Source organism: Zootoca vivipara, chromosome 5 (assembly GCF_963506605.1).
Source record: "Zootoca vivipara chromosome 5, rZooViv1.1, whole genome shotgun sequence".
NCBI classification, from domain to species: Eukaryota; Metazoa; Chordata; class Lepidosauria; order Squamata; family Lacertidae; genus Zootoca; species Zootoca vivipara.
This window is the reverse complement of record NC_083280.1, coordinates 9,127,950-9,199,381: the sequence shown is the minus strand read 5'-3', so window position 1 is coordinate 9,199,381 and position 71,432 is coordinate 9,127,950. Positions and strand designations below refer to the sequence as shown.

The window sequence follows — 71,432 nt, the reverse complement described above, 5'->3', positions numbered from 1 at the left end:
ACTGACTGAGAGACGCAGACTGAATTTTAAAAATAAAATAGATACAACATGTCATATTAATCCGAAGGATAACGCGGCCGTGATAACTCAGGAGTTATCACAAAGACGATGAAAGAAAAATGCCAACTGTTAATGTTGCATTTCTTATCAATATCTTTTTTCTGTATAAAAAAGTCCTCCCTCAGGAAAACAGCACGCCTGCCCTGGATGTGTTGTTGCTGGTGCAGATTTAGTACTTGGATTCATATTTTAAAAGTAGAAAGAGACTCTTCATCTTCCATTTGCTCTCTTACCGAGACCTATTCATCAGCCTAATGTGGGTGAGTCAACGCAAAGGAGGAAAAAAGAGGGTTATTTATTGTCTCCTTTATTTTTCAATGCATAATTCAAGGCCAGAATATTTTCCCAAAGGCAACACATGTTTACTTTTTAATCAACTGTCCTACATTTTTTTAAAATTCCTAAAGGGATGTCGTGTGAGGAAAGAAATACGCAAGTTTGGGCATGGCCAAACTTCTGCATCCAAGACACTTGAGTTCTGATGGGTGAAAAACAACGAATATTTAGAGCTTAGCTCTAAATATTCAACAGGGGGAAACAGCTACACTACTTTTATGTTAAATCAGGAGTGGGAAATTTGTTGGACTTCTAGATGCTGTTGGACTACAACTCCCATCATCCCTGGCTACTGGACATGCTTACTGTAGTTAATGAGAGTTGTGTTAAAGATGTAATTCTAAAATGCATAAGATGTAATGTATAAGATGTAATGCATTGAAGTAAAGTAAAATATATGTAAAAGTTTGCATGTGCGAAGCAGAGAAGTTTGCATTAAGCGAGAGGTTCCACTCTAGGTGAATGCGGAAGGCTGGTGTTTTTCCATTTTGTTGTGTTTGGCTACCTGATGACTCATCGCCAGAAAGACAATCTGCTGAGCTCTCCCAGCAGGAGAGGAAACCTGAGAAGTCAGTATAGCTCTGCAATGGTGAACAAGCTTACGGTCTCTTTCTGGGACCAGGAAGTGGAAAGTTTACTGAACTGCATAAAAGCCTAAACCACATTGCTTGCTACTTGAATGCAATGTGCTACTTTGTATTTTGTCCTTGTAATGTTTATAAATAACTAGTTTTAAGACAGGTAGGTAGCCGTGTTGGTCTGACGAAGTCGAAACAAAATAAAAAAAATTCCAGCAGCACCTTAAAGACCAACTAAGTTTTTAGTGTGCATGCACACGAAAGCTCATACCAAAATAAAAACTTAGTTGGTCTTTAAGGTGCTGCTGGAAGGATTTTTCTTAGTTTTAAGACAGTAGGGATTATTCAGTTTGCAACCTAAGGGTTAATTTTATCATCAGGAAGTCAGCTAATCAAGAGAGTTGTGGTGGAGGTGTTGTTTTGCAATCTGAAGTGCATTATGTCTACTGGTGTAGAATGTGCTCTGATTGGCTGTGTAGTTCTTCAGTTTTTTCTCTTTGGTTGAATGTCTCCCTGCTATGTACAAGGCCTGAAGTAAGACAGACAAAACTCAAATTATCCCTTGATTTTGTTCCGTGTTATCAGGGGAGCAGGGAAAGTCAGGCTTTGTCTCAGAGGCAATGGTGGCACATCAAGAGTCAAGATCAGACCTAAACCCCAAGACGTATCTGGGCAGGCCAGAAGTTATTGACTAGACAGGCTTTCTAATCAGTAGCTAGACTTCCCCTGCCTCTGTTTAAAAGCGTGGTGGGTAGGTGGGGCCAGTTGTTGGAGCAACTTCATGCTCCTGTGCAGTCCCAGATCACAGCTCCTGATCATGGAATCCTGACCCCTGGCCCTGGCCCTGAACTGCATTATTTACAGAAATATATGAAACGTCTCTCGTAACATTTTTACAAATCGGTTTCATTTGTTGAGACATTGGGAAGAAAGAGGGGGATAGAAGTAGATGGGGGGGTCAGGTGAGGATGTTTCTATTTTACTTAATATGTGTGTGGGGGGGTTGTCAGCGTCGTTTGTGCAGGTTCTCTGTTGTTCCCTTGTGTTCCTTTGGTGGTGAGAGAGGTTGGGGTCGGCCTCTAGGGTATGCTGGAGCTCCTTTCCTAAGCTGGTTTTTATCGTAGCCTCATCGCTAGTGCTCAAGGGCACCTGAACTAATTTCTGTGTGTCTCCTGTTGCTGAATTTGCACTGTCAGTCTGCTAGACGAAAGCTTGGTTTCTTTACTCACGAGAAAGTGCACCTGTCATTGTTCTTGGACGGGAGCAGAACAAGCAGTGTTTTGGTTTGCACGTTGTTTCGAAAAGTGCAAATTAAGTAGGTTCATTTCTGCATTCCTGTACATACAGAAATCACATTCGCCTCCCGGTGGGTGGCATCATCAAGGGGGCTGCGAGGAAGATGAAAATGTCCCAGGGGGAGGCCTTGAAGGAGATGGAAAGGCAGCCTGATCTGCTTTGGCAATCCCTTCCATCTTGCAAAAGAGCTCCTCTGCTTTCCCCTCCTTCGAAGAGTCGCTTTCCCCAACTGGATATTTTTTAAACAAACGAGACCTGAGACTTTCATTAGACTCTCGGGCTCATAGGCATCCATCATTTTACAATCCAAGATCTGCAACTCTTCATCCGGTAGATGCCGTGTGGCTGTTGCCGAGAAAAGAACCCAGTGTCTGCATTAACGCTTTTCAACTTCTACTTTTCGTCTGGCACAGATGGATGATGCAGAACGAGAGGTTAAAGAGGTGAATCGAGGCAGAAGAAACAGAAACGTAGCAAAGCGCCTTTGTAGCAATCGAGACTAGCATTCCCCTTCAGAATGGCCACTTCATCTCTCCATTTTATTTGCGGTGCTTCCAGCATCTTCTGCCCCTCCCGTGGACCAACATTCGTTAACGTTTTTGGCTTATTTGGTACGTTTCTCTTCTCACAACATGACTGCTCCTTCAGCTATGTCTCGGTTGGTTCGTTCCTAGCTAGCTGGAAAATCCAGGACAGGCAAAAGAAAACAACTTCTTCACACGGTGCATAGTGAAATGATGGAACTTGCTCCCAAAGGAGGCCATGATGGCTTACAAACTGGATGTCTTTAAACTGGATTGGAGGCATTCATAGAAGATAAGGCTGGCTACTCTCCACGATTGGTGCTTGGAACGAACTAGTTTGGTTTAACAAAGTTCACAGAATTAGTTCAAGAATCTCTGAACTACAATTGAAAGTAGGTCCCGTAAGTGCCATAACGTGAAATAAGTTCATGTTGCGGTTGAACTTTGAGCGGTTTCCGGTTCATCTTCAAGTTTACTTGCTTACATGTGGTGTGTTTCTCTTTTCATTTTACCTCACACCATCGAAGCCAACTCCTAGGACCCTTCATCCTCCCCCCATGAAACATTTGAGGATGCCACCCCCCCCCCTGCAAGTTAATGGCCATTGCCATTCAAATGGTGTGTGTGTGTGCCACATCGTGTAATCAATTATGTGGGTGAAGCTTACCTGCCCCACCAAATATTTTATTCAAGTCGGCACCCCTGCCTCACACCGTTACCCTGGCAACCTTCTATCTGCCCAGGCCCAATAATTCCTCTCAAATGGGCCATCAACACCTTTTGACATGTTAATGCCTCTATCCTAGGTGAGGTTCTGGCTTGGAAAGGAAGCTTAGCCTGTATTTTCCCACTGGCCTCCAATCTTCCCTTCAATACTCCAAATAATCAAAATCCTACCATTTACCAATTTCTAGGGTTTAGAGGCCCCCCCCCAACTCACAACATGTTGGATCCCTCCGCTACCCCGATGCATCACCTTATTGCGCCTAATGGTAGGACCGGCTCTGCTTGCTGGTGCCCCCCCCCCCAAATCCTGCACTTTTAAACTGCTCGGGTGTGTGTCTCTGTGGCTTCTGCATTCTGCACTGAGGCCTGCTAAGCTCCCTGGTCAGTTCACACGGTGGTGGAGGCATCTAATGAACGGCCAGTGTGTCTTCCCCCGCTCCACCGCCACCCGCTGCCGGCAAAACACAGAGAACACAATTAGAGACGGAATCGCCTTATTACCATGATAATCGGCTACAAAATAAAAGTGTTGGGGCAGAAGGTAATGTAATATCCAAGTGTTACGAGTCTCCAATTCAGGGATGCTATTAGGAGGAAATGGAATAATCTTCCATTTTTTGAAAAAAATGAGGGCAGCTCAACTATGAAAGGGAAGGTCATTTGGCTTCTTGCCACAGAGATGAATCGAGGGACATTTACTGCCACTACTTAACATTAATTTAGCTCCTGCCTTGGGCATGAGAATGCAGGAAACAGAAGAAGCGCAAGGGAAATAGCAACCTTCCCCTGCAGATAGGTAGTTGCTTAGGCACCAATGTTCTTCCTGTGTTCCGTTCTCATCTTGTTTCGTCCCTTTTGCATTGCCTCCCTGGCCCAGATAACCATCTCCATGCATTTCTCTCGCACAAATAACCTCTCCTTTTATGAATTGTATGCTTGAGCGTTTTACTCAGGCTTTTCTTTGTTATTAATAGTCTTCGAGTTTGCAGGATCATAGAAGGGCAGAGTTGGAAGGGACTACAAAAGTCATCTAGTCCAACCCCCTGCAATGCAGGAATCTTTTGCCCAGTGTAGTGCTTGAACCCACGACCCTGAGATTAAGAGTATCATGCTATACCAACTGAGCTATCCCAGACCTGCAAGTCTTCCTAATATGTATTATGCCATGCAGTGGTCAATTGGAGAGAGTTGGAGGGATGCTCTCAGCTTAAGAAAGGTAAAGGTAAAGGGACCCATGACCGTTAGGCCCAGTTGCAGATGACTCTGGGGTTGCGGCACTCATCTCGCTTTACTGGCCGAGGGAGCCAGCGTACAGCTTCCGGGTCATGTGGCCAGCATGACTAAACCACTTCTGGTGAACCAGAGCAGCCCACAGAAACGTTGTTTACCTTCCCGCTGGAGTGGTCCCTATTTATCTACTTGCACTTTGACATGCTTTCGAATTGCTAGGTGGGCAGGAGCTGGGACCGAGCAACAGGAGGCTCTGTGGTTTAACCCACAGTGCCACCCGTGTCCAGCTTAATACCGGGCAGTAAATCGAGTGCTGGCTCCAGATTTAATTATTTTTTATTAAAAAAACCTTGGTGATTAGATTTCTTACCTGCTGATGGGCATCCATGGGCAGGGGCCCATTCAAGGAACCTGCTTCTATTCACACAGACTTGCTTTATATAATGTATATTGAAAGGTTGGCAGTTCGAATCCCTACGACAGGGTGAGCTCCCGTTGCTCTGTCTCAGCTTCTTCCAACTTAGCAGTTTGAATGCACACCAGTGCAAGTAGATAAATAGGTACCGCTGTGGCAAAAAGGTAAACGGCATTTCCATGCGCTCTGGCTTCCATCACAGTGTTCCGTTGTGCCAGAAGCGGTTTAGTCATGCTGGCCACATGACCTGGAAAGTTGTCTGTGGACAAACGCGGCTCCCTCGGCCTGAAAGCATGTTGAGCGCCGCACCCCATAGTCGCCTTTGACTGGACCTAACTGCCCAGAGGTCCTTTACCTTTACCTGTAAGTATTACACCAAGATAATATATGCAAAGGACTTTATATACTCTACTATGAACCACTCTGAGATCTTATGATGAAGGGCAATGAATGAATGAATGAATGTTATATACATGCTAGCTATTATAATCACAACCATCATTTTCTTCCTACACAGAAGTGCTTTCTGTGCAGCAATTTTATCACCTTTACAGCACTGTCTAATTATTTCCAGCCTACTCCAGCTACACCTCTCTTTGAGGCATTAAAGCAGCCCTCTTGCTTTAGGGTAGGGTTTCCCAAACTTGAGTATCCAGCTGTTTTTGGACTACAACTCCCCTATTCCCTAGCTAGCAGGACCAGTGGTTAGGGATGATGGGAACTGTAGTCCCAAAACAGCTGGAGACCCACGTTTGGGAAACCCTGGTTTACAACATCCACCAACCCATCACCAGTGATCCAGCTCAACAGCTGTTCCGCAAACAGTAAATCCCTTCCTTGCTTTATTTGGTAAAGCCAGGGTCTTCCTTTTCTGGCAGCTGTAATTCATCCTTTTCAAGGGCAAGGTACAAAGAAAGGATCAGAAGCCCACTTGCAGTTCCCACGTTTACAGGTATGGATCCAAACTATTGGCCTGGTTTACACATAACACTTAGCCCTGGTTTATTAAACTCTGACCGGCAGCTAAACTCTGGGCTCTTTAATACTAACAAACCATGATCTGTAGCTATGGTTTGTTGTTGGCTAACATATCTTGGTTTGTTTATGGCTTGGTGTTGCGTGTGAACCCTTTCTTAACCATGGCCATCCTATTCCAGAGGTTGGCCAATCTACAAAGGTACAAGGCAAGAGCTGCTGAAAATTGAAACAAACTTTGAAGAAACAAACCACGGTTTCTTTTGTCATCTGTGGGATGGCTCCTAATTAACTTGTTTGTAAAACAAACCACAGCTTAGCATTACGTGCAAGCCAGACCGTGGCTTTCCTCTGCAGATTATTACGAAATGCACCGTCCTTTAACGTGCCCCCACCCCCAAGAAAAATGAAAATTATGCTATGATATGCTATGATATGCTATGCTATAACATAACAACATAACATAACATAACATAACATAACATAACATAACATAACATAACATAACATAACACATAACACAACATAACATTACAGCATCTGCAAAAATGGCAGCTGTCCCTTGAAGATGCACGATCCACACAGTGCATTTCAAACCACCCCCGTAAAATGTTTTGCTACACTAAAGATGGCAGATGCAGTCCTTTAGGGTGAGTTCATATTTCTCTCTCAGCAGTGCGACCATACATCACAGCGTCTCTGTTCATTTGGGTCCCCGCTTTGAGAATGAGTCATCTTCCTCAGAAGCTCTCTATCGGCAAAGAGAGAGAGAAGGAAAGGGGGGGGGAGAGAAGAGAAGTGAGTTTTATTAACCACCAGAGAATCCACTTTGAGGAGCACACTTTTAATCCCAGGCTCAAGAGCCGGCTATTAATACACTTCAGCAAGGAAGAAACAATTCTCAGAACTGCTGGATGGTGAAGGGATGGCTGTTGTATCTACCTAATCCATGGCAGAGAGAGAGAGAAAGAGAGAGAAGATTTTATCTGGGGGAGAAGCTCAGGGACAGAAGTAGTGAAATGAGAACACTCTTTCTCGGTTAAGGTTGTTTACCCGCCCGCCCCCCATCGCATTCCACCTTCCAAGCTCTTTGAACAATACTGTAAGGGCATAGGAAGCTGTCTTATCAAGCCATTAGTCCATCTAGCTCATGGGTAGGCAGACTACGGTAAGCCCTGGGGGCTGGATCCGGCCCAGTCGCCTTCTAAATCTGGCCCACAGACAGTCTGGGAATCAGCGTGTTTTTACATGAGTAGAATGTGTCCTTTTATTTAAAATGCATCTCTGGGTTATTTGTGGGGCATAGGAATTTGTTCACACACACCCCCAATATAGTCCGGCCCCCCACAAGGTGTGAGGGACAGTGGACCGGCCCCCTGCTGCAAAAGTTTGCTGACCCCTGATCTAGCTCAGTACTGTCTACACTGACTGGTGGCAGCTCTCTGGGGTTTCAAACAAGAGTCTTCTCCAGCCCTTTCTACGTGCAAAGCAGATGCTAGTTTATTGGGGATACGGTTTTCTCAAGGCCGGCCCTTTCATCAGGCAAAGTGAGGCAGCCATCTCAGGTGGCAAATGCTGGAGGGGTGGGCGGGCAGCAGAGGCAGCAGTTTTTCCATAGCTCCCTGGCCAAAGCATTCATTTGAAGAACAAACTGTGTGTGCCACAAAGCCTGGTCTGCCCCTTTAGAACTGGCCCGCTCACCTCAGATGCAGTGAAGGAGACTATTCCATTGACTGCTCTGATGTAAGAGTCAACGGCCAGTCCATCAGCTTCCATGCCTGCTATGGGGAGAGTGAAGCGCCATTTTGCCTCAGGTGGCAAAAGGCCTTGAGCCAGTGCTGATTTCCTCCTGCTCTCATTCAGAATTCTCTTAGGCTGGGTAACATTACTGCTTACTCTGGCTCCAGCATACTCCCAACTCTCTAAGACTAAGAGTAAGTGAAGTAAGTGAGTAAGTGAAGATCTTGTCCTAACCCATGCCTCCTATTCAACTTTTGGGGTAGGGCACATCATTTGTGTGGTTCCTGTCCCAAGAGAGAAGACTGTCTTTGCAATCAGCCCCCCCCCCCCGGGATGTGTGTATCTGCTTCTGCCTGTGCTGACAACAATGTGCCCTTGGCAATGAGACTTGAGTCCAACCCTCTGAATTGGTCTGTGAGCATTTAGAAAAGGATGCTGTGATTACTAGGACCCAGCATGGTCTTCTCATAAAGAAGTCACGCCAGACAAATTTAACTTTTAAAAAATGCTGGGTGGATCAGGGGAATGCTGTGGACGTAGTATATCTTGATTTCAGTAAGGCTTTAGACAAAATCCCCCATGGTTTCCTTGTGGAGAAGCTGGGAACATGTGGGCTGGATGAAGTAACTGTGGATTTATAGCTGATTGACCGACCGAGTCCCATTGTGCAAATGGAATTTGTTTTACTTGCACAGTTATTTAGTGGAATATTGTCCAATCCATAGTGTAGATGTGACCCCATGGACCTTTATGACATCACCTCCTGCGGGGAGCAAGCAGTGGGGAAACACATGGCCTGTTCTGGAAGGAATCTCTATGAACTAGCTCCTTTGGGAACAAATTGCCTGTACTTGGCCATAACAGATCCAGACATGTTTGACCTCTTTAGCAGTCTCTTTTTGCAGCCAGAATCACAGCTCAGTCGGTAGAGCATAAGACTCTTAACCTCAGGTTCATGGGTTCAAGCCCCACCTTGAGGGAAAGATTCCTGCATTTCAGGGGGTTGGGCTAGAAGATCCTTGTGGTCCCTTCCAGCTCTATTATTCTATTATCTATACTCTGGTTGGAGGGGACCCCCCCAAACCCAATTAGCCCAAGCCCAACCCCAACCTCATCACGAGATATCCTTTTAACAGCTCCGCATTTCCATTTAGATGAGGTTTATTCCCCGGCTGCTTCTTCTGCCACTGCCGTAGTTCACCTTGTCTTTGAGATCAGTTTGCGGAGACATATTCTGGGCCGCCGATGCATCCTGTGCACATAAAATAACTTCCAAATTCTGTGCTCAAAGGAGAAGGGCGGAGGTGCCAGGCAGTTTATGATATTTGGAGAAAAAGAATATCCATCAGCTTGAAAACTGCACGGATCAGGTTAGGATCAGGAATGTTGATTTCCCAAAGAGAATTAGAGTCAGAGAGCTTGGCTGGAGCAGACCTGGACTCCCAGAAGCAGGATTGCTGAGATGGTGTGGGGCAGGGCAGAGGTCCTGCACCAGCCGGAATACGGGATGGGCTCTGTTGGCATTCCAGCGATGCTGCTACGGGGGACCAGGACCATGGTGATGCCTCTTCTCCCCAACCTTTCTTGGTGCTTGGCTATGCCCAGTGTCCCAGCTAGCAGGAGAATGAGACAGTGTCCCATCCCAAATGACTACCCAGAAGGATGATGGGGGCAGCAGGAAACTGATGCTGGTCACTGCAACATCCTTCCTTTGTTCTTCAGGGCTGGGCACGGGCATGTTTCCCAATGCTCATTTTATTACTTTTGGTTTTAAACGCTATATCAACTTTTTCTGCAACAAAACGATGCTTTGTTGTTGTTTAGTCGTTTAGTCATGTCCGACTCTTCGTGACCCCATGGACCAGAGCATGCCAGGCACTCCTGTCTTCCACTGCCTCCCGCAGTTTGGTCAAACTCATGTTAAGAACACTGTCCAACCATCTCGTCCTCTGTCGTCTCCTTCTCCTTGTGCCCACCATCTTTTCCAACATCAGGGTCTTTTCCAGGGATTCTTTTCTTCTCACGAGGTGGCCAAAGTATTGGAGCCTCAGCTTCAGGATCTGTCCTTCCAGTGAGCACTCAGGGCTGATTTCCTTCAGAATGGATAGGTTTGATTTTCTCACAGTCCATGGGACTCTCAAGAGTCTCCTCCAGCACCATAATTCAAAAGCATCAATTCTTTGGTGATCAGCCTTCTTAATGGTCCAGCTCTCACTTCCATACATCACTACTGGGAAAACCATAGATTTAACTGTACGGACCTTTGTCGGCAAGGTGATGTCTCTGCTTTTGGAGACCAGGGTCTAAATCTAAAACAACCTAGCTGCAGAGAGCCTTTCCTTACCCCAAACACCTGCATGAAATTCCTGTGTTCATTACAAAATAAAGGACAGCGTTTGGCATCCTTCCTCCATGTTTACCGGGGCCCTGAGGAAACACAGAGGCAGCTTGAGATCACAGGGAACAACTCTTATCTGATCTTTCCCTGCAAACACTCGATAATAGACAGTCCTTGAAATTTCTCAGTTGTGCTCTGAGGCAAGAATCAAACTGGATACCGCTGGGGTTTCCTTTGTAGAATAATAATAATGCTTTAAAAGGTCAAATGCATATGTGAGAATTCCCCAAGAAAGTCAAGAGTGGCAAAAGATGAATGGCGTTAATCTAACGGCGGAGGAGTAAATCTCCTGTTTTGTGATGTTGATATTGCTATTGATGCTAGGATAACATTTCATCTGAAATTCGTTTTATTATCATTTGGGGGCTGTGCTGCTGGGTATTCTTTCTTTCCTTTTTTTGCTGTTGTTTGATGTGTCTGTTTGTTGTGTGTCTGTGTGCCTGAAAGATGGAACGGTCCTAGGTGTTTGTACCTTTTCTTTTATGATCCAAAAAAAGTACAAGCACAGAGCAACAGCCGCAAGAGCCCAGAAGATGGCACTGGAGTCGTGCCTTTCTTCCTCAACTTCTCTGGGAAACTGATTCGAGTGATAGCATTTTATGAATGTTAATTGCTTAGCAGCACAGTGCAGGACCTATAGAGATTGGGCATCTTCTCCAACCGATCTATCCGCCTGTTTGAGGAGATAATAAAAGGACCTAACAATAAGCATGTTTCAATGCATCATGCATGGGTTTTTTTTTAAGTGTTTTCTTACCATGCTGCTCAAACATCAGTTTTGCTCTCTGTTTCTTAACCTGCAAATCAGCACAGAATGTGCTTCCAACGACTTTGTTGGTGTTTGCTCACTTCTTTGGCTGAGCCTAAAATCCTATACAGTAGATTCCCAGCTCTACTTGGGAGTTGCTGGGGAATGAACCTGGGACCTTTTGCATGATAAAGAGATGTTCTACTACTGAGCCAAAGCAATTCTGAGTGTACATGTATAGAACTGCACTGCAGGTGTTCGTCTTCCATATGTTGAAATAATGCATTCAGGGGGCTGTGAAGAACCCCCTAACAATGTGTACCTTGTAGCCATCTTTGGTTCAAATTCCTTTTTCTGCACCCACTTCCCTTTATGCGTTTGTTATTTCATCTCATGGTGCTGTTATTAGAGAGTTGACCAGATATACAATGTCAAGGGGCTTTCATTAATAATAAAAAACCCAGATTGTCTCGCTTTTCCCACTGGTAATGTGATGTGTGTGCAATGTATGGAGAATGGTCTTAATTCTTGTGAGGGTTTGGACTGGAAGACATCTTTGGGGCATACCTGCAAGTGCCCTGAAAAAAAATCCCAGTTCCTCCTGCGAGAGCATGGCAGCCATTTTGAGCACCGTAATTTTGCGATTTCGCACCAATATCTCGCTTCAAAAAATGCTTTGGGGGGGTGCAATCTCACACAGCACCCCAAATGTGTGGTGCGAACAGATTTTTATTCTGAAAGAGCAGACCTTCCAAGTGTACCTATTTTCCAGAGGTGTCCCTGATTTACAGAATCATAGAATCATAGAGTTGGAAGAGACCACAAGGGCCATCCAGTCCAATCCCCTGCCAAGCAGGAAACACCACCAAAGCATTCCTGACAGATGGCTGTCAAGCCTCCGCTTAAAGACCTCCAAAGAAGGAGACTCCATCACACTCCTTGGCAGCAGACTCCACTGTCGAACAGCTCTTACTGTCAGGAAGTTCTTCCTAATGTTTAGGTGGAATCTTCTTTCTTGTAGCTTGAATCCATTGCTCCGTGTCTGCTTCTCTGGAGCAGCAGAAAACATCATTTCACCCTCTTCTATACGACATCCTTTTATATATTTGAACATGGCTATCATATCACCCCTTAACCTTCTCTTCTCCAGGCTAAACATACCCAGCTCCCTAAGCCATTCCTCATAAGGTATTGTTTCCAGGCCTTTGGCCATTTTGGTTGCCCTCCTCTGGACACGTTCCAGCTTGTCGGTATCATTCTTGAACTGTGGTGCCCAGAACTGGACACAGTATTCCAGGGTGTGTGTGACCAGAGCGAAATACAGTGGTACTATTACTTCCCTTGATCCAGATGCTATACTCCTATTGATGCAGCCCAGAATTGCATTGCCTTTTTTAGCTGCTGCATCACACTGTTGACATCCCAGCTTCTGATTTGATCCCTGAATGTCCCACTTTTCCTTAGGATAAATGTTGGAGGGTATTGAGTTATCCAACCCCTGAGCCATCTGGAGGCAATATAGGGATTTTTATTTTTTAGTGTTTAAGTCTTTCTTATGTTTTTGTAGATGGTGACAACAGTCACGAAATTAAAAGACGCCTGCTTCTTGGGAGAAAAGCAATGACAAACCTAGATAGCATCTTAAAAGCAGAGACATCACCTTGCCTACAAAGGTCCGTATAGTTAAAGCTATGGTTTTCCCAGTAGTGATGTATGGAAGTGAGAGCTGGACCATAAAGAAAAACAGAGATGATGGGCTAATGCTGCCAATTTCTTCAAAAGTCCAAAAGTATATGGTTCTCTTATTGTTTTCTCTTTGGACCATAAAGAAGGCTGATCGCCGAAGAATTGCTGATCGCCGAAGAATGGCTGATCGCCGAAGAATTGATGCTTTTGAATTATGGTGCTGGAGGAGACTCTTGAGAGTCCCATGGACTGCAAGAAGATCAAACCTATCCATTCTAAAGGAAATCAGCCCTGAGTGCTCACTGGAAGGACAGATCGTGAAGCTGAGGCTCCAATACTTTGGCCACCTCATGAGAAGAGAAGAATCCTTGGAAAAGACCCTGATGTTGGGAAAGACTGAGGGCACTAGGAGAAGGGGACGACAGAGGACGAGATGGCTGGACAGTGTTCTCGAAGCTATGAACATAAGTTTGACCAAACTGCGGGGGGCAGTGCAAGACAGGAGTGCCTGGCGTGCTATAGTCCATGGAGTCACGAAGAGTCGGACACGACTAAACAACAACAATGTTTTTGTATGTGTTGGAAGCTGCCCAGAGTGGCTGGGGCAAACCAGTCAGATGTGTGGGGTATAAATAGTAAAATTATCATTATGGAATGGGATGTCCCTATTTTCATTGGAGAAATGTTGGAGGACATGAAAGTGTGGCCCAGAGGAAAAAAAATGTTGGAGCACCGCAGAAAGAGAGGCTGCTAAAGTGATCAGACCAGTCTCTTTGTTAAGCTTGCATTATATGTTAAGTATCTCTTGCAAAGAGTAGATAGAGCTGACTGGTTTGCCACAAAAACTACAAGATGGAGATGCTCAAAGAAGCCTTCCCCACCTTGCCTGGGTGGAGGTGATGTAAGGAATCAATAGTTCATATCATCTGGAGGAGGGGGGAAAACAGAAGCCTCAATCTGTGCTGAAACCAAATGGCCTCCCTAGAAACCTAACGGGAGAGCAATATCTGCTGAAGTCCTAATAAAGTGAGCACTTATGTTCAGCCTGTATCTATGAGCACATGGAACCATATATCACCAAGACACCACCGTCTCCAGTGACCTTCATTCCAAGGAAACCACACTCGAGGTAAGTGCCGGCACCCCGAAATCTCTCGCAGCTTGGAGATTGGGGGTGTTGTTATAATAATTTTAAGGTCTTAGATATAAATTATCTATATTATAACTGTTCATAAATGTACAAGGCAAACACGTACATAAATATATAAACCAATGACAGAAAACAGTACAGGAAGACAGTCCTGAAGCCATTTTGACTCCCAAACTGACCAAATGTTTCTCTGCAAGGAGGGAGGGGCTGAGGGAACCTTCCCATTGTCTTAAGTAATTAAGTAATTACCATCTCAAAGAAATGGCCAGACTACCAGGAAAGGCAATTAGATAAGGCATTATCAGATAATTTGTCAGACAGCAAAAACAACATTCAAATTTATGTTGTAGACCGCCCCTTCTGTGATGTATGTATGATGTACGGAGGAGAGGTCTTGAGCTCCAGGGCAGGGAATTTCAAAATGTCTATATAAGAGCAGGCACACCTTTGTTCTGGGTCCTCCTCTTTTCTCCTGCGTGAGAGGGAGCACCCTGTTGCAACAGTTCAATAAAGATCAAGTTTACTAGCTGCTTGGCTTCTCAATATTCTCTGGTTGGCCTCTGTTTTTCTCTCTCCTACCGATGGAGAACCTACAAAGGACTCCACAAGGGCTCTTGTGTACCCCCTAAAGGAATAAGGGCAGAATTTTGTTTATTACAGTGTACACCACAATACAATCTGAAAGATAAGAAACTGCCACAAGGCACAGTGATGTGATGAGCAGAAGGACTCCGATTGCCTGTTAGCGGCCTATTCAGCCTGGACCTTGATAATGAAGTCGCCTCCAATTTAACTGATGGGAGCCACCGATGAGGATTTCCTATGCATTTTGTTATGACTGCAATTCACTTCGGAATGCCTCTGGTTGTGTGCAGTGATGTTTACAAATAGTGAACGAAGCTAATCCTGACCCCAGCAAGGTGGCGAGTGGTGTGACCCCGCCCCCTTAGTAATCAGTTTTTCTCCCCAGAGGAATCTTGGAAAACTAGTTCTGGGCAGAGGGGAAAGGATTTCAGACAAAGAATTCTCAGTACCCACATCGCCAAACTACAATTCCCAGAACTTTTGTTGTGGGGCAGGGGAAGTTTTTGTATGAGGTTGATATAAAATTGTAGTGCACAAATCGATTTGTTTATTAGGAAATGTATATCATACCTCTCCATTCCAAGAGCCCCCAACAGATACAAAATGTACAATGAAGAAAAACAACTACAGAGAAATCAAGAGTGCAAAAACAGAGCAACACTAAAGCCACCTATTGCTTCGAGGAGAAAATGAAAAGTGACTAAAGTACAAGATTAAATAAAACCAAAATGCATGGGCAGGGAACCTGTGGTCTGCCAGACTCCCAAGTGCCTTCAGCGCCAGTATGGCCAATATTCAGGGATGATGGGAGTTGGTAGGGAGGGGGAACAAGTTCCCCATTCTTGGCCTAAAAGCTAAAAAGGAAGGAGCTAATCCTTCCACAGGGTTGGTGCCACTATGAAGAAGGCCCTGTCTACATCCCGTGCAATGTTGCAAGTTGAGGGCTGGCAGACTCTGTCACTGAAATTCTACTCAATATTGATCCAGAGCAGATTCCAACGTATATTTAGCAGAGTAAAAACTTAAACACGTTGCAGGATTCCCAAAAAATTAGACCAGAGGCAATTACCGTAATATTTCATTCAGCAGAGCTTTACTGCTACTGAAAGCAAATGAGCATAATGGACACAGATCCAATACTGGCACTCTCCATAAGAAGTCCAGTTGCAGCAGACTTCACTTCAACATACAATAACTTATAATAAGTCTAAACCTTAACACTAAACATATTAGGTACAAAACACCACACCAGAAGGAAAAGAGATAGAAAAAGTGAAACCCAGGCACCTTCTGGCCTTACTTTGATAGTCAGCATGACCTTAACAGAAGAGATAACAAAACCAGTTTAAGCCAGCTGCACTCAGCTTCTCTGACGGTATAACCCAGGCATCCCCAAACTGCGGCCCTCCAGATGTTTTGGCCTACAACTCCCATGATCCCTAGCTAACAGGTCCAGTGGTTGGGGAAGATGGGAATTGTAGTCCAAAACATCTGGAGGGCCGAAGTTTGGGGATGCCTGGTATAACCCAACCATCACGAACCTTCTGCTTGTTTCTTTCACACAGAGAAGCTTCCAGAACACTCTTGAATTAAGTAGAATAGGAAAAATCTCTACACATTAGATCAATACTTTCTGCACTAAGAAATGCAAATTAACAGACTCGTGGTAAAAGATGGTCCTTCAAGTAAGCAAAAAGGTGGGATAGAAATGCATTAAATTAATAATAATAATAATAATAATAATAATAATAATAATAATAATGGTTGTCATGCCCTGGGCCAGCTCTGCCAACTTTTTATTTGCACGTTTGCATTTGGATCTTCCGGAGCATAATTCCTCCTGTTCCAACATTCCAACCCAAGACACAAACCATTTAGAGAATGTTCATTCTTTCAAAGTGTGCCCTTGTAGCTTCTGTGATGGCGACCTTTCAAGTCTGCAGCACTAGCTGCTTTGTTTGGGGTGCAAAGGGGGCAGGCTTCCAAGCTGACGCTGGATCTGCTGCCATGGCTGCAAGTCTCAACCCTCTCCCTACTTCTGGGCTCCCTCCCACAAGGGCACTTTCCTCTTATTATTATTTCTTGTGCAGGGCGGCTTTTCTGAATGCTGAAAAAAATCCTAACGGGAAATGGTCATCCTGGCAGAAGCCAATCATCAAAAAAAAACTGCCTCGTACACCAATCAGGAGGGAACTTGTAACGGATTTTGCCCTGCAAGTGCAGCTGCTTCCCAACCTTTGTCGTCATCATTTTGATTTCTTTGCAAGACAAGGAGCTGATCCAGCTTCTATTCTCCAGTGCTGGCTGAATGTTTTTGGACTCAGAGTTTCTTTCGAGGGCCTCAATTGCTTTAGAGGTGCAAACTTGTTCCTGGAATGTATAATCTCGGGCAGCAGTTAGGGGATTGCATATCATAATGGTCCCTTATCAATAATAATAATAATAATAATAATAATAATAAATTCCTGAGTAGACTGAAGGCAGCATCCATGGCTGACTGGCCTACCCTTCACTAGCATAGTGCAACAGCATGTTAAGTCACTTAAGACTCTAATAATATCCAGATAATAATAATAATAATACAAGTAATTATTAGCATGTGCTTGTTGTTGTTTAGTCGTTTAGTCGTGTCCGACTCTTCGTGACCCCATGGACCATAGCACGCCAGGCACTCCTGTCTTGCACTGCCTCCCGTAGTTTGGTCAAACTCATGTTCGTAGCTTCGAGAACACTGTCCAACCATCTTGTCCTCTGTCGTCCCCTTCTCCTAGTGCATTAGCATGTGCAGTTGCCCGTTAATCCAGTTCTCCAGGCGACGCGGAGCAATCTAATTAACAAAAAGTTTAAACACAAATTAGGTGGCAAAATATCGTCAGATTAAATGCACACCATCAGCACGAAAGTAATGACTAATTAGTCGAGATTAATTTAATGATTATTATCTTTAAATGACTAGAGATAAAGGGCTTATCTCTAAATGGTTATTTTGCTTTGTTTTTTCTTTTAAGAAGTTATACTTTACTGATCTTTAAATCCATCATCGTCCCTCCGCCCCCAGCAATTAATATGCAAATATGGGGGTGGGGTGGAAACTCACCCATCTCCTAGCAACGAGAAACCAACCGCGCACGCGCAATGAGAACGGCCGAACCTTCCTCCCCGCTTGCTTTCCCCCAAACGCATGCGCACTCCTCCTCCCTTTCCCGAACTAAAAGATGGTGGGAGCCCTTACCGCCCTACCCTTCTGTCACTTTCCCGGGACGCATGCGCAAACAGGACCGGCAAGAAGGCGCTCCTCCTCCCCTCCCTCTCACTTCCTCCACCTCCGCCCCTCAATCCGGAAGCTCTCGTCGCGGGAGAGTGACGTATAGAGGCGCTGGGCCGGCCGCTGCCGTGTAGGTTGTGGGAACCGGACCCACGTGAGGTGTCGCCGAGCGGCTGCCGTCGCCGTCGCGCTCGTGGAGTTGGGAGGAGGGGGGGGCGGAAAGAGAGAGGGAGGCGGGTGTTTGGCGGGGGCGGGGAGAGGCCCCTTTTCGCGGCCGGGATGCGCCAAGCGACAAAGGTACGGGCGGCTCAAGGGGCGGGTGGGGGGCGGGGTCCGTGTGTTTTGTTTCCCCTTCTCTTCACGCCCCCCTCCCCATATTCTCAGAGGTGGGGTGGCCGAGGAGGTTCGCAGGGGGCCGTGCTAAGGGTAGTGCCTGAGGGTGGAGAGAGGCTATCTGGCCTAGTCAGCCCCCCTGACCTGAGGTACGGGGGGGGGGCGGCGGCCTCCTGTTGGAAACCTTTCGATTCCTTGCTCATAATAACGGTGGGTTTTTTTTGCGGGCGGGGGGCTTCCCCCCTTTTTAGTTCGGAAAGAAGGTGGGCCAGGGAAGGGATGACGACGTGATAAGTTTTTATGCATGGCCGGAGAAGCTTTCCTTTCTCCCTCCGTCACCGTGCCCCCCCCCCCGTGTGGAAGGGCTTTCTTTTGTCTTTTGACCGCATGCCCTTGGGTCATTACGTTTGTCGTTGGAAGGGACCACGAGGGCCATCCAGCCCAACCCGCTGCAATGCCAGGAGTCTTATCTTTTTGCCCAACGTGGGCCTGGATAAGCTCAATCAGTAGAGCATGAGGCTTTGGGTCGTCGGTTCGAGCCCCATGTTGGGTAAAAGATTCCTGCGTGGCAAGGGGTTGGACTTGATGACCCTCGGGGTCACGTCCAACTCTTACTATTTTATGATTCTCTGATTCCAAGTGTCTCATGCTCTACCAATTGAGATTGCTACTACTACTACTACTACTAATAATAATAATAGAACCTGAGGTTATCCAGTCTGAAGATAAAAGAAAGCTCTTCTGCACACACGGGGGCATAGTTAACCCTGGGATTCACTTCCATGGGAGGTAGTGGTGACCCCAACATGGCTTTAAAAGACGATGAGGCAGAGTCATGATGGGGTTGGATAAGCCTACTAGCCAACCATGGCTGTGTTCTACTTCCCCTTTCAGAGGCAGCATGTCCCTGAATGACATTTGCTGGGAGTCGCAAATGGGGAGAGTTGCTGCTGCAGCTGTGTGATGTCTTCTGGCTTCCCCATAGGTTGGCTGCTGGGAGACCAGGATGCTGGGCTAGATGGACCATTAGCCTGATCCAGAAGGGCTCTTATGTGGGAATTGGCCTTCTTGGGGAGGGGTCAGGCTAGAGTAGAGAGGGTGGGTGCCTTGCTTCAAGGTCATCCTTCAAGAGCAGCCTTTCTCAAATTCGGGCCCCCAGATGTTGAACTACAACTCCCATCATCCCTGAATACTGGTCTTGGTTGCTAGCACTTCTCTTCTTGCAAAGCAGTTGAGGTTTTCCCATGGGAAAGGGGGCTGTTGAGATGTGTCTGGGAATTTGTTGTTGCTAAGCAAGTGGGGTGTATTTCTTTAGTGCTACTCCGGGGACAAAAATGTTTTGTGATTTTGCTGGCTCTTCATTAGAGAGAATGGGAACAGTTAATGCGGAGCGGCAGCAGGAACTAATTCATATGGTGAGAGGGAAAGATGTGGAAATAATGTTTACTGTATATACTACCCATCAAAACATATGACATTCAAGAGACTATAATAATATAGATAATAAAAAAAAGATAACTACCCCCAAGTGTTGACAACCTACTTATTTATGTTTGAGATGAGGGAAGATGGAAAGATGAATATGAAACGAGGGGTGACTATGAGGCAATATGCTTACGTGTGCCCAGACATGCTTATAGATGAGAATGTGGCTTAAGATGCTAAGTCAAAGGATTCGCAAGGGAAGGAGAGCGAGTACTATGAGCATGCAGGGAGATTCATGGTATGAAGTATTGTATAGTGCACAGCAAAGACTATAGGGTTCATAGTTTTATAGGGTAAAGGTGTGTATGAAGGGATGAGGGACCGAATTCCTGTACTGTAGTCTGGTTTTCTTTTTTTATGCATGAGATATGCGAAAAAGCTTTCCTGCATCGTTTCACCAAAGGCAGAGATGTTTTGCTCATGCACACTGTAAGGGAAAGAGCTGAGTATTTCCTCAGATACTTGCAAACATTTATGTCTTCTTGTGTGCTTTCATTCAAAGAAATGCTAGAAACCATACCTTTATCCCTAGCTCATAATACTAGTACTTGAGGTTATCAGTAGGATGTTCAGGACAGACAATGAATTTTTTTACACATAATTTTATGAAATTGGGCTGTTAAGAGCTACTGTGGTGATTGCTAGTTTAGATTATTTTAAAGGGGATTGGAGAGCCTTACTTTCCATAAATTGTATTGTTACTGGTTATGATGGCTGTATGAAGTCACCAGATTCAGAGACACCCTGCCATTGAATACCACCTGTTGCGGAGTGGCAGTGTGAGAGGACTCTTGCCTCCATGCCCTATTTGTGGACTTAGAGGCATCTAGGTGGCTCCCTGGGGAATGGAATACTAGAACAGTGTTAGAAGCAGAGATATGAAAGCTAGGAGCTAAACGGCACCTTAAACCTGGATTAAGGGTGCAACAATAGAATGTCTAGGTGTGCTTTTTTGTAACAAGAATACAAAGCTGAAAACGAACTGCTACTCAAATATTATGTTCATTTTCCACATGGTCTAGTCCTTCCCCTGCTCACCCCCTTGATATTCTTAAGCACCCCCTTGATATTCTTAAGAGGGTCTCTTCTTCAGAGAGTAGCTGGAAGTGAGGAGGCAGAAAAAGGTCCTCCTCTCTTTCCACTGCAGTTTTAATCTGAAATTTTAGGCACAGTACTGCGCCCAAAAGCAATGACAAACCTAGACAGCATCTTAAAAAGCAGGGACATCACCTTGCCGACAAAGGTCCGTATAGTTAAAGCTATGGTTTTCCAAGTAGTGATGTATGGAAGTGAGAGCTGGACCATAAAGAAGGCTGATCGCCGAAGAATTGATGCTTTTGAATTATGGTGCTGGAGGAGACTCTTGAGAGTCCCATGGACTGCAAGAAGATCAAACCTATCCATTCTGAAGGAAATCAGCCCTAAGTGCTCCCTGGAAGGACAGATCGTGAAGCTGAGGCTCCAATACTTTGGCCACCTCATGAGAAGAGAAGAATCCTTGGAAAAGACCCTGATGTTGGGAAAGATTGAGGGCACTAGGAGAAGGGGACAACAGAGGACAAGATGGTTGGACAGTGTTCTCGAAGCTACGAACATGAGTTTGACCAAACTGCGGGAGGCAGTGCAAGACAGGAGTGCCTGGCGTGCTCTGGTCCATGGGGTCACGAAGAGTCGGACACGACTAAACGACTAAACAACAACTGCGCCCAAAGCTCAGAAACTGCTCACACTAATGAAATTCCCTGTTGTAAAATGTGCCTAGAACAATGGGAGTTTCGAACACTCTGCTGGAATACATGGACCTTTGATCTAATCCAGCACAGCTTTTCTTATGTCCAAACTCATTTATCTGGACTTTGCATCAACGGAAGTTTACTCTGTGTAGAGTTGGAAAGGACCCCAAGGGTCATCTAGTTCAGCCCCCTGCAATGTAGGAACCCTGCCTGCAGCTATCCGTGCATGGGCTCAAACCACCAACCTTCTGGTTAACAGCCAGATGCAGTGCCCCATTGTGCCACAAGTGACTTGGTAATGTCTCTTTGACCATTCCCAGGGTAAAGAGCCTGGTCATGGGTGGAGCTGGGTTCTTATAAATATGCATGCTGTTTGTATTGAATATACACTAATACCTTCAAGAAGTATTTAGACATGAGCAGAGCAGGGAGCAATTATCTGTTGGCATTATATGCAATATAAAAACAACAGTCATAATCTCAGTGACCCCTTTGTTCCTTAGTTTTGGTGGAATTCTAGAAAGTGTAGTGAATTCAGTAGTTATAACCTAATTCATACTGAAGCAAAATGCAAATTCTACATAATATCTGTCACAGTTTCTTCAGAATTGGAGAGAAACACTTGCTACATTTGGCTAAAGTAGCTTATATTCAACTCTTGTTTGTGTCATAATACATAATTCCAAAAAGGCCCTATTTTTGTAGCTTCTATTGAGGAATTCTAACTTGGCTTAGAACACCTCTAAATCCTTGTTGATTCATTAAAAGCTTTTGTTGCTCAATGCAAGGTGTTTAATTGGCTTCATAATCTTTGCTTGTGCAAGCTGTTCTATGCCTGGCCAGACTACTTGTCCGTGTTGCCCAATATTGTCTACTCTTGACTGGCAGTGGCTCTCCTTGGCATCCAGCAGAGGTCTTTCCATAATATCACATCTATATCTCTCTCTCTCTCTCTCTCTCTCTCACACACACACACACACATACATATATATATATATATATATTCTGTACAGTATTTTAACCTCTTTATGGGTTACCATTGAGGTCTATGCAGATCAGAGATCTTTTAAAACAATAACAAAAATAACAAATATTATGAAGAAGTAACTTCAGTTACTGTTTCTGCAGGTTGGACCTTGAAGTACTTATAAGCATTCTTAAATTTGTGAAGCATGTATTATAATTCATATGTGCTTTGATATGTCACAGAAAGCCTGTGAGTTTTAAACAATTCTTGATTAAACTAGTGAGAACAGGGAGTTTTAAAGCAACGTTTGCAAGATATGCAGAAATAATAATGGCATCAGTAATGGAGTGCTACTTCTTTTCAAGTGACCTGAAGTTCTGTGCATTCTTGGAAATAAATTTTTCTGAAATGGAGGAGTGGGTTCTTCTGAGTAAATTTGTATAGGATTGGGATGTATGGGAAGTACAGAAAATCAATTGAGTGACTTGGGCTGGAAAGGAATGAGACATATAGAGACCCTGCATTCCAGGATGCCCTAGGCCAATTTATACAGTTTATTGGAGGAGGGAAGAACAAGATTTAGGATCTTGCTAGTTTTAAGGTGTTTGGACAGTCTTGGCTCTGCTTTTCTGTATTTCCCTCCTTTTACAGGCCTCATAGTTTCTTATTTGAAAAATCTAAAGGACGAGAGTTATAAAGTTGTTTTGCAGACCATTATCGGTGTTGATATGAGAACTTAACGCCTTTCAAGTTCATGTGCAGAGATGAACTACATGACAGTGCATCTGTGGTGGAGGTGATGCAGGTGGGAAGGAGACGAAGCTGATGCAAGTTGTTCTTCCTGACCCCATAATCTTAGGCCTAACATGTAATTTACAAGTCATATTCACCTGACTTCAGGGATGTGCCTAGTTTACACCATAAAGGCTGCTGAAAGGGCCTGGCAAAATGAAACTATTTACGTGTGAGTAACTAGATCTTCAGCAGTTTAGAACTTTGATGATCATACTGTTCAAGGTACAGGAGAAAGGTGTGTGAAACTGAGGAGGAGAAGGAACAGATTGGGAGAATGGAGATAGTGGCTTCTATTGAGCATCCTTGAATGCAGCACCCAAGCATATTGTATATTTGAGTAAACAAATCTTTTTTCGAATTTTTTTAAATATAAAGTATAAAATAACTTTTAGTGTTGAGAGCTTGGTGCAGAATGACAAGAGTGCATAGTGCTTCACCAGCAGAGATTGATTCAGCAAGAAGTGCACTACCAGTTTTGCAAAGTAAGTTCACTGCAAATACCATGAGGATCTGCAGAAATTCTCTTGCTGATGTAGTTAAGGCAGTGAACAAAATAACAAAATAGTATGAGGAGTCTTCAGTTATTTAGGGTGGGATAATATCATGCAGCGCCCCTCCTCGGTGTGCAGTGTTACATACTTGAATATGTTTTAGTATTTAAATCCATTTTAATTGTTTTTGGATTGAATTGGGATTTCCCCATGGCAATGGTTAAGGAAGGATGAAAAAAATGCCCACCTGCTGTGCCGGTCAGAAATAATATTTTTTCAGTCAGTTTTGTACTAGCGGTCTTATTTGTGCCAAGCGTTGCATGGGAATTATAATACACACACACACACCCCAAAAATCAGTGCAGTTTTGAAAGGTTTAGTTTACATTAACCATCATTATTCAAAATGGTGTCCAAATATATCAGAGCATGGATGAAAACCTACCCATTGATCTTGGGAAGAATCATGCAAAGTTTGGTTAAAAGAGGTCCAAATAAGTTCTGCTGCACATATACTTGTTTCAATCCTTTCTCATTTTCATGCTGATTAAACTACTTAAAGTAGCAAAAACCGCTCATTAGCAACTGTTTTCTACCGTAGTCACATCTTTCCAGTTTGCCCCCTGGCACTGAGTAAGTTGTCCACTTCTGCTTTTGGAGTTTGCCTTTGTTACTTCTTGTCAATGATGCGGTCAGCCCTTAAATGTTGGTACTAGAATAAAATGTCTCGTTTGCAAAAATGTCCTGTGCAGCACATACAAAAGTCTCCTAAAAACAATCACTGGTGTGATATAGTTTTAACTTTTAAATGTGTAAAATGAATTGATTTTGTGCAGTTCATGGTGTGTCAGCTAGAACTCCTGATGCTTTGCCCTTCTGTGGAAAGTATATTGAAGCTTTTATTGTCTAGAAAGCTTCAAAAAAAAGTGTGGGCAAAACTCTATCTAGGAAGGCTTCAACAGCCTCTTTGAATGTGCAGAACTTTCCATGCATAAGAATTTCTGCTGCTCACTGTTGTCTGAGCAGTGAAAACAGAGGCTAATGAGTTGAACTTTCTGTTCTGTTTGTGCTGCTATCTTCATGCTTTGTTGTGGTTTTTGATACTGGCATGGGAATGGGGGAAAAAGAGCAGCAGCAAGCCATTTTAATGTTAATAGTATGCGCATACTCAGAACTTTTCTCCCACCCCCTAAGCAGAGTTAGACAAACCAATGTCGTTTTCCAGATATTGTTCGACCCCCAATGCCTATTGTTCATGGCCATTGGCTATACTGGCTGGACCTGATGGAAGTTGAGAATCTAAAAGCAACCAGACAGGCAGTTAGAAACTGGGGTGGAAAAGCTGTTCACCACATGGCTCCTGGAACCTGGGTTATGGGTGCAAAAACAGAATGGCTAGTTGGTTTCCCCCCCCCCCCCCCGCCACAAATGTGGCAGTACTCTCTATTTATTTTTTGTAAAGAATTTACTGGTAATTGGCTCCTTTTGCAATTAGTGGTATTTGGAGGGTTGTAACCAGCCATAGCAAAACAGGTTATGCAGAGAGCAAAGTGGGACTTAAGTTTAGGCATATATAGGATAGTAACACTCAGTGAACTTCATGACTTGAGTGGGGATTTGAACTCAGGTCTTCCAGAGAACTTAAAGAAGAAAAGTCACTTAATCCAGGGACAGTCCACATATATATACTGGCCTATTCCTACCTCTTTTTCTTAATGGTGGCACGGACCATTCATAACGTAATAATATTCTTCACAACTGTGAGCAGGGCGGTGGGGTAATTGAAGAAGGCAGTTTTATCAATGTTCTACTTTTGGTCTTACCATATGCTTCCCATATGCTTTTGGTTTCTCACTGTGGGAAGTGGGATGCTGAACTAGGCAGGTGTCTGGTCTGATCCAGCATGGCTCTTATATTCTGACATCTAACGCTCCTACTTTTGCCACACTGACTCCTGAAGAGAAGCCCTAGCTGCACTGATTTTTAAGAGCACATGGCAAGTGATGGATCACATTAAGTTTCATAGCATGGCAACCTTGAAAGGTAGCTTATTTGAGCCTGGGAAAATATATCTAGCTGAGAGGCAATAAGTTGCTTCTTGTGTATTGAGAAGGTTATGTGGGCTGCTGAGCACCACTGCCTTTGCCCTTGGCTTCCTTCCTTCCTTCCTTCCTTCCTTCCTTCCTTCCTTCCTTCCTTCCTTCCTTCCTTCCTTCCTTCCTTCCTTCCTTCCTTCCTTCCTCTTGCTCTCAAGTGTGCAACAGAAGCTATTTTTGATCCTCTCTTGCACTTTCATCAGCAGCTGCACATTTTGGAAAGCACTGGGTACCCTCCAAATGTACTTTTCATCTCACTTCAGAGATGCTTAAAGGATTACTTTTTCGCCATTTCAATTGAGCGAGCCACCTGCCTTCCTTCCAATCAAACCTCTTCAGCAAGCAGGCATTGACAGTTCCTGAAAGTATGACTCTCATGCTTCCTGTAGGCTGTTAAGCTTCCCTCCCTTGCTTTTCCCTTATCTCCCCCTTATTTCCTTCCTTCGCCTTTGTTCTGACTTTTGTTGTATTGAGTTATGCACCAATCAACATACACTTCTTCTCAAGAAGTGTACTGGTTGCCGATTGCTCCTGTGTCTAACTGTAACAGAAGAAGCTTTCATTGTTCATGCTCTTGCATTACACATCACCATGGCAGGGGGGTTGTACTGATGGAGACTTGAAGGAAATGTCTGTAAAAGACGCTGGCAGTATAAAGCCAAGGTAAAATAAAGAGGCCAAGAATGAACAATTTGGGTCACAGTGAAGGGCTTAAGTTTCCACTGTCACATCAAACTACTATCTACTTCCTGGCAGAACGTCTAGTTCTGCTTTTGTCTCCCTTATGGTGGACATAGTTCATAGTTCTCGGAAGCACAGTACTTGTCCAGGTGTTTGCATGTTTGGGGGGGGGGTCTTTTCCAGGATGTTATAGAGCCCTTTATGCATCCTGATTCCTCATGTGATGAAGGGGAATTGGAGTGAGTGTTCTAACTGCACCCTGTCACTTTGCCCTGAAGTGAAGAGTCATTTCTCCTTGCCCAGGCTCCCTGTGCAACTTGGAAGCCTGATCTTTCAGGAGTTCCAAATTTCACAGGTGACCCTACCTGTTTGCTCCCTTTTGCAGACGTTTGCCTCCAATATATGAAGGGAGACAAGGACTGCAAGGTGAGGCAGAGCTGCTTGTTGGTCCGCACTCTCCCTTGCACAGATCTAATGTTGCGGGGGTATCAGAACACACAAATAAGGCTCAAATTAAGGAGCAAAGTAAACTGAAGTCACTAAATGGGATTTTCCCAGCCTTGCTTGTTTTTGCAGTTTTATGGTGACTTTTCCACTATAAAACTGCAAATATAGTGAAAAAAAAACACTATAAAACTGCAAATACACATTGTTAGCAAGGCTGGAAAAATCCTATTCAGCGCCGGTTGGACAGTGTTCTCGAAGCTATGAACATGGGTTTGACCAAGCTGCGGGAGGCAGTGGAAGACAGGAGTGCCTGGCGTGCTATGGTCCATGGGGTCATGAAGAGTTGGACACGACTAAACAAGTAGTGATTTTTTTTAAAAAAAGATTGCGTAAAGTTTATATCTGCAAATTCTAAATACAGTTCTTCAATAAATCAACTCAGTAGCTAAACCTATGCACTAATAACTAATCTAAATACAATAATTCTTATAAATCTTCTTTAAATATACAAATTAATTACCTGAAAAGAATAACAGAAATCCAATTCTTTTCAAGAGCACATTTTAATTTTAATTGGGCTATTTAGGCAGAATGTAACTTTCAATCTAGCCCCTTTGCTCTGTAGTTAATGCTTCCTAATTTTGTTTATTTGTTAGCTCTTTTCCGAACCACCTGCATAGTTTAATTAAAAAAACAAAAATGGGATCCAACACAATCCCATGTCCTGTCATTAAGGTCTCTCTCCCCCCTTTTTCTTTGAAAATTGCCATGTCCAACACACATGACAATTTCTGTTCTTTTTTCTGACTGCTTTCTAATTATGATTAGCATACATGGGTTGTCTTCTCTTTTTAAAAATAATAATAATAAAACCAGTTACAAATAGCCTGCAACACTGTGTAATTTTTCACTGCTGAAAAAATAAGACTGTTCAAACTGGCTATGGGTGAGGTTATACACTACATAATAATTATTTGTATGGTGTTGCCTTTCACAACCTGGTACTCTCTAGAAGGTTTGGATCACAGCTCCCAGTTGTGCTGGCTCAGTCTGATGGAAGTTGTTCCCTCCAGATGGGGAAGGCTGGAATAATGCCTCAAGTGTTAGAAACACTTCACAAACAATTTCTCAGTAACCCTGCAAGGTAGGCTAGCATTGCTGCCATATTGCAGATAGGGCCATGACCCTGAGCTTAGTGGTATTTTGAGGACATCTGCGCCTGGGATAAGAAACTGTCTTGTATTGCTAGCCACTGCTCTCCCACCAGATTTTAAAGGAAAAGTAGCTTATTTCCCAACATGCCTTTCTCAAATATTCCCATAACCTCTTTCCTTCCTGGCAGCACAATAAACATCTGGTTTGCAAAGGGATGCAAATGTTGTTGTCGTTTAGTCGTGTCCGACTCTTCGTGACCCCATGGACCAGAGCACGCCAGGCACTCCTGTCTTCCACTGCCTCCCGCAGTTTGGTCAGACTCATGTTCGTAGCTTCGAGAACACTGTCCAACCATCTCGTCCTCTGTCGTCCCCTTCTCCTAGTGCCCTCAATCTTTCCCAACATCAGGGTCTTTTCCAGGGAGTCTTCTCTTCTCATGAGGTGGCCAAAGTATTGGAGCCTCAGGTTCAGGATCTGTCCTTCCAGTGAGCAAGGGATGCAAATACACATGCAGAATTTGGGGCACATCAGGGACTGAAAGAATAAGGAGTGGCTCAACAAATTGGGGCGGAAGTCAAAATTTGAACCATGTCAAGTGTAGCTAGGGCGAAATGGACATCTTTAACACAGATCAGTAAGCAGGAGAGATCTTGAGTTCTTCTGCATTGCACCAATGGGCAAGGGTGTGGTTGCCTCTGGTCCAATCAGACAGCAAGTTTTTAACGATCAGGAAAGAAGCCATAGTCCCTGGTATGTCTCTGCAGTCTCTTAGGAAACTTACCTTGCTGCATGCAAAAAACGGGTTCTGAACAGTTGTGTTGCTGGAGGGCTTTGAATGATGGAACTTTTTAAGTTTTATGTGGTGTAACTTGTTTCTTTCTTGTGTTTCCTTTGCTGTTGCAGCTGCACTTCGAGATCATAATGCAGCAGAAAAATGAAAGAGCATAGGAGAAAAATACAGCGGAGAAGTCGGTTGCTGGCTGGTTATCGAAAATGGACAGTGGGATTTTGGGGGCTGAAGCAATACTGCTTCCAAAGGAACCGTCTTTCTCTACTTAAAGGAGGGAGGCGAGGCACTTGGACATCTGTGAGCCTGAAACAAACTAAGCCCTACAGAAGCAAGGTTCTTTGGCTCCAGAGGAAGTGGGCTCCCAAAGTGTTCCTAAATGCAAACCCCCAGCAAGTTGTACCCTTTGAAAACTGCACCTCCCCACAAAACATACACAGAAGTCTTTTTCCTTGGTGCAAAAGTGGAGGACCTGTTACAGTGGCAGAGGAGCTGGGTGGCACATCCTTTCAGAGCGAAGAACTTCTGAATGAATTTTGCAGTTTAACAGCTGACTCAAAGCCTTCTCAGAGCAAGCAGTACAGCACCGAGACCAGCAATACTACCTTCCTGGTAAAAGAGGATGGTCTTGCTCGGAAGGTGGGCGAGAGCAATAACAGTGGAAACAGTGGCGTTGAGGTTCTGAACAACTCCAGAAGGAAGCGCTGCTGCCAAGGCCTAGAGCAAAATGGAACTTGTGACCTCCTGACTATTAGGAGGAGGCATAGATTTAAAAGGTGTACTTTAAAAAACAGATCTCTATTTATGATGTATAAGAAACCTTCTGTGGTCAAGTTTCGGATTAGAATCGCAAAATCTCGTCCCAGGTTTTGGAGAGGCAAGACGTGCAAGTTGAGCATAAGGAGGCCGAGCTGGGTGGAGAAAGTAAGCAGAGATTGGCAAGAGGACCTCCGCCGAGGAGTCTCTGCGGGTGGTTCTGGGGCCTCGCTTCCCTCTTGGAAACTGAAAAGTAAATCTCCCTGGAACCTGCTCAGCTTGTCAGATATGAACAGTCATATGCCAGGACCATTGATTGAGGAGAGTCGAACACACCTGCCCGACGCCTGCCTCACCCAGGGCGCATGCTTGCCGTGCAGGGAGCTCCATTACAAGGAACTTGCGCCCAGAGACCAAAATGGCATCGCTGAGCCCTGCATGCCGGAGTTGCATGGAGCAGCAGCGGCATGTGGAGCACAGCCTGCGCACAAGGAGGAAACGCAGAAGGCACCCGCACTGGACAGCTGCCCTGATAGTTTCGTCTCTGTGACGGAGAAAGAAATCTCGGTTTTAGGTCCAGGAGATGGAGGAACGAATCAGTTTACGGGTGCCGGCGAGACAGTGCTGGGGCCCTCCAGGGCGGATTTGGGCACAAACGACGGTTTTGCTAATGGGCTTGTTTCCGTGGAGCTGCCGCAAAATGAGGACAGTGGTCAGATGGAGGTGGAAGGGCCCATAAGCATGGACGTATTTGGCGCAGAGCTCTTAGATCACCCGTACTGTAAAAGCCCTCATGATGAGCCTCTGAGAGGAAGCACAGGACAGAAATCAGGGACCCAAAAGAGTGGGAAAAGAAGCAGCCAGAGAGCTTCTTGCGTCAGTGACGAGCAGTTGGCTGTGTGGCTTTGTGGTATATACCAACACTCTCTTAATGTTTATTGCTGGTTTTGTTTATTTATGCTATGAATCTGGGTGCTGTCCCTGCAGATTATTCTGTAATGACATTTTATGCACTGTTGTACTTCTTGCTATATTTATTGTGGGTTTGAGACTAGGATGTTGCACACAGAGCAGTTCAGCTGGCCTGTCCTTGTCATTCTTGTGATCCTCCAAGCCACATACAGTACTGTGGCTTTTGCAGGAATGCAGCGAAGCTCTGGCTTTTGCTTGCCTGCCTGGGATTGCAAGAGCCGCAGTCTTAGTACCCGATGGACCTTAGTAATGGCTGCTGGGCTGTTTTAAGCTTGATGGGCTACAGATCGTACAGACCTGCCCTTTGATAGTGCAGTTGCATGATAAACCAGTGGGTTGCAATCACAGTGCATCGGTGGTGGCGTTTCATTTGTTGGGCTTGTTATGGGACGAAATTGAGACTGGCGCAATTGGGGGTTGGAGCCAAAATCAAGAGGCAGTTTCACTCTTCAGAACGCTTTGTCTGCTTCTTGTGGCCCCAGATACTTAGGAGAACCCGGACTGGAGGCTTAATCTCAATACATGCTAGAGTTGCCCTTCTTCCATATTGAAATAAGAATCTGGGTGCTTAATGAGATGGGTAATGAAAGGAGTGAAGCTACTTGCTGACTGTGAGCTCAGTAGATCCATATTCCCTGTACTCACCTCTTGGCAGCCCAGTGTAGATTGGGCTGTTGGTGTGTCCTAAGTGGTATCCATCTGGCGCAGGCCAATTCCATTCTGGAATGCAGGGGTGATCGAGTCCTTGGCTTGTAGCAATTCCTGCTAGAAATGTTCCATGGTGTCGGTGGTTACTTGGCGTGTACAATGGGTTTAAAAATATTTTTCCTTGTCACAGTGTAAGTAGAGGGTGCCCACAATTTTGAAACTGATTTGGTCTGCATTCCCATGACTCTCTTCTCTGAACATCTAATTGATTTGGGTTGACTGCAGTCAGGGCCAGTATACACCTGTTCTGCATTCAGACGCTGGAAGGTTCATTTTTGCGCTTCTGTAGGCTTTTTCCCCTCCCTGCAATTATCCCCAACTGGTCTTTCAAAATTTAAGATGTTAAGTTTCGAGAAACGCAGTCTGATTGCTGTCATCTAAAGGGCTGTGTATTCCACATTTATTTTTTGTCCATGTCTGCCTCAGCATAACGGTATGTGAACAGAACCGCAATTTCATCCAGATGTTAGGGGTAGGTATCTCTTCTCCCAAGCCATGTAAATTGATGATGTGCTGATTGGAAACTCTTTCATCTGCCTAGAAAGGTGCAAGTAATTAAGCACTACAGCAGTGTGGACCCCCCCCCCCCGGCAAATTCGTTTCACTTAGACTGCAGGAAGCCCCATATCTGGGCAGAGATTGTAGCATGCTTCTCTTTTGGGTTGGATTTAGGATCACAAGTATTCTGCTTATCAGGTTTATTTTAGGGAAGCCCTAGAAACCATTTTATGCTTCTTGCTCTCTAGGAGGGACTAGGGTGGGTGTTAAGCCCTTCATGAGCGCATTCTCTCCCTCACAGTCCTACAGAGACACTGTGGCTCTGCACAAAGTGTATGTCCAGGCTCATTTGAACAGGGGTCCAAGTCTGGGACTTGTCATTGTGTCATTGTCAACCTTGTACGTGAATTTTGTACTGTTCCCATTCTGACTTGAAAATGGGTTATAGAAACTCAACCATAGAAATAAGTCATCTGATTCCTATGCAACTGCTGCTCCTATGCATACTTTTTCTTCTTCAAAAAAACCCCTCTCTCTATTTATAAGGATTCCTAGATGATGTAATGAAGAAATACGGCAGTCTAATTCCACTCTGTGAAAAGGATGTTATGGGAAGATTAAAGGAAGTCTTTAATGAAGACTTCTCCTATAGGTTAGTAGCTCTCTCATAATTCTTAGCTCTGCTGATTCACATTCCAGATTCCACTGGCTCCCTATGGCTATGCACAGCTGCATGTCAAATGTGCTGGGATAACTTCGCATTGTCTTATCTCTTTCTCGGCTGCCTGTTCCAGAAAGCCATTCATCACCAAGGAAATCATGAAGTATCAGACGAGGCATCCCAAATCTTCCACTTGCAATTTCCGGGTCTTCTATAACAAGCACATGCTGGATATGGATGATTTGACAACGTTGGATGGTCAGAACTGGCTAAACGACCAGGTGAGAGCAATTGCAGGTTCTGCTGCTTAAAATGGTGCTTTCGGTCACACCTTCGTGGTACTGTTGCCTTGCTTCCAGGTTGAAGGGATGTTGGGTTTTCTTTGGTGCAGGTTGCAAAACATTAACCGTCTTCTATCCTGTCTTCATGGATCTTGGCCTTATTGTGGGAAATGAGTTCTAGAGCTTCGAAAAGGCAAGGGTTATCCAGTAGAGTCCTCTGCAACGCGAGAATTCCCTGATTTTCAGTAACGTCTGATAAAACGCCTATCCAATGTCATCTTTTTCTTTTTTCAAAAAACTTTTATTTAAACACATTTATTCAAAAGTCTCTCCTACCCGGTTGGCATACTGCTGGAAGGGTGTGTGATTTGGCAGGGAAGGAACCACTCAAGTCACAACTAATATAATTGATTGGTGCATGTTTGTGTGTGTGCATATATTCAGGGGTGTTCCTAGGTCCATATTTGTCACCTGAGGTTCAGGTGATCTCTCCAGTGAGGAGCTTACAGCTTACATTGGTATACCAATAACCCCTTTCCTGAACAGGGTTGGCTTGGCCACTGTCATGTGTGCATTAGTTGACCTCATGACTTGTTGCTCCTATATTATGGAATGCCCTTCCGTGGGGGAGATAAGCCAATGGCTCTCTGAGTTGAGTATGAGGAAGTTAAGACAGGATAACCACTCAGCTTCGTTGGAGTTCATCCTAGTAGACCTTGTTATAGAATTGCCCCCTTAATCTGGTTCTGGGTTCAAATTTGTTAGATTGCTATGGTGTAAGTAAGTGGCTTAATTTGTACAGGACTAGACTGTCTAATTAGAATTGGAATGCTAGGTTTGAAACATGTAATCCAGGCTAGGATTAGTGCATCCTTCAAAATTTGCATTCTTTCTTAGCGGAATGAGAAAATGAAGCTTGCAAAGATGGTTGACTGCAACAGTTGAATAAGACAAAATTGTAAAGCAAATAACCATGACAGCTTCCTTCTCATACATTCCTTCCTTCTGCTACATTCAATGGTGATTCGCATCGCTGCCTAAAAATGAGATTTGAAAATTCTTTAAGACAATATGTGAGCATGGAACTGGCTCTGTCTGCCGGTCTAGGGGGGAAAATATTTACACCCTTAGATCCTATATTGTGTGGTCAGGTCTAGATTCCTGTTATACCAAATGCTTTTGCATATTTGTGGAAATCTGTATACAATGTAAAATAGTAGCCTCTTTCTGGATTGAGAAGAGAATTTCTGCTCCACAAAGGACTCTGCCCATCTGCTGCATATCAAGCCAGTAAGTAATGTGTCTAGCCTTTGAAATGTGCCAGACGCACTTTGCACCTGGCTATTGGCCACTTGTGACCAAGTGAAGGTGCCAGGATGCTGCCTGACGTCTCCACCATCTGGAGGTGCATGCCTGGGGATCCTTGGATCTTGACTGTTTTCACACACTAGCAACACATCCTGTAAAATTTTATCCATTATATTTCATCTGCATAATCAGAATGACTTTCAGAAACCAAAAACTTGTATTGAAAAATACGACTTTTGAGCTGTCTGGCCCAAAAATGGCAACCGGGCATTCTTTTTTTGCAACTGTAATCCTGGTTTAAGGAGGCCTAGCTTATATATTTGAGTTTCTAACTCTGCATGTGTCAAATCTGCTACAATACACTCACAGAGTCATTTCCCTCAATGCCAGGGTGTAACTGCAGGTCAAAAATTGCCCCTTAATCTCCTTGGATACATACAAATAGGTTAATCTTCAGGTGAGCTACCTGACTTAGTTAGCTCACAGTTTGCTCAAGTCTGGCTCTCTGAGCTTCATAGAGGTAAAGCTGTGCATATTATATCTGGTCATTCCTTACTTTAAGAATTGGTGTGTGGGTTTGCTTTTATTTGTTGGTCTTCCCTCCTCCCCCCCAGGCTGCTTTTGTGTTGTGCAATTTAGATTGTGAGCCTGTAAGTAAGTTTGAACTAATCATATGTAAGCCACTCTGGGAGCCCTTTTGGTTGAAAAGCAAAGTAAAAATGCTTTAGATAAAATAAATGAAGGACATAGCAGCACTGTAAACTTATTCCTGAATACATTGTCCATGTGAATGCAATTGGAGGAAAAAGGACATCCTCTGCCATAGAGAACAGAGCCATGTTTCCCTTATTTTTTTGGTGGAAAAATGTTGGGAGTACACTGGTACAAAACGAACATGTGCATCTTTTTTTAAAGAGCAGAAACCACACCTCTTGCAGGATGGAGTGAGCTGCCATGCGGGGCAGTCTTTGTTTTAAATCTGACACACTGGGTGGGTGGGATTCCAGTCCTCACAGTTGCAATCTTGTATGTGTGTGAGCAGTAGCTGCGGCAATCTCAGAAGCCAAAAAGGTGGCATAATAAACCTCCAGAGAATAAGACTTTCAGTCTCCAGCGTAACTCATTGCTACTAGCAAAAACAAAGTAAATAAATTCATTCTAAATCGTTCAGGTTGCAGAATTCAGCTTTCTTTGTTGTTGGATTGTGCAGAATCTATTTTTAATGTGCGTTATATGTATCCTGGCTTTTAGCAATGCATTCAGAGAATGACCAGATACATTGAGCATTGCAGAGGAGAGGTTCACAAAATACGTTTTGGTTTTCCTCCCTAATAAAGTTTAAGCTTTCTTCTTCTCTAAACTCTTTCAGATTATCAACATGTATGGCGAGCTAATAATGGACGCAGTCCCTGACAAGGTGAGCTTCTTTTACTTGGTTCTGTATAATGCAACAGTAGCTCAATTGGATAGGAAAAAAAGGCGGCTTAAAAGTATTAGTCCTAAGGGGAAATGGAGAGGGGCAATTATGGGGGCAGTTATTCCTAACTTTGTGCAGGGGGAGGGAGTAGCCAATCCTTTAATCTGCTGGCTGTTTATTTACATATGAACTCCGCTCTAGAGCACTCACTGGCTGTGTGTAGACATTCGTCAATTATTATTTAATTTATATATTGCTTACATGCTAAAATTTCATGTAAGCGTTTTACAACTGTAAATCAACACATAACCAAGAGACACAATAACAAATCCACTGGAGCATTAAAACATTCTTAATTAAAATATGCAATAAAACAAGCATAACAAAACAGTTAAAACAATAAAATCGGACCTTCAGAATTACACAGCATGGTTTATGAGCTGAAGCTCCCCTCCTTCACTAGTTAAGAGGTTTTTACTGTGGTATAAAAATGCTCTTAATAAAATAAACCTTCCTTAGTTGGGGTGCAGCAGATCTTGGTTTGCATTCAGCTGGAGTTCATTGTGCTAGAACTGGAGGCTTTGAATGTGATCAGTCATCGACCTCTTCTGCCTTTTGTAGGTTCATTTCTTCAACAGCTTTTTTCATAGACAGCTGGTAACCAAAGGATATAACGGAGTAAAACGATGGACTAAAAAGGTAGGCTTCTGTATGCTCTGAAAGCCCTTAACAGCTGAGAAATACTGAACTATTTCGAAGAATGAATTTGAAATGAACGCCCTGTTTATTAAAGGAACAGGGCAGGTGTATTGCTAAATTATCGGGCTGGGTTCAAGGTTCTTGTATTAATTTCCAAGTCCTTAATTTGGGTCCGGGGTATCATAAAGACCATCTGATTCCTTAAATTTCGTTCCAGTCAGCTCGTCCTCAATTACTCAAATGCATGGCTCATAATTATTAGACACATTGCATTCATTGTAGTGGATGTGAACCCGTGGAGCTCCTTCCCAGCTGAGATTAGACAGGCGCCCTCCTTGCAGAACTTCAGGCGCATGACTGAGACTTCCTTGTTCCAGCAGGCATTTTAAAGTAGTGTTTGGTTTTATGATGAGTTTTTATTGTTTTATTTTTAAATTCAACTTTATTTGGGTTTTTTTTTTAAAAAATATATACATAATTTAGGAGGGTTTAAGATTACGGTAAATGGCATGTAAATGTCTTAAATAAGTAAGTAAGTGAGTGTCTTTGGCTGCTTAAGATAGATCTGAGAGGCCATAGCTTCCTGATAAAACACAGGTTTTGCATGAAAGACGGTCCCAGGCTTGGCTGCAGAATATGCATAGCCACAAACCAAAAGCAGAAGCAAGGAAAGCATCTTTGTGCTAGAAGTGCTGGTTGCAAGTGGTTTGGGAATCTTAAGCAGCAACGCGCATAACTGGGGAATTACTCTCCGGTATCACTGACCTAGTGGAAATACCCTTCCAAGCCCCATATAGTAAACTTGATAGTGCAGAATAAACCTGCCCAGGGAGTCTTTGCCAGATAGAGTCCTCCTCTCTAATACGGGGGATGGAAAAACCTCTGGGTATATTCAACTGAGTTTTTTTAGAGATGTGTGTGAAAGAAAGAAAGAAAGAGAAAGAAAGAAAGAAAGAAAGAAAGAAAGAAAGAAAGAAAGAAAGAAAGAAAGAAAGAAAGAAAGAAAGAAAGAAAGAAAGAAAAGGGTCTAGCAAGCTTCTGGATAGGAAAAGATTGCATCCTTAGAGTATACAGCCTTGGCTTTTCTTCCTCAACCTACAGGAAGCTCAGCAACTCAGCACTATGAATTATATATGGAGCCATGTAGCAAAGTGTTTGGGCTGAAGTACTCCAGAGCATTCTAGGTGTTTGCTTAAATCACAACTGAACACTGAAATGGGCTTTGTTTGCAGAGAGGCTTAAAGTAGACTTGAGATGTTTATTAAATGTTTATTTAAGGCACATCCTTAAATCTCGGAAATACTTCACAGTGAATAAAAGCAGGTTCCTTCGATTGATCGATCAATCAATAAGCTTTTTATTTTATGTACAAATACTGTGTTTCTTGAGGAATAACTTACTGTACATTCAGATTAATATTAGGAAAGCTAGCCCAGCCGTTAAACTATAAAGCTAATCAATGCCTCTACCAGATATGTTGAGACCTTTCTGTGTGAATGAAGAAGTATGTTGATCATTTCCCAAATATCCTATGTACTTGGTCACTTGGAGATCGGAGTTCGCTATCCTTATGTAGCCAGAATGGCACCATCTGTGTGCAAAATGAAGTACTGTCAGGCTTTGGTAAACTTAAGGCTTGCAGAAGTACTTGGCCTTTAGGACTTTAAGTGGGGGAGAGACTCCAAAACTGTTGCAGGGGGAGGAAACGGAGGTGGAGGCATGAAAAAGGAGTGCAGCTGGTTGACACAATGAACGAGAGCATTCTGCACTCCCAACATTTTTTTGTTGGTGGGGCCCACTTCTGGAATGTCTTGCCCACCTTCGAAACATAGGGTCGTATCCAATGTTTGCCCCAAATCAAAGTCGCTTAGCGGTAAACTTGTTCCGCTCGCGAAAGATTTTATTCCAGCGGGATGTTGTTGCGCAAGAGGAACGCACCAGCATGTTGCTGGTAATTTTGTTGCACAGTCCTCTGCAACGAGTTTCTGCTATTGTAGTTGTTGCGTTGGCATCCTCTGCTCAACATTAAAACTCGCCTTTGTGCTAGTCGACAGAGAACATTGGATACGGTCCATGGGCACTGTATACTGACTCTGCAAAGACAGAGTTGCTCTAACCTGCCCAGTGACTCTCAGGTCTTCCTTCAGCCTGTTCATAATAATAATTTATTATTTGTACCCCGCCCATCTGGCTGATGATAGAATTGTAGAGCTGGAAGGGACCACGAGGGTCATCCAGTCCAATCCCCTGCAATGCAGGAATCTTTCGCCCAGTGTGGGGCTCGAACCGACAGCCCTGAGATTAAGAGCCTCATGCTCTACCAGCTGAGCTATCCCAGCCTTTGATCACGAGCACTTCCTGTTTGTTTTGCCGCTTTGTTTCTGTGAGGGCAGGGCTGGGTCGGCCAAGGCAGAGTGAAGCAGAAAGAAGCAGTGCTGGAAGCAATAGGCAAAGCTTTAGATAAGAGCACAGATTCCTACAGTCCTATCCTTAGCCTCATAACTGATATGGCTTCTTGCTGATAAGAAAGAAGCTCTATAGGGATACAGTGGTGCCTCGCTAGACGAAATTAATTCGTTCCAGGACTCAATTCGTCCTATGAAAATTTCGTCTTTCGAGGCACCGTTTCCCATAGGAACGCATTAAAAGTCAATTAATGCGTTCCTATGGGCTCCGGGGGCCTGGTGCCGGCAGCGGTACTTGCTCTTTTGGCTCGGGGAAGGCAGGCAGGCACTTGTTCTCTTGCCTGCCTGCCTTCCCCGAGCCAAGAGAGGTGTGTGCCACCGCCTCGCCCGACAGAGCCGGCATTTGACAGGGCTTCCGAACCCCCGTCAGATGCGGGCTCTTTGGGGGGGGGAACGAAGGAAGAGAAAGCAGCCCTTTCTCTTCCTTCCTTCCTCTCCCCCTGCCGCCAGCTTTCCCCCCACCCCGTCCGACACAGCGGGATCGGAGGAGAAGCCTCCTCCGATCTGCGCTGTGTCGGACGGGCTGAGGGGAAAGTGGGGCTTTCGGCAGCCAGCGAAAACATCCCCGCACCAGCACGCTTTCGCCCCATCACCCAGAGCCAAAGCTCCCCTTGAATTGGGGAACGCAGCCAGCGAAAACGTCCCCGCACCGGCGCGCTTTGGCTCTGGGTGATGGGGCGAAAGCGCGCCGGTGCGGGGGTGTTTCGCCGACTGCCTTCCCCTTGACTTGGGGAAGGCAGCCAGCGAAAACGCCTGACAGATCCGGGATTTCCTCCCTCCCCCTGCCCGACAGAAGTGCGGCGATGTGGGGGTGTTTTGCCGCCTGCCTTCCCCAAGCCAAGGGGAAGGCAGGCGGCAAAAAGCCCTGGCAATTTTTCGCTGCACGCTGGACTTTGCAGTCGGAGGTTTGTTTTTCTATGGCCACACTTCGCAAGACGAAGCGGCGGCCATAGAAAAACTCGTCTTGCGAGGCAACCTCCGATCGCAAAATCCTTTCGTCTAGCGAAAAATTCATCTTACAGGGCATTCGTTAAGCGAGGCACCACTGTATTTGAAAAGCATGCCCTCTGTAGGTAAAAAACGAAAGTGTTCAAAACTGTATATAAGACTGCAGCAGGTGCAAATGAAATTGTTTTTACAGTAGTTGATAACATGGGTCAAGTGGTCACTTTGTAAGAAGCACATGAATTATTTCTTTTTGTTGACTTGAAATTGTCTTGTTTTTGAAACCTTTGCACCCTCTAATGCTGTCACAATTTTGTTCCTAAACTCCCTTTGAGGTTCAGCTACTTGTTGTACTTCTGCTTTGGCAAAAATGTGATCTCCTCAGTAGCTATTGCGTGTGATCTCTTCCATCCCTGCTCCTTTTCTTTCTTTCTTGTCTTTCTTTTTTGAGATAGAAAGTCAATCCTCTTTTGTAAGGATTCATTTAAAACGGGGCCTCATAAATTGAAATGTGCTGTTCTGCTTCTTGGAATGGGAAGCTAAATTGGATTTTGTTACTTAGCTTGCATACTAGATCTCTGCTTTTGTTTTGTTCATGCCTTGTGCAGCATTTCGAAGTCTGCAGCAAACATCTGTTTCACCTGACTGAATTTTAATTAAACTTGGGGTGCATTCGCTTTCCATCTTTTGCCCCAGAATAAGAGTATCTGATTTTTGACGCTTGTGATAAGATTGCTCTCACTTCCTCCTCAAAACAAATGCTAATTCTCACCATGACTACAAGGAGCTTGTATAGGTTAAACTACGGTATGCACCAGGAAGCCCCCAGTTCAAATCTCGCCTCAAGCCGCCTCTTTCAGCTTGTGTGCCCCACCTCTGATATGGCAATGATACTGACCTGCCCTGCCTTGCAGGGTGATTTTAAGGACTTCACCAAGATAATGTGTGCAAACAGCTGCAAGCGCTCTCCGCAAATGTTAAACATTACTCCCGCCTTACATTTTAGTGTAATCCTCAGGTGGGTCGAGCAAAGAGAGAAATGGTTCACCCAGGTTTAGAACAGAGACTTCCTACACCCAAGCCCAGTATTTTATAGTCGCGAAACCTTAGTAGTTTGTACCTGGTTTTTCCACTTCCCACACCTTTTTGTTGGGACAGGTGTCTTAATTGGTTGCTGGGGAAAGCCCCTCCATTGCTTTGAACTGAAGCAGTTTCTCTTAAGTGAAAGCGGCAATGTGGCAACTTGCCTCTGGCCATTCACTAGTTGGCATCTTGGGTATTGGGCGACTACTTCATGAGATGTTATTTGCTTGGTGGGGGCCATTCTGCTGCTCCTACCACATGAGCAAGGGTGGCTGCCCTGAGAAATTCCTTGTTTCAAGCTTCTCTCTGCAGGCACAAGAGCTAGAAACCTCCTTGCAATAGCTGAGAACACTAGGAGTGTACCTAATTCTTTGCCTTACAGAATTGGGCATTCTTGCTGGTGTGTGCACACCAGGTACAATGAGACGGGCATCCCTTTCCATAGAAGTGTGCTTTTTTGTTGTTGTATAAAACTGTAACTTAGACAGTTGGGTCCTTTCCATCCCTTCCGTTTTGCTTATGGCATCAAGTATTAAATGCATGCAGCCTGCCTTGCAGAAATGTTTGTCCTATCCATTAAGCTGCCATCCTCATCACTCGCCCAAGGCTGTTTCCACCTCTCTATATGCCTTCGACATCTTCACTCGTAGGCTAGATGCAGAATGCAGAGCTCCTTCGTTGTCTTTTGGCTGCGTTGTGCTGCTGCTGCTGCGTGTGTTCATGTGCGGAAGGCTGTCTCTTAGGAATGCTAATTTCATGCTTAAAACCCAGTGCCATCTCATAGCACACTTGTCAAAAAAATATTGATTTTGAATAATTCAGCATGAAGAGATGTAAAGCAGTAAAGGCTGCGCGTCTTAAAAATAAATAAATTGAAGCATCTGTTTAAATAAGCAAATGGCATCAAATAAATTGCATCTGAGGAGGAAAACGGAACCCAAAGTGAATGCCTATAAGCTCTAAGGCTTAATCTACATAAAGGAGCAAATTCGAAGCAGTAGAATGGACTTAATATCGCAGGCAGGGGGTGGGGGGTGAGGGGTGAGAGTCATATTTTCCAATACTCCTTGCAAGAAGAAAACCAACAGAGCAGAAAGTAGGCTGAGTGAGAACCTTTCTCGCTGACGTGCTGCTTTATTATACTGTGTTGGGAGTGTTTTATGCGGGGAGCATTGAAAATGCAACTTTCTTCGACCTGTAGCCTTTATAGTGCGTAGATCAGGACTCATCTAGTGGTAGGAATGGAGCTGGCTTTCGAGGGTTGGGAGGAAGAACATTTCACCTCTGCTTGTCCCACAAATACTTGGAGCAGACTTGGGAACAAGATCTTGCCTGTTGGAGGTGCTCTGTGCGATTACGCTATCACCAGAAGGGCCTTAGCCCATGGACAAGCCTTTATGCCCCTATTAGAGCTGCTGAGTGGGTCAGACGCCTGCTGAAAGCGATGGGGCTTGCATTCGCTGCCAAACTTAGAACACTGGGTGCAAGACCCATTGCAGAAATAATTGGGTGTGTTCTCATGCATGTATTCCTGTGTGGCTGCTGCCTGGGCTGCATGTGGCTGATATGCAGGCATGTCTGTGGGGTAAGGACCTCTTAAACTCCAAGGATGGGGGGAACCTTTGGGGCTAGATGCTGTTGGATTGAAACTCCCATCACCCCTAACAGTGGGCCATGGTGGCTAAGACAGATGGGAAGGGGAGGCCAATAGCAGCTGGGGGGACGACGACCACATGTTTCCATGGCTGCTGAAATTGTAGTCAAAAGGCGCTGTTGCCTTTGTCTTTGGTTCAGCCCTTTCAGGTGGGGCAAGAGGGCTTGCTTCCACTTGGAAAGTTTTGCCTAGTTCAACATCTGTGTAGTGCTTGCCTGCTAACCATTGCTGCCTCCAAGGCTAGTGGGTTTTGTTTTGTTTTGTTTTGTTCTTTTTAATTTGGCTTTGTCAGAAACCAGAATGTGCCACCAATATCTGATTTTTATCACATTTTGTATGCTCTCTTTCCTGTAAGGAGCTAAGGGATGGTTGTTTTGTCGCAGTTTATGACCCTATAAAGTTAGATATGGTGACTGACTGAAGACGGCACAGAGAATGGCCGTTTGAACCTGGGTCTCACTGCTCCAAGTCTGACAAGACAATGGCCTTCCAAGCCTACAATGAGTAGAGCCAATGACTGTAACTCAAGAGTAACGCAACTTACATGCTTTTACACCTGACAACAGAACGTTTTAATTTGGCGTGTCATATGCAAGAGAAATCGTTGTAGTTGTTGCTGCTTCACTGGCTCCCTGTTTTTTTTTATTTCATAGTATAGGGAAAGGAAGAATGTGTCTTATGAAAAATAGGCTGCTCTACCCACTTGCATTTCAGTGACTTAAATACACATAGGGTGAAACTTTTTCAGGCTGTTCTCTTCCTATGATGGTTTGGGATCATTCTGTTTTGAGCTTTGTCAGATTATAACTGAATTGCACGTGACTTTGCACTTTGTGGTGATGGCTGCTCCCTTCCCCTTCACTAGGTGGACCTCTTCAAAAAGACGCTCTTGTTAATTCCTATTCATCTGGAAGTCCACTGGTCCCTAATTACTGTGAATCTCCCTAACCGAATTATTTCGTTTTACGACTCTCAAGGCATTCACTTTAAGTTCTGTGTTGAGGTAAGAGCAACTTGTTGTTATAGCTGTTCTACTAAACAGTGTCAGCCTTAGAAAAAGCACTTAGCCCCCCCCCCCCTTTTCACAGGGCTCTGATTTTTCGGTAATCCTTTGAAGCTTCTAATCTACACATTTCAGGACTCTTTGGCCCAAAAGAGAGAGCACTGTCAGTGTGGAAACTGGCCCAGATGTAGTTCAGAAGTTGTGCGAATTAGACTCTGATCTTCAGGCAAGTGATAAGACATACCAGTCTCAAGGATCCCAGGCCAGGTGCTATATTGTTTGTTAGCGTTTCCTTGTCTTGAAGCTTGTCTTGGCTCAGCCCAAACCCTTTTGTTCTTGCAACTCTGCTGTAGCCACAAACCCTAGGAGTTTATATAATTTTAAGACTGCTTCTCCAGCGGTACATTTCATGCATACGCCACATTTGTGAAAGCGACAGTTCCTGCCCAGTGTATCTAAATTAATCCTAAATAGCTTCCAAATAGTTTATGCCCTTTAACAATCCTGCTTCTACCCTGCTTCCTTCTGTAAAGATCTCAAGGCCCTGTTTATGATGTTTATTTCATTTTTACCTTTTGCATTCTGCTCGGTGTTCTTGTGAGCTTGGGGTGTCCCAGCTTCACACGATGAGCAGTTGCAGAATTAATCCCAGTCTCCTCCAGTCCAAGCAGAAAACTCCCTTCACTATACCCACAGGTATCCTCTGCAGGGAAACACTCAGTTAAGAAGTTTTCATAGCAGTATTCAAATGGCCCTTATTCATGTCTCCCCCTCCTCTTCTTTAAAGAACATACGCAAATACCTGCTGACAGAAGCTAGAGAGAAGAACCACCCCGATTTCCTTCAGGATTGGCAGACTGCTGTTACAAAGGTAAGGACCACCTGTGTGGTTTTTAGAAAGATGGCTTTGTAGAGTAAGATGGAACACACAATGCCCACCGGAAGTCAGAAATCTCCACCTTTCCCCAGGAAGCCCAGAGAGTGCTTGCTATGAAAACCCTCAACATGTGACATGTACCACCAAACTAAGAATGCAGGGATGGGGAGCCTGTAGCCCTCCAGATTCTTTGGGACCACAACTCTCATCAACTCCACCTGGTGTGGCCGATGCCCAGGAATTATGGGAAAGGGAGTCCAGGGACATCTGGAAGGCACAGTGAACATAAGAAGAGCCTGCTGGATCAGACAGTGACCTGTCTGGTCCAGCATCCTGGTCTCATAGTGGCCAGCCAGATGCCTTTAGGGCTCCTGAGCAGCACCTGAGCACAAAACACTCTCCTGCCTTTTCCAGCAACTGCTATTCAGAAACATTGCTGCCTCTGACAGGGGAGGCAGAACATAACCATCAGGGCTGGTAACCAATGGGAAGCAACAAGGATGCTATGCAGTGGTGGTTTTTTTTTGGGGGGGGGGAGGTGTTGGCTTGTCCGTCACAAGCGCTACCTGTGCTGCAATGATGCCTCTTGCTTCTGTGTAAGAATGGGCAGGGGTTCCCAGGGATTCAGCCGCAGCCAAACTAGTTGCCTCCGTTTGCAATCAGGCGGTATATACTGTAATTCTGGCGAAATAAATGAAATCGTGAAATGGGGGGGGGGAATCTGTGGTGGAGGTGGAATGGGGAAATTAGAGTTGGGTAGTATTTTACGTTCAAAATCGCTGTGGGTTCATGGCTTTGCTAGGATGGAGTTAGCAGATTGTAGGCAATGGTGTGTTGGGTGAGGTGGCTGGGGGGGGGCTGCTGCAGTGAATGGCAGGGGGCTTTAAAAGTGGCAGAAGTGACCCCCCCCCCCCGAGCTACCAAGACATCCACGTTACTCCAATACGACAGCCGCTTGCAACCAGATGTAGTCTGGCAGTGATAAAAGGGAACAAGTTGTGTGAAGTGCAAACGAGGGAATTTGTGACTTGCATAACCATATCCTGTAATAGTTCTGAAGAGATAAAATGGGTCATTGAACATTAAGCTGTCTCCCAGCGGCTTCCTGGTACAATGAGGCATCTTGAGGCTTTATTACCGCATGAGGAAGTTCTCTCACTTCTCCTCCATCCCACCCCCCAAAAAAGTGACTCTTGTGCAGCTCTAGGGGCGGGGAGGTAGTTTGAGGTCTAGGACATAACCTAACCTCTGGAGTGTCTGGTGATTTTCATGTCTGGAGAATCTGGAAGATGTGCTAGTAAAGCTGGAGTGTTTCAAAGCCAGCTTGGCTTTGTTGTAATCGCTGCAAGAAGCAGGAGATTCAGGACCTATTAGGTGTGCAGGAGATTCAGCACACCTAAAAATAATAGAGATGCAACCTGCCTTTTTAAATATACATTTTGAATATTATTGTACCTAAAACTGCACTGTTCAAAAATAGAGATTTGACACGCCCTGCCTCTCCATGCTTACAATCTAAAGACTATTTGCACCATGGAGGAAATAAAAGAAGAACCTATTTAATTTCATATTACTTGTAAGCAGGGTGGATTTGATTTAAATCAAACTGATTTAAATCACGATTTAAATCACGATTTAAATCACTAGTCAGTAAGGCTTGATTTAAATCATACTGGTAGTTTTCTACATAAAGACTAAATCTTGCTGGTATAACTTTAATATGCAAGTAGATGAAGATTTTTAGAATAACAACTTTTCATATTAGTTTTTTATCCCCAGTTTAATAGGTTAATCATTCATATTTGGACAACTTTACTGTTGTACTTAGGAAGGAGAAAAATAATCATTACCTTAATAATAATGATTTAAATAGATTTATTCAACTGAAACAATAACTTTACAGCATATGTTATTTGCTTAAACAAACATCCATGCTTGTTAACTAATTTGGCTAAACAAAAACAATATATATATATTTTAAAAAATTTAGACTGTCAGCCCAGCCTACACATGAAAAACTTAAATACTGTCCATTCCAAACAATCAGAAAAATATTGTTTCTATTCTATTCACTGAACTTCTTGAAACTTAGCACTGAAGGGGTTGTTTCTGTATTCATAGGTTTGTAGAACAATAGGATTAAGGTCTTTTTCTCAACTCTGTTCATGTTATAACATTTTTGCTGTGAAGCAGAGGCATGTGACCTCTGTTGAGTCAAATTCAGTTTTGAGAACTGCAAAAGTAAACCAAGCATCTGTGATAATATCTTGTAGGCAGAGAAACTGCCCAATAATCTTACAAAAAACCTCTGGAAGAGCATGACTTTGTGAATGGATTAATGGAATTTATTTACCCCAAAAATTAAACATATACAACCTTATTCTACATAATTAAAAAACTAATCTTTATTTCATGATGGAATAACCTCTGGATGGTAATATATTTTCCTCAAAAAACATTTTATTTTTAAAAATCCGATTTAAATAAAAAAAATTGATTTAAATTGAAAAAATCCGATTTAAATCAAAAAAATCCTATTTTTTTGATTTTTTTTTAAAAAATCATTGATTTTTATCCACCCTGCTTGTAAGCCACTTTGGTAGTATTCATATCCTGAAAGATGGGATATAAATAATTGTATTACATTTGCGGGGGTTGACTCAAGGTGGTGGATAGCTGTCCTACTTGGCCCAGCGGACGTATTGCCGAAGTCCCCCTTAAGAAACCCAGTTCTCTCCTTCCTTGTACACTTATGAAACTGGTCTCCAGGATTCACTGGGGGAAGCTTCCATGGACGTAGCAATTTTGGGGAGGGGTGGATGGGATAATGGCACACACCAGGTGGACTAGTTGCCGGGGCTAACAGGTACTGGCCGGGGTTGGGGGTGGGGTGCCAAAGCATAGTAAAAACAGGGCTGTAGAATAGTCATTCGGTTGCAAAAATAGACTTGTCACTTCATGCATTATGCCAGTGTTTATCAAACTTGAATCCCTAGTTGTTGGGACTACAACTCCTATATCCCTAGCGAGGAGGACCAGTGGTCAGGGATGATGGGAGTTGTAGTCCAGCAATGGCTGAGGACCCAACTTTGAGAAACACCGGCATAATTGAGTAGCCCCACTAAGACCCAGCCAGAACTTACTTTCCTTCTTTCCAACACTAGAAAGTGCTTGTGGCCGTTTTGCCGAGGATTAGGCCCATGGTGTTGAGCAGCTTTCTTGGTCTCTGAGCACCTGCTACAGATTACCGTGAAACACACTGGCTTGGTGCTCACAGAACCGATGAGTAAAAGAAAAAGAAAAAAAAGAGTACCAAGCCTTCAAATTACTAGCATTAATATGCAGGCTAATCACTCTAAAGGACTTATATTTGCCATAGCTTTATGCCTTTGTAGCTTTCTAAACTGTTAAGGAGGTGAGATGCAGAAATCTCTCCCTCCCTCACCCCCCCCCCCCGGAAGCCTAGAGACAAATGCTTCTCTGATCTGGCACATTTGGGCTTCTGCGGGCACCAGTGTGCAAGCATGAAAGAAATTCTTCCTGTGTAAAGCAGATAGCAATGTTCAAATATTTACTCAAAATAATTGAGGAGAAACTATCCTGCTGAGGTCATTAAAAATTCGGTGCTGGGTTGGGAGATGTAATTTGTTTTCTGTTATAAAATGCGTATTTGTGTTGAATTACTTGGCCCGATCCATGCAAGGATCTGAGCACCTCTTTGAGTATAGAGTACAGCCCGGTCTGTCGTGACCTCTTGGCTTTGATTTACTTCAGAGGACCATCCTCTAAAACAAGGACGGGGAACCTGTGGCCCTTAGACCCAGCCAGAATGGCCAGTGGTCAGAGATGGTTGCAGGTTCCCCATCCCTGAATTAGAACTCTTTCCCTCCCTTCAAAGTGGAAAAAAAGAAATGTTTTGCTGTTGAATTATAACTGAATTTCTGGTTGATGTGGATGTAGACTTCATCCCAAAAGGTCCTGGGATGAATCCACCCTTGCTCTGGGATCACAGGGATTCCCGCTCTACTTGTATGTGTCCCACGCCTCCCCCCCCCAATCTGTTCCAGAAGTTTGGGGGAACTTCCAGGACAGATTTAGGGAGCAAGAGCAGAACAGGGGGCATTCTTTGCGGTGACAGGACAAGGGAGTTAGTGCTACGTTGAGTTCCACCCTCTGAGTCTGCAGATGCTGTTGCTCCTGCAAAAACATTCCTTCCCTGGCACAGGGTAGAAGTGATGAGGTGTTGGCTGCTCTCTCTTTCCCTCTCCACGTTGCTGCTAGGAATCACTCCTCTTTGCTGGCTCCAGACGAGAGTGAAGTAGGGAGAGTCGAGATGTGAGACAGTGCAGAAAAGTATGAGAGTGGTTGATCAGCAACCGCCGGGTACCCCTTGCTTACTGCTACTGGATCATCCTGCAAGCAGTCAAAGAGCGCAAGTGGTTATCTGCCTGTCCTGGAACAGTTGTCCCACAAACCTGATTGGCAAAGGGCTTGTGCCAGGAAGAGGAGTATATAAGAAAAGTGGCTGCTGGATCAGCCCAAGGCCTGCCTAGTCATAGAATTGTAGAGCTGGACGGGACCACGAGGGTCATTTATTCCAACTCCCTGCAATGCAGGAATCTTTTGCTCAGCGTGGGGCTTGAACCCACGACCCTGAGATTAGGAGTCTCATGCTTTACCAACTGAGCTATCCCAGCACCAGGTCCAGCGCTCTGTTCTCTCAGTGGCCAGTTGGATGCCTGTAGGAAGCCTGCAAGTGCGACTGCTCTCTTCCCACCTGGTGCATCCAGGGTTCTGTCTCTTGAATCACCCTTTCGACAGGCGTGGCTAGGAAATGTGGAGGCTGCTCTCCCAGCTTTCATTTGGAGGAGAGTCTTGAATGGGGAATCATTCTGAAATTTGTTTGCGTTTCCCCCCCCCGCCCCTCTTCCCCTTCTAGTGCATTCCACAACAGAAAAACGACAGTGACTGTGGAGTTTTTGTGCTCCAGGTAAGGATGCAATCATTTTTATATTTTATTTTTGTGTGGGCTTCCTCCCTCTATCGAATCTTCCTTGTAATAATTTTTGGTTCTGGTTCCTAAGCCTCTCTCTCATTTCTCTCCCCGCCCCCTCCCCTGCAGTACTGCAAGTGCCTCGCCTTAGACCAGCCTTTTCAGTTCTCCCAAGAAGACATGCCTCGGGTGCGAAAAAGGATTTACAAGGAGCTCTGCGAATGCCGGCTAATAGACTAATAAAAGGAAGAGAAGGAAAGAGAGAAGCTACCCCTTTTGGCATTTTTGAAGAGCCCAGGCTGGTATTTTGTGTACTTGAATTTTCTGAGAAACTTCCATGGATTTCAAAACGAGTCATGGCGGAGCAGTGTGGCCAACACAATTACCTCAAACATTTTTTTCTGACATGCTCCTTAACCGGTGGACCTGCCACAAAATATTCCCAATGTCAGTCGTTTGTTCCTCCCTCCCCCCTTTTCTTTTCGTTTTCTAATGTTCTTTCCTGTATTTAATATTTATTATCTTAAAACGCATGCGCATAGGCAAAGCATGCGACTAAATGAGAAGTATAAAACTGTAGAATTGGTGCACCTTTTGAAACGTAGCTAGAAACAGAAGAGAATAATACAGGTTAAACTTTTTTGTCTGAAAACATAAATGCATGTTCCATTTCCCCCCCCCTCTCTGATGCAATAATGCTTTGAATGTACAAAGAAACCCAATGCCATAACAAGAGCAGTTACAACATTTCGTCTAAAAAAAACCAACAACCTGAGACTATTCCTCCTTCAGTCTTTTTAAAAGCTCCAAATTCCCATTACATTGGGAAGAAGAGGGGTGTGGTGGAAACTGGCCTATATATTTGATTTGTGGAAGTCCAGCAAAGTTTTAAGTCATTGCAACTTTTTTTTGGGGGGGGGGGAGAAATTCTACTAGATGGCTACTAGATCACCCTACAGTTCAAAAGCAATCCCTTGTACACGATACTCTTTAGTACTAATAAAAGATGGAGATGCTAGTTCGGTTGGATTTGGTGGTGTTGCTCCTATGCTTGCTCTGGAAATGTCGTCTTCTCTTTTTTTAATATGATCCCATTCTCAGGGTGATTTGTAGGCCACACCTGACCCCTCTCTGCCTTCCTTTACTTCTCTCTCTCTCTCTCTCCCTCCCACCCCCACCCCCAAACTCCCTTGTTCCTTGTGTTTGTTGTGGTGACATTGTCGGTGACAGGGTCAAGAGGACAACAGCTCTTTTATCTATCTGTAAGTTTTCTTGCTTCTTGGGGCTTGTCCTGCAGGGAGCCTTAGATTCACCCCGTGTGCATCATTGTAGTCCTGCCCCTTCTTTTGGCGTGGTCCGCTTGTCCCCAGGCTTTGGACCAGTGTGATCACTTTCTCTGAGGCTGAATTCTCTCACTCTCTCGTGTGTGCGTGTGTGTGCGTGCCAGGAATAAAACTTTTAAATGTGGATAAAGTTACTTTGCGTACTTGAAGAATGTGTGATCTTCTGTTCAAGCTTTCTGAGAAAGAAAGGCCAAGAGTTTTGGACGGGAGTGGGTGGGTGGGGGGCGGGCAGCAATATGCTAGAGCACCTACACTGCATGAAATTCCCACCATCCTCTTGGGCAAAGCCTGTATGTGTATCCTGAGGTCTAGCAACTTGGCTTCTATAATTATTATTTTTTGCGCTTGAATGAAAGCTGAATCTGCGGGACCCTTCGACCAGCCACAGAATCCCACAATTTCACATTTTCCTGTCGCAGCTAGAGACATCCTCATTTTGAGAACTCCGGTGTGAACCTTCCTGGGAAATTGCTGATTTGACGATGGATACTGTTAGCAGTTCAAATAAGAGTGGCATTTAGAGCTTCCATTCATTTAGGGGGTATTCTTTCTACCACTTTATTTACTGAGAAATGCATGTTTCCCCCCATCAGAACCTCATAGGATCATAAAATTGGAAAGTGTCCCAAGGGTCAGATAGTCCTGCAATTCACTTTTCCTATTCTAATAGAAATGGTTTTTCTTTTCAATGCTCCTAAGTTGAAACAGGTTTTTCAGATATTATAATAATAATAATAATAATAATAATAATAATAATAATAATAATAATAGCAGATTCTGCCACCAGTTCTTAAAAGTTTAGCAGCTGGGGTGGTCTCGTGTTGGAGTCGTTGGCAAACGGAGCTGGTCTCAGCAGAGCCGATGGAGTGGCTCTGCTTCTTTCCCTTCTGCAGCAGCCTGATGGAACAGTTGCTTGCCCGGTGACTGCCAAAGGAGGCAGAAGCCTGATGGATTACGTAGTGCTTTTGCTCTGGAGTGGCCACCTCCCTGCTGCAGTGGCCTCTCTAATTCCATCACATTTATTGGACTGCTATGCTTCTTCTGCCAGCCCTGATGGCTATACAGTGCAGGCATGTTTCTGTTGTTGCCATCCCATCTCAACTCTGGCTCCAGTGAGCAATAATGTAATTTAGTTTCTTGGCGCTCTGTACACATGCAATCACCAACAGTGCAGTGCCCAAAGTCCTGGAGATGTAAGAGTCTATTCCAGAAGCATGTGCAAAGATTCTCTCCTATCCCCTTAACAAAGGTCATGTAGCAGATTTTTTTAAAAACTAGCTTTAACTTGCCACCTGCTGGAGTGTCCACTAAATTAAATGTGCAAGGCTTGCAGACCTTTATTTTGCAAGGTTTTGTGCTGGCGCTGCCTTCAAGCAATTCATCACGTATGCCTTCTAGTAACATCCTTGTCTTTATTGCATTCATAACTCTTTTCCATTTCTTTATATATTAAAAAATCCTGCCTTGGAGAGGAAATTGTGCACCGTTGTTAAATATTTCTTAAAGGGGGTGAGTGCTAAGAAATCAGGAGATTAAAATACAAAGCCATGAAGAGGGAGCTTGTCAGCTCCTATGGCAGGCACAATAATTGCTATTTATGTGTAATGGCTATCGGCGGTAAAAGAGACAACTCAATGTTTGCACTGAAGATTAATGGGTTTTGCAAGCAACCATTTAGAAGAATCCTGGCCTTGCATGTTGTCCCCTGAATTTGTAGTGCTACTGGCTTGTTTGTTTTTTTAATAAAATGGAGGTTAGAGGCGAACACTTGTTTTTCCTGATGATCAGTCTTGGCATATTCCCTTTGAAATGCAGTAGCTGCCTAGTCCACACATGTTTGCAGGACTTAAAAGACTTCATGATAACAAGTTAGTGGCTGCTTCTTTTTTTAACACTTTTCATCAAATCCTTCCTCCAAGAAGCTTAAAAGTTATACAAAAAGCATGTCCTGGTCTTTCCCTGCAAACTCTTTTATACACATCCTTGTGACCCCCCCACCCTGTCCCAACCCATGACCTATTCTGTCCCCTCCTCTCCTCCTGCTCATCCCTGTGATTCCCCCCACTCTGTCCCAACGCATGACCTATTCTGTCCCCTCCCTTCATCCTTGTGAGTGGCCACACCCTGTCCCGACCCATGACCTATCCCGCCCCCTCCTCCCCCACCCCAGGCTCATCCCTGTGATTGGTCCCACCCTGTTCTGACCCATGACCTATCCCGGTCCCTTGGCCCAGTCTGCAAAGCCAAGCCGAGATGCTGTGGAGAGGGAAGCTTTCCTAGTTGCAGTACCAGTGTAGCCATTGCTAGAGGGCGCTGTTTTGCAACAATTCCTGTGCTCCCAGCATCCTCAGCTGTCTGTGTTCGGGAACAGTGGGTTTTACCTGCTTTACCTGCCATAGGTGTGACATCTATCTACGCAAACGGTATGCAAACGCTCGCATATCCGCATGGGACGTTTTGTCCAAATTTCATCGCTATCAAGCGGTTTCGGTGAAAAGTGGAAAACAACGGACATGACCAGTTTACATATATATATATATAATTTCCTGTCAGTGCTTTTCAGCTTCAGGGCAATTCCACCAGCAGTGAGTGGAATCTGATCTTAACTCCCGCGCTGTCCAATAGCTGTCATTACTTTACTGGTTTATAAATTCTAGCTATTCTGAGTTGGGTTAGGATACCAGATGGTTCGTAAGTTCAGTGAACATACTGCAGAATTGTTAATGTTAGCCCCAATGTATATGCTGGTATCTGGTATTCTATTCATTACTTCCCATTTTGTAGTATTATTACGTTTATCATCACCACCACCACCACCATCGTGTATATCCCACTTTTCCTCCAAGAAACTCAAGGTGGCATACATGCTTCTTCGTCCTTCCCTATGTTATTCCCACAACAGCCCTGTGTGGTAGGTTAAGCTGAGAGGCAGAGACTGCCCCAAGGTTGCCCAGTGAACTTCAATGCTAAGTTGCAGATTTTGCACCCTCACCTCCCATATAATTTTCAAAAGTTTTTTTTAACCCCCCAACTGCCTCGATCCTTTGCTGAGTTCCCAACCAGCTGTTCAAGAAATATCTTAATTTGAAAATATTCATGTCACAAATTCTGCATTCCCTCAGCGTATTAGCGGTTGTAGAAACTTGGCCTATAATACCATTTTTATTAAACTGCAGAAGAAATAAAACAGCCACTTAGGGAAGTTGGTGGGCATAATTTGGTTTTAAATTTGTCTCTTCCAGAAAAAAAACCCCCGCTGGTAGATCCCTTCTTTAAGTTTCTCATTAGTCCTCATCCGTTGGAATTGCAATTCTTACAAAGCATTTTTTGAGTTATTTTATATAATCTTGCCCTGGTTCATAGCACCAGTCATGAACCGATTAGCTTATTTTACTTTATTTGAATAGGGTATTGGATGACATCTACTATCCATTTTGCTCTCTGGCTCTAATGACCTTAAAGGAGCTTTTCCAGTTTGATTATTTGTATAATCAGTATACAGTACAGCAATGCGCTCTAGTGGTTAGAGCTGTGGTCCCCCAAATGTGTGGTACCACCCTCTATATCGGGGTGGGATTATGCAGGAGGTGCAAATAGCTATCTGGCTATTACAAACAGCTACCACTGGATCAAGTTCATGAATTTTGTTGAACACATTAAACTTGTTTTAATTGGCTTTTGAACAAATGTGCAATTAGTGGGTTGTGCAAACCCACTGTTCTGAATAATGCTTCTATGGTAGTGGGCTTTGGAGAAGAGTTTATGGAACCAAGAGAGTGGCACCCTGATAAAGTTTGGGAGCCATTGTGTTGAGCGTGTTGCAGATTCAAATCCTGCCTCAAGCACGTAAAGGACCCCTGGACGGTTAAGTCCAGTCAAACGTAACTGGTGTGACACTCACTGGGGTGGCGTTGGGCTAATGCAATATCTCATAACCTACCTCATAGGGTTGTTGGGAGGAAAAAACGGTGATGGACAGAGCCATATATGCCGCCTTGAGCTCTTTGGAGAAAAGGTGGGCTTTAAATGTGTTAATTAGATAGGTAAAGGTAAAAGTACCCCTGACCGTTAGGTCCAGTCGCGGACAACTCGGGGGTTGCACACTCATCTTGCTCTATAGGCCGAGGGAGCCGGCGTTTGTCCGTAGACAGCTTCTGGGTCATGTGGCCAGCATGACTTAGCTGCTTCTGGTGAACCAGAGCAGCGCACAGAAACGCGATTTACCTTCCTGCCAGAGCGGTACCTATTTATCTACTTGCACTTTTACGTGCTTTCAAACTGCTAGGTTGGCAGGAGCAGGGACTGAGCAACAGGAGCTCATCCTGTCATGGGGATTTGAACCGCTGACCTTCTGATTGGCAAGCCCTAGGCTCTGTGGTCCCATGGACTGCAAGAAGATCAAACCTATCCATTCTTCAGGAAATCAGCCCTGAGTGCTCACTGGAAGGACAGATCGTGAAGCTGAGGCTCCAATACTTTGGCCACCTCATGAGAAGAGAAGAATCCTTGGAAAAGACCCTGATGTTGGGAAAGATTGAGTGCACTAGGAGAAGGGGACGACAGAGAACGAGATGGTTGGACAGTGTTCTCGAAGCTACGAACATGAGTTTGACCAAACTGTGGGAGGCAGTGGAAGACAGGAGTGCCTGGCGTGCTATGGTCCATGGGGTCACGAAGAGTCGGACACGACTAAATGACTAAACAACAACAAGGCTCTGTGGTTTAGACCACAGCGCCACCCGCGTCCCTAATTAGATAATATAATCATTTAATTAAAAAAAGGTAAAGGGACCCCTGACCATTAGGTCCAGTCGTGACCGACTCTGGGGTTGCGCGCTCATCTCGCATTATTGGCCAAGGGAGCCGGCGTATAGCTTCCAGATCATGTGGCCAGCATGACAAAGCCGCTTCTGGCAAACCAGAGCAGCACATGGAAACGCCGTTTACCTTCCAGCTGTAGCGGTTCCTATTTATCTACTTGCATTTTGACGTGCTTTCGAACTGCTAGGTTGGCAGGAGAATCATTTAATTATTAGGTAATAATTCTTGCATACAAACACACACATTGCTGAAGAGGTCTTGGGCCTAAGCAATTCAGGTACAGTCGCACATAACTTCTGCCCTAAGAATATTGCAATATTTAGCTGAAATCGTGCAAACCGAGAACTGAAGCAGAAGTTAAGTTCATTTGGCTGCCTCTCTGATGTTAGCACTTTCACTGTGGGGTCGCTGACCTGCCTGGAAACGAAGCCTCAAACTTCTGCAGGCACACAGCATTGAATGTGGGGTTGTGTAGACCCACCCTGGTACCGTCATGAGCACAAATAATCATGAATGCACGATAGAAAGGTCCTTTGGTGGGGGTTGTGCATCATCCTTGGAATAGGCTGGTGAACTGGGTCTTTCTGCCAGTCTTTTCCCCTGATGGGTCTGAATACCTTGTTTATAGGCACTGCTTTGCTTTCGTCACTCAGAGCAGTTTGGACAGCCTCACACGGGAAATCATGGCTGAGTTTTGATCAGTCGGCTCAAGAACTTTCAGAATTCCCCAAGCAGTGTGTCTGCAGTTACTCCAAAGGGGTTGGCTTCCATCGTTTGCAAGAGCAAACTGTTGCCATTAACATCCTGACCTCCCAAATTTGGTGAAATGGAAGCTGGTGCCCTCTCAGTCTTGTGTGTGGGGTGGGTGGGATTTCTCGTCTTCCTTATCAAAGCACAGACCCCAGAAATGGGTAGGCTATGAATTTAATTTTAGAGCACAATGCGAACACAGTACTGCTGCAAGAAACCAGGAGATTACCCCAAAACTTTTACCTTCTATAATTTGAGGAATGAGCATTTCCTACAGTTGGGGTTTGTAACAAATTGATGTTTTTTTTTAAATAAAAAATGGAAGATCATGTTGTCCCCTTTGAAAATAACACTTCTCCGGAATGGACTTATGCCAAAGAGGATAAATGGACTATAGCCAACTAAGCTGTACTTTGAATAGATCTATTAAAATCAATGGACCCAAGTCCATTTACTTTAATGGTTCTGTTCTGCGTATGCCTAACATCAAATCTCAGGCAATGTATCCATGTCTATATTAGAACAGGGGATGGTCTGTGCTTTCACAACTGTTCTCTTTTGGGATGTGAGATGGGGAAGACTAATCTATCATTTTTTAAAACCTTTAGCCTACATACTATTGTTTAGACCCAGCACTATGGTATCACATGGAAATCTGCTGGAAACACGGACTATTTTGAAATAGGTACTATTTTAAAAATGGAACATAGCAAAATATAAAACATAGCAAAAGCAGATAAAACTAAAAAGGATATCTAGGACCGCACTCAGCAGGCAAATTTCTGTTGCAAAATATTTTTTAAAAATGGTTCAATTTTGCAAGGTTCCAAGTAACACAACGGAGGGTTGGATGATCCTGTAGCTTATTACTCGGGTGCATTAGAAAAAGACTATTTCTCCATATATTACTTTCTACCCTCTACCGGGACGCGCGTGGCGCTGTGGGTTAAACCACAGAGCCTAGGGCTTGCCGATCAGAAGGTCAGCGGTTCGAATCCCCGTGACGGGGTGAGCTCCGGTTGCTCGGTCCCAGCTCCTGCCAACCTAGCAGTTCGAAAGCACGTCAAGTACAAGTAGATAAATAGGTACTGCTCCAGCGGGAAGGTAAACGGCGTTTCCGTGCGCTGCTCTGGTTTGCCAGAAGCAGCTTAGTTCTGCTGGCCATATGATCCAGAAGCTGTACACCGGCTCCCTCGGTCAGTAAAGCGAGATGAGCGCCGCAACCCCAGAGTCCTCCGCGACTGGACTTAACGGTCAGGGGTTCCTTTACCGTCTTATACTTTGTCCCAGGTGTCAGTTATCCACATTCCCCCCCCCCCCCAGTTTTGACAAATAATAATTCTGGCAGCACTCAAGGGATGGTGTATTAATTCCCTCTCGGTTGGGTTGTTTTCTTTAATATATCAAAATAGCAAAATTAGAAGATCCTTGGGGTAAAGTATATCCTGTTATTACTTCGGCTCCCGTTATCACATCTTCCCCAAACTTTCTGGTTTTAAGACACGTCCAAAACATGGGAAATCTTGCTCGTCGAAATGAATTGCAGTTAGGCAAGAGGAAGAACAAAGCAACTTGATGCATTTCTGCAAGTTTTAATGTGTAAGCAGTTTCAAGTGACCCTTCTCTACTTCTTACGGCCTGATCCATGCTACATATCACTGGTGCGATACGCGAGTGCTTTTCCCAGCTGGGAAGCGGGTTGGAAGAGCCTGGCGTGTAAACAAGTGTCAACTGCGCGATGATTGAATCTTCCTCGCAGAGGGATGTGCTACCGGGGATGAAATCCGAAGAACTGTATGGGAGGCTGCATGTTTGTGTTTAAGGCAGGCCTCTCGAACTCGTGACCTGCTAAGTCAGGTCTCCTAGGTACTGAAGCACTGCTACACACACACACACACACACACACACACACACACACACACACACACACACACATGGTCCTCCTCGCCCCCAGTTCTGGGCAAATTGCCACAGGACTGCACTTTGTAACACACAAATTGGGCCTCTGACTTGTGATCCTCCTCTTTTAAGGTACAAATATATCACCAGCTGCTTTGAATTTTCAGTCCATCAACGTTTTCCAATCTCTCTCTTTAAAACCCAACATGACTGAAAGGGAAAATGTTTTAAAACAACAACACAACACCCCCCCCCAAAAAACCCCCACCCCACTTAAGACATGGAAATTCAGTTTTTCATATTTAAAGTGGAAGGGTGGCATGGCCCGGTAGAGAAAACTGTGACTATAACAAACTGCACCCATTTCTTGCAAGCCAAGATGTCCAAATAATTTGAGGACTTGCTTCCTTCTATGCAAGAGGAGAGAGTGTTGGAGGGGGGGGGAATCAAGATCTTATCTGTTCTGTTTCTAGTCTATCTGGGAAAGAAATCAAATGGCATTTTCCTGGAAAAGCAGCAGGCCTGCAGATAATACATATTCATCAAGACACCATTTGATCTTGGCACATTTTTCTCCTCTTCCCCCTCTGGTGAGCTATATTTAATATAATAGTGATCTTTCTTTCTTTCTTTCTTTCTTTCTTTCTTTCTTTCTTTCTTTCTTTCTTTCTTTCTTTCTTATGAGTGGATTTGCAGAGCATCTTGATTTGCTGAGCCGTGGCAATTATTTGGTTGCTGAAATCAAGTATTTATTTGGGTGAAAGAATAGCCAGTGAGTGGTCCGGTGGCATAGATCTAACTCATAAAGCTATTTTATGTCCTTCCCTAAAAGTGTGGTGTTAAAAATTCCTTCACTGCTAAGGAAGAAAATGGTTCTCCCCCCAAAAAGTTCTTGTGCGAGACAGAATGACTGTACAAAACTCGGGAAGACAATAGATTTTAAGAGCATTTCCTGGTTTTTTTTTTTATGTAAAAAAAACCCCTACCTTTCATAACTATAGCAACGTTATAACACAGGTAAATAAATCACCTTTTGTTGTTCAGTAGTGGGACTTCAGAATTCAGTAATGCTTTTGGCAAGCTATTCTACATACCCGGTACATAGGGTCATTTAGTTGTTTATAACGATACTCACTTGGAAGTGTTTGGAGCCAGAAATATTTCTGCCTAAAATAAATAAGCGTAACCTAAACATAGGGACCCCAGGTGGCGCTGTGGGTTAAACCACAGAGTCTAGGGCTTGCTGATCAGAAGGTCGGCGGTTCGAATCCCTGCAACGGGGTGAGCTCCAGTTGCTCGGTCCCAGCTCCTGCCCACCTAGCAGTTCGAAAGCACATCAAACTGCAAGTAGATAAATAGGGACCGCTCCGGCGGGAAGGTAAACGGCATTTCCATGCGCTGCTCTGGTTCACCAGAAGCGGCTTTGTCATGCTGGCCACATGACCTGGAAGCTGTCTGCGGACAAACGCCGGCTCCCTCGGCCTATAGAGCGAGATGAGCGCTGCAACCCCAGAGTCAGACACGATGGTCAGGGGCCCCTTTACCTTTACCTTTAACCTAAACATACAGGAAGTGAGGCCTCCTCACAGTGGAAAGTCTGCATTGCAGGGGGTTAGACTAGATGACCCCCCCAGGACCCTTCCAGTTTTATAATTTTGTACAACAGTACTCTTTCCCACCTGTGATTCCCAGTGACTGGCCTTTGAAGGTGCCATGGTTTTGTAGCCATTGATAGCCTTATCCTCCACGAATCTGTCTGCTCCTCTTGAAAAGCAGTCTGAACTGCTCTCTGTCACAGGTTCGCCCTGCTCACTAAACCCTGTTGCCCTTCGGCATCCAGCACCTCCTCCCAATCTTCCCCCTCTGACCTCTCCTCGGTGTCCCACAACCAATCCCCGGGGCTCTGACCCTCCTCTGGGATTTCCCTTGCTGGGGGTGGGGTGTTTCTCCGACTGTTGCCTCCCACCTCATGTGGTTCAACCAGTCTCTGACGCAGTGGTTCTCCAGGCTTCCAGGCAAGGAATATTTCCCATCCCTACCTGGAGATGCCATGGGGGACTGAACCTGGGACTTTCTGCGCACAAGGCAGGCAGTCACTGGGCTAAGCCTCACCCTGAGCTGCAGCCCTCCAGATGCAACTGCAACTCCCATCATCCCTGGGCATTGGTACCCAAGCTGGAGTTGATGGCAGGAGAAAGACATAGGGAAGTCCACTTGCCCCTGCTCCCTACACTGCAAGATCTCTGCCGGTGGCTTTTACTCATTCACACCGAGTGCCCCGAACGAGAAGGACTTAGAATCGTAGAGTTGCAAGGGACCCAAGGGTCATCTAGTCCAACCCCCTGCAATGCAGGAATCTCAGCTGAAGCATCGGTGACAGATGGCCATCCAACCTCTTCTTAAAAACCCCCAAGGAAGGAGGGCCTGTCACCTTCCAAAGGAGACCATGCCACTGTTGAGCAGCTCTTACCGTCACAAAGTTCTTCCTGGTGTTTCGTTGGAATCCCCTTGTAACATGAGAGCCCATTGGTTTGTGTTCTACCTTCCAGAGCAGGAGAAAACAAGATTGTTCCCTTAAGAACTCAAAATGGCAGCTCGTAAACCAAGTGAGAGTCACAGAAGATCTCGCTGAACTCTTGTCACACGTATTGCTGCATTTCACTTTCAGAGACACCTTTGGGGCTTCTGGGTGTTTTTTTTGGGGGGGGGGCGGGGAGGGAAGCTGTGTTCTCTCCTTTTAGAAATGTTTAAATATGGTGTGACCAAACGGGGTCTGTGTGATCGAAAGCATCTGTGTTAGGCCACCAGATGTCGCCCAAGTGCTACAAAAAAAAAAGCATTTGAGTGAGATTCTGGGATGTGGTATTTGTCAAATGGCTAATTAACAGCAAAATCTTCTGATGTTTGTAACCTGTCATATTAGCAGCCAGTATGTTCACTCCTGAAACCTGAAATATGCAAGTCTGTTTTTAAAAGCCTCTTACCATCTGTCAAATCCACCAAACAGGCCTTTGTCTTAAATACACAAAAAGCGTACTTGATTTTTCTTGGGGGGGGGGGGCGAGGAAGAAGGGGGTGGAAAACTATTTCAGAGTTGTGCTTCCTGCATTATTAACCGCCCCCACCCTACAGACAAGGACTCCCTATTGCATTCATTCTCAGTCAGATTCTTTCATGCAAACTCTTTGTCTGGAATAAGCCAGGCTTTGTGTAGCGTGTGATTCTTTATGTTCACAATTTTGTAGAACCCCTGTAGAACCCAGCACTGCAATTATTTCAGCTCCTTATAAAAAAATAGCAGTAATAAAATGAAACCAAGTTTCTAGTCCATATGCTTTTAACCATCACACAATTGTAGAGTCGGACGGGACCCCAAGCGCCATCTCGTCTAAGCCCCTGGAATACACATATGCCCCCAAACACCATGGCCAACGGTCCCGGGTGATCGCAGCTGTAGTTCAACAAAGAGATGGATGGGCACCAGATCACTTAGTCCTGACCTAGCCATCAAAGTTGGCCCAAGTGCTGCTGAAGAAAATGGCATCCCTGTAATGCTTTAAAACACAAAAACCAGAAACTAAACCACACATATTGCTCAATGCACTTACCTCCCACCTGGTCGTTCATGCCAAAGCATCTTCTCCACTCATTAGCGTTTACACATCTTTACCTGTGTCATTACATGACCCTCCCCTGTGTTGAAAAAAAGTGTTGAGGGGTTTCGCCACCATGCTGGAGCACTCTAAGAGTTGCACACCCCCAGCAGGTGCAAGAGAGAGGTCTCTGTGCATCGAGCTCCTCCATGTGAGCCTGATCAGAGGACGCAGAGCTATTTACCACACCTGGTTAGTGCAGAAGACTTTCCCCTGTGGGTGGCAGAAGGAGGCAAGGCTGGGGTGTGCTGAAGTACGTGGGGCGAGCCCCTTGCTTGTTCCTTCAATGTATGTGTGGTTGTACAAGTGGTATGTTACAACGCCTGTGAAGGTGGATGAAGGCTGCAGCAGATAGGAATCTACCGGTTTGTCGTGACTGTTGTTGTTTAGTCGTTTAGTCGTGTCTGACTCTTCATGACCCCATGGACCATAGCACGCCAGGCACTCCTGTCTTCCACTGCCTCCCGCAGTTTGGTCAAACCCATGTTCGTAGCTTCGAGAACACTGTCCAACCATCTCGTCCTCTGTCGTCCCCTTCTCCTAGTGCCCTCAATCTTTCCCAACATCAGGGTCTTTTCCAAGGATTCTTCTCTTCTCATGAAGTAGTCTTCTCAAAGTGACTACTTCATGCCATTGGAACACAGTGCTCCAGTTGGAGAACAGCCTTTAACCAAAGGTGTTGTGGGCTTTGAAGACACTTGAACTCAGGACGCAAGGGAGAAACGTGCTAAGAGGAAGGCACGATTGGCAAATCCACACCATGATCAACTCCCGCCTGGAAACCAATGTCCCCACAGTGGAAAGACATGTGGATCCAGAATTGGCCTCCACAGTCACTTATGGACTCATTGTTAAAACTGTGTTTATGGAAGACAATCTTACTTGGCTACGAGTGATCACCAGAGAAGAAGAAGAAGAATGTGTGGTTGTTATCGGTTTGCCCTCTACCTCCCTATTGTGCTATGCATTTCTCCATCCCTTCCAGGAGCAGGGATTGGGGACATGTGTTTTGCAATGCTATCCTGACCAAGGTGGGTGTCAGGGACATGGCTGAATCGAATGCCTGGGAAGAGTCTGATGGAGATGAATGAATGCCAGTACAGAGGGAGCCAGAGCCCGCCTCTGGAGACAAGGGATTGCAGCCACAGACAGAGCAGGAGTGGGTTAGTTCGGGCCCCCCTTCATCAAGAGTTCCCAGACACAGATAGAGCAGCAGACTCAGAGAACTCTCAGGCAGAGGGAGGGGAAGAGATAGACGACATTAAGGGGGCTGCTATGCAACCAGCAGGGAGGCTATGAGGGATCTTCCTTTGATAGCTGGGGGGGGGGAGAGTTCAACCACCAAAGTACAACCACCAGAAGAGCTGAAAGGGTTAAAATGCAATTGAAGTACAAGAGAGGAAGGATGGGACTTTGGCACCCTTCATATAGAATCATAGAATCGTAGAGTTGAAGAGACCACTAGGGCCACCCAGTCCAACCCCCTGCCGAGCAGGAAACACCAACAAAGCATTCTTGACATATGCCTGTCAAGCCTCTGCTTAAAGACCTCCAAAGAAGGAGACTCCACCACACTCCTTGGTAGCAAATTCCACTACCAAACAGCTCTTACTGCCAGGAAGTTCTTCCTAATGTTTAGGTGGAATCTTCTTTCTTGTAGTTTGAATCCATTGCTCCGTGTCCGCTTCTCTGGAGCAGCAGAAAACAACCTTTCTCCCTCCTCTATATGACATCATCCTTTTATATAGTGCTGTGAAAGGGGTGGAGACCTTTTCAGCAGGGGGCCTTTTCCCTCAGACCTTGTGGGGGCCCGGACAACATATATATATATATATATATATATATATATATATATATATATATATGTTGGGGGGGATTCCTATGCCCCACAAATAACCCAGAGATGCATTTTAAATAAAAGCACACATTCTACTCATGTAAAAACATGCTGATTCCCGGACCACCCCGGATTTGGAAGGTGATTGGGCCGGATCCAGCCCCCGGGCCTTAGTTTCCCTACCCATGAACCAACTCATAGCTAAGAGCGGCAGGCTTAGAGCCACGCTCTGGATGCTAATTGTAAATAAACGTACCATAAAACTGCCAGAGACTCATTAATTCTTATCGGGGCTTGCTTGCCTGCCTGAGATCATTACAGCGAGTGTCCCCTAAAGCAGGGGATTAGCAGTGGTCCGTGAGCTTCCCTTGGGAGCTCTGCAGTGCATCCGTAAAGATGCAGCTCAGAACCAAACAATGTCTAGCACGGCACTTTACAACTGCTGCAATGGGCAGAAAAACCACAAAGAGGTCTGCCCAGGGGTCAGCAGCTTTTGAGTGGTCCATGGGGAGGGGGACGTTTGGGAACCACTGTCCTCAATGTTACAGAGAAAGAACTAAAATAGAGGACTAGGCCTGACCCTCCCACTTGGCAGGCTGGGCCATTAGGGCAAATGGGGTGCTGCCCCACCAACATAAACTGGTTTCCACTTGCAGCTGGTCCAGGGGGTTGCATTGGCTGTGTCAGCATTGCCTCTTGCAGAACTCAACACAGAAGAAGATAGGGAATGGGGACGGAACCAGAATTAGTTGGTGTCGCGGTCACCCTGACCTGCGCAGCACCCCCGGACGTTTTACGGTCTATTGATGATGCGCCAACGACAAAATAAATATCTGCTGTCACTCAAAACACTTCAGACCAGGATAATGTGAAAGTAAAAAGATGTTGCTTTATTGTGCGTACATAAGCGTAATGGTTTCAGTATGAGTTAGAATGTTCCAAATTACAGATGTTTCTTATACCGGCCTATTACCTCTAATTAATACTATTACCGGCCTATTACCGCTAAAGACAACTAAATATATATTTGTAAATAAGCTCACAAACTCTCTATCCTGTCTGATTATAATCCACCATCTATGCTTCACCTCAATGTTTAAAACCAGCTCTCTCTCTCTCTACTAATAACCAACCAACTACCTCACGAACTCTCACTAACTGACCAACTGACTACCCAACTAATTCCCTCACAAGCTCCTCACAGACTCTGACTAACTGACTCCAGGGGTGGGGTTTTTATACTCTGCCAGAGCCCTCCCCCTTGGGTTCTAACAGTTCTATTTGGATTAACCCTTAATAACCTGGCTTAACTTTAGGCTGATCGCCACAGTTGGCTCCACCTGCCATTGGCTATAGTCTGGGCTCCCTTCCTTTTGTCTTCCACTCCCAGTGGTCACCAGTCACCCCAGTTTGTTGTAGTATTTTTCCTGCTAGGGAGTAGGAGAGGTGCTGCACAAGGCATCAAAATAGCATGACCAGTGCTGGGTGCTATGCTCCTAAATTTGGTGGGGAATCTAGCATCCTTTCCTCTGCCTCAGGCGGCAAAATGTCTTAAGCTGGGCTGGCATACTTGTTCCTCTTCATGCCAAGAAAGACTTGCATTGCTGCCCTTAATGGCCAGGCCTAAGCAGTCATGAAGTCTTGTTAATTTGCTTTGGCACATGTATTTTAATTGAAATATTATCATGGTTTTATCAGGTTATAATTGGCTTTTAAAGTCTTTTTGCCCATCTTAAGTCCTTGCAAAGGGATAGGTTAGAAGCAAATATGAATAATATAATTAGAGCTAATTCACATGCTTGGCTTACACGATAAGACTCAATTGCCTGTAACTCTTAAACTGCTTGTAACTTTATTTTGCAATGCAGATACTTTTCTGGCATGTTTTTCCCCTTCCAAAGTGTCCATTGCAAAGTAAGATCCAGAGATAGAGTCACAAGTTGTTCAGCTGCTGTCCTAGACTTGCTGTTACAGACTGATGATCACATGGTTGCCTAATGAAAGGAGACACAACAGGTTGTGATGGAAATTTCCTAGGTTTTGAAATAATCCACCAACGGTGTCTCCAGTGTGCTTGCTCGAAGTTCAAAAGAAGTGCACAGTGTTCATGACTACTAGCTATAGTAGCTAACTGCAACTTCCATATACTGGAGTATTCATAGGCCCCAAGAGTTACCTTGTATCAGCATCTTAGTTGCTTTGTGCTCTGCTTCAGTTGCATCTACAGTATCTGTATTTTGGGTTCTAAATTGCACAGCATAAAATGAAGCTCTGTGTTCTCGAATGGGGAATCTAAAATTGGCTACAGCTCCCTGTTTTTTAGCCAAAGTGGATGAAATTTGCAGGTGCAGGATCCCCTCAAGAATGGATTAAGCCTACCAAATTACAAATACTCCAGGAACTTTTTGTGGGGAAAATAAAATTTAATTTCCCTCCATAATCCCTTATGTGTGTGAGAGAGAGCAGGGGGTTGTCTCTTTATGATCCCAAAATAAATACGATTTGGATGAGAGGTGTGTATTGTTGCTTAAAGTTTTTTTTAATAAACCAGCAGCTTCACACAAGCCTCTTTTTCCTGGTTCATGTTTGAGTCCTCCTAAATTTCTCTTGAAAGCTAATAGTGAGGGAGACAAAGGCACCTCACTAGAAAGGGCATTCCCCAAAGCAGGGAGCCACCACCCAGAATGTCCTGTCATGTCAGAAGCATAGCTGCCAAGTCTCCCGTATTCCCCGGGAAATCCACTTTTTTCCAGCTGTTCCTAGCTGAAAAAACGGATTTTTTTGTTTCCCCCCGGTTTATTCTGGCGTGGCGGCCATTTTGGAACTGGGCGGAGCATGCTCAGAAGCGACTTTTGATGCTGCTCTGCCCAGTTCCAAAATGTCTGCAGTGCGACTTCTGGCGCGACGGCCATTTCGGAACTGGGAAAAGCAGCATCAAAAGTCACTTCTGAGCATGCTCCACCCAGTTCCAAAATGGCGGCAGCGCTACTTCCGGCCTGCTACTTCCGGCCCAGTCCCTTATTTCTCCGACAGCAACTTGGCAGGTATGGTCAGAAGCTGCAGAACCCACGTCAGACATTCAAGTTCCAAAGAATGTTTGCAAACTGGAGCACTCACTTCTGGGTTTGCGGCATCTGGGAGCCAAAACATTCAACTCACAAGGCGTTCAACTTCCGAGGTACGAGTGTAATTTATATAGAAATACAATATATATACCATCATAGTGGAGGAGGCTGTTAACTGTTGATGGGACATTTCAAGACCCACCACCTGTTTTCCTGCCTTTATCTTTAAAGCAAACTTGGATTGGAGAGGCCTCAAGGGGAGGATGCCTTCAAATAGACGGCTTCACAGCCAGTGTAGCTGGAAACAGGATTCTGCTCTGAGTGGATATTTCGTCTGTTTCACCAGGACTGCTCTTAAATATTAACCAGTTAATTATCGTTATATCATATTTTCCTTCCTTGTTCAGAGCCCTGGGCAGCTCACAGCATGCAAAAACACAACTGTCAAAGCAAAATTAAAACCGCCTTCTGACATGCAATAATCAAAGCATAAGACAACCAGCGCTAACAGTTATATCAATAGGGTGACTCTCTACTGCACCCTGAAAGCCTGCAAAAGCAATCGGGTCCTGGGGTGATGCCTGGTCATGTCCCGATCAAGATCGAGTCATTGCTCCCTGCAAATTATTTACAGCAGTGGTGGTCAACCTAAAGTCCTCAGTCTGATTTCAAAAGGCCTCAGCTCAGACATCTGGAGAGAACAATCTTTCCCTTTGGGTGAGTGGGGAGAAAATGGGGTGTCAGAAAGGAAGAGAAAGGAAAAGTATGTATTGTAAAGAGAGAAAAAGAGGTGGCATCCCCACTCCTGGCTCTCACCCTCCCCACCATTGGTCACCCACCCTACTAGGAGGCAGCCCCCAACAGACTACCCTTGGGAAATGTGGCCCTCAACAGAACTGAGATTAGTTACTCCTTTTTTACTCCTCTTTATGGATTAGCTCATCCTCACAAATTAGGTACAAACGGAATTTGGCTTTGGTTTCTGAAAGTTGGATATTACATATACAGTAGGCTGTGTTTGGACTAGTGAGTCTTGGCTTAATAAATTGGGCTGCGCATGAGATCCTTTGTGTGAGTCAGGAAGCTGTCAGGAGTCCAGGTTCCCAGCTTGATGACACAGTAAGCGTAGGTAATTAAAAAGGAGGATTTAATGCAAAAACAAACAGATAGCTCTGGATGGCTCTGACAAAGCCTTTGGCATCATTACTCAAGATGACCCTTCTGAAGACGACTTCTACAGAAGATATTGAACTTTCGCCCCTTACGTCTCTTGTTTTGCTTCCTATCTAGCAGCCCTCCCATTCCTCGACTCCTCAGACTGATTGGATCAGTTCCAACCTCTTCTTGCTTTGACGAACTGTCTCCTTTCCTGTTCACGCCTGTCTGAACTGCTGTTCAGCCTGTGCTAACTCTCTCTGTTCTACAGCAGGCTGTAAAGTTACATTAGGAGCTGGCTCATTCCTGACAGAAGCCTTAGTTACCTGTGTCAGGAGATTCAGTTCCACCTTAAGGCTTAGGCATGTTGCTGCTGATATATGTCACATGTCTAGGTATTTCCATTTGTACTTTCAGTTCTGTTCTGTACTTTTTGATCTGATGGAAGAGAGAAAGCATCGTTCGCTCTCTCTTCACGCATGCTGTAATATAGCTGTAAATAAACCACTTTAAAATGCCTCTCTGCTGCCTTATCGTCTCCGCTGAAACTGCGTGGGCATCTCTGCCGATTGCGTGCTCAGGTTGCTGAGACCCTGAGTCGCCTTTCCTGGGAATCACAGTGACACAGGCGAAGAGGGAGCTGCCGGCTGGACCTCCCAATGGTGATATCCCAACAACCTGTACCTGCAGCTTCCTGTTGCATCCGAACCAGGTGAGATACTATGGTTAATACTTCCAAACAAGCCAGGGTATATGGTTTAAAGCTGCCCACAGATTCTGACTGGTTAGGAAGCCATTTTTTATTTTAAGCAGCCTATACGAAACCAACCAAACCATAGTTCATATTTTGCATGTAATGGTTTACCTTTGGTTCCCTGACTTGCTTTCCAGCTTCTGCAAAGGGAGGAGCAAACCACCTCAACTAGGTCATAGTCAGCTTGATCAAATGGCCAGATCAGGGAAGGACGGAAGGAAACAGGAAACAGAAAGGAAGGAAGGAAAAAGGAAGGGGCAAATGAAAGAATGGGAACAAAAGAAGGATACAGTCTAGGATTGTTAGTATTGGCTATGTTAGTTCATGGTCCTTTTTAGTAATATATTAACGGTTGTATCAAACTAAATCAGACTCTGAGTCGATCCATTGAAATTAATGGCCTTAATGTTATTCATGCCCATTAATCTCCATGGGTCATGGTATGACAAATGTTGGCTACATCCCTTTGTTACTGTTCTGAAATGTCTTGGCTTGGAAATGGTATTAGGTCTTTATTTGTTTGGGCATATTCTTTTTAATCTGCTTTCGGGAAACGTTTTATTTGAAAAGCAGCCTGCCATTTTAAAAATAAATAGATAAATACTGAGTGGTGGCGGTTGTCCGCATCCGTCTGTCTACAAAGTGCTCAATAAATGGCCTGCACAGCTAGCGTTGACTCTCAAGGGTGTGGATTCTCCCTAAGAACAGAAGCCCACTGCCCCAATCTTTTGGAAACCCAAGATAAGGGAGCCGCAGGGAGTGACCAACTGGAGGGGAGAAAAGGCAGGAGGAGATGGATGGTGGGGGAATTAATTATCAGTTTGCATTGAAAGGTGAACCTACCAAACTCACATTTTCTCAAACACTATGTGTACCAAAACACAGCAGGCCCTTTGAAATTTGCACTCCTCTGAATTTTGCAATGTTGTTCTCTGGCCAAGTAAGGTGTACAAAAATCACACCCTAGTGTGCATAAAAATGCATATAGCAGTGAGAACAAAATGCAAAAAGGCATTTTGGGAAAATGTGCCTTGCCAAAAAATGTATATCAGGCAAGATTGCATGTAAAAAATGCACATTCACGCACCCTCCCACAATGCTGAATTTTTCATGAGGACTTTTTAAAAAATGGCAAACCAATGTGGAAATGTGCAAAACTAAAGTTATTATTAGGGGGGAAAAGAGAAACTGAAATTGACAGATTTGCCCATCCTTACCAACCACCAGGATTTGCTCTGCTGATGCCCAAAATTGTTCTACCCCAGATCAGAAGGTTAATGTGCTCTTTCTAATAGGGGGAGAAGATCACTTGCCTAGGGTTTGCTCTGAGCTCTTGGAGGTGCAGGTCCTCTACTGTGCTCCTTTTGTTACCCCCCCCCCACTTCAGCCGTTCCCCCAATATTTGTGTTCCCGCTGTCCCAATATTTGTTGGACTTCAACTCCCATGGCCATCCATGGCCCTTCTCCATGCTGGCTGGTGCTGATGAGGAGATTGGGGCCCAACAAAATCTGGAGAACCACTGGCCTCCTATCTCTGCCCTAGCTCCTACTCCACCCTGGTGCCCTCCAGATGTTCTGGACTGTAGCTTGCAACCGCCTTAGCCAACGGTTGCAGTTCAGAACCTCTGGAAGTCACCAGGTTGGCAATGCCTCCTGGAAAGGTTGGGTAGGCTTTCCTCAAGCTTCCAATGTTGCTCATTCTGAAGAGACGGGAGGAAAGCGTCAAAGCGCCTCTGGCCGTATTTTGTGATGCGCGGAATGTAGGAAGCGGCTGAAATGCATAATGGAAGGAAGGGAACAGTGAGGGTGATGTTGCAGACCAGCCCTTTGGGCCCAGAAGAAGTCTTCTGGCGGCCAGTTGCTGGTTCCTGAATGACTTCTTCTGCACACCTTCCAGAAACAGAGGCAGAAAGATGCCCCCAAAGTGGATAGCGGGTGCAAGAACATGGCCCGAGCTTTTGCGAGGCAGTCCTGCATTCTCTCAACAAAGCAAAGGGAGGGCCGGGGGGGGGAATCTCTCAGATACTGTGTCGCGTTTGAAAGCCACCTGTCATGTCTTAAATTAGTAAATATGCCCCAAATGTTCTGTTGAAGGTGAAGCGAAATATGAGACTTACACAAAACACATTTTCCTGTAAATTATTCATCCGGTAAAACATCTTTGAACTCTCCAGCATGAGTGTAACTGACAAGTGTAGGAAAGGGGATTAAGGGGGATGGTTCTCAGCTTGGCACTTATGCAAATTTTATTCACATCCCCCCCCTTGCATGCACCCCCACCAACACAGAGCTTATATATGGGCAGTTCTGAAAAGCCTCTCCTTTTATCTCTCTCGCTCCCTGCCTGATTAAACCCCCTCCATTCAGATTCCCCAGAAATACGCAGCGGCTGCAGCCCTGCAGCTCCTCCCCTGGTGGCGCTGTTCCCTCACTTGAACTCTGCTTCATTTGCGGGGTGGGGTGGGTGGGTTGAGTGCTAAAACTACTGCCACGTAGTGGACAGTGAATGAACTGCAGACAGGGGAGGGCTCTTTGCATATTTGTGTGTGGGGAGGGGTATGTGCATGTCTTTAAATCATCTGCACTCCTCCTGATGCGATTTTGAACACATTCTTTGGCTTGCCAGCAAATGGCACCTTCTTATCTCAGGTACCAGGGAATTAGAGATGCTTTGTTATCAGGAAAGAGAGAGAGGTTTTGGAAACTCTGAAACATATCCACGGTGCAAAAATAGCCAATTTGCTTTTGAACATTCCCCGAGTCCTCCCCCGCTCTCCCGGCCATCTCTCCCAGGGAAGGGGATTCGAAAAAAGAGAGAAAGGGGAAATAGTTAAGAGGAAGGGCACATTCGTTGCATGCCGGAGCTGCTGGGTTAAACTCCTGGCATCTCCAATTAAATGAGGAGCAGCAGGTGCTGGGGACGTGTGTGGCAGTGACATCACCGGCCCAGATAGACCAATGGCCAGATTGGCGGCTTCATCTGGTCAAAACCTCCACCTCGAGAGCACACACATTTCTGTTTAATTTTGCATTTGCATGCTCAAAATCTGTGCATGTCAGAAAAGCAAATGCAAAAAACCCAAAAACCCTGTTACACAGAGGGTTATCAATAAAAAGAAATATTTCACCCTGCTTCGTTTGATTTTACTAAACA

The 71,432-nt window shown here is 44.8% G+C and overlaps 1 protein-coding gene and 1 non-coding gene across 4 annotated transcripts; one reads left to right on the top strand and one right to left on the bottom strand.

The window, feature by feature from the left end:
- The first annotated feature begins 17,795 nt into the window (after window positions 1-17,795).
- On the top strand, window positions 17,796-50,030 carry SENP5 (SUMO specific peptidase 5). Of its 3 annotated transcripts, none has more exons than XM_035133434.2 (10): window positions 17,796-17,842; window positions 28,798-30,347; window positions 32,162-32,267; window positions 32,410-32,557; window positions 35,235-35,282; window positions 35,904-35,981; window positions 42,994-43,131; window positions 43,919-44,002; window positions 48,948-48,998; window positions 49,131-50,030. In XM_035133434.2, exons 2-10 carry the CDS (start codon window positions 28,829-28,831, stop codon window positions 49,239-49,241), a joined length of 2,283 nt encoding a protein of 760 aa, XP_034989325.2. In that variant the 5' UTR covers window positions 17,796-17,842; window positions 28,798-28,828; the 3' UTR covers window positions 49,242-50,030. The 3 variants fall into 3 exon arrangements, with proteins under 3 accessions (XP_034989325.2, XP_034989322.2, XP_034989321.2); XM_035133431.2 differs by lacking the exon at window positions 17,796-17,842 and adding an exon at window positions 17,941-18,009; XM_035133430.2 differs by lacking the exon at window positions 17,796-17,842 and having other exon boundaries at window positions 25,712-30,347.
- TRNAR-CCU (transfer RNA arginine (anticodon CCU)) lies at window positions 48,633-48,705 on the bottom strand. Its single transcript has one exon. It is a non-coding gene; the product is annotated as a tRNA-Arg (tRNA).
- Window positions 50,031-71,432: the final 21,402 nt, after the last annotated feature.

What these genes read in the sequence shown, in the direction of transcription:
- SENP5 (XM_035133434.2), top strand. Translation starts at nt 28,829, where the DNA reads ATGAAAGAGCATAGGAGAAAAATACAGCGGAGAAGTCGGTTGCTGGCT. An exon ending in ACTTTAAGTTCTGTGTTGAG is followed by an intron (nt 43,132 to 43,918) that starts GTAAGAGCAACT and finishes TCTTCTTTAAAG; the next exon opens with AACATACGCAAATACCTGCT. An exon ending in GTGGAGTTTTTGTGCTCCAG is followed by an intron (nt 48,999 to 49,130) that starts GTAAGGATGCAA and finishes CCTCCCCTGCAG; the next exon opens with TACTGCAAGTGCCTCGCCTT.